Genomic DNA, 72,089 nt, shown 5'->3' on the forward strand with positions numbered 1-72,089 from the left:
TGCCCTCAATAATTAATAACCCATCCATGAATTTTTCATCGGCTCCAATACGTTTTTTTGATGTGAGGGGCTGTGTTCAGGCATGGCAAATAAATAGGAAAGGAAAGTGTACTAAAAGAGAGATCAGCCCCAAAGGGTTATCGGTTACGCACCCTCCTAATCTCCAATCACCGCTCTGCTACAGCACATCTGTGGGGAACAACACCATTGTCTTGCTCTCCATTGTTGTACTTTGCTCTGATGTATGTGGCCATGTGTACATGTTCATATCATTACTTTTAAATGGTTTGCAATAGCCTCGCATTGTTATATTCTGTGTACATTACAGAGTGTGAAATGTAGGGCATCTTGTAAATACAACTGTCAGGATGCTTGTTTGTTTCCAACAAACATAATCATTTTTAAAAGGACTTTTGCACCAGACTCGTGAACAGCTGGCTGGATAATCTCTCTTAAATCACAATCTGAGACATTCATTCAATGCAGTTCGCTTGGTCACTGAGCTGAGTGGCACAACTTTTATAATGAAGAACTGAGTGAATCAAACAACATCTGTCCCACAAGATACCGCTTAAAGGGATACTCCACCCCAAAATGAAAATTTTGTCATTATTCACTTACCCCCATGTCGTTCCAAACCCTTAAAAGCTCCGTTCGTCTTCGGAACACAATTTAAGATATTTTGGATGAAAACCTGGAGGCCTGAGACTGTCCCATAGACTGATAAATAACAGTGTCAAGGTCTAGGAAAGTATGAAAAGCATCGTCAGAATACTCCATCTGCCATCAGTGATTCAACCGTAACGTTATGAAGCGACGAGAAAACAAAAATCCTCTCCTCTGTGTCTCTCCAAATCAGCGTAGCGCCAAAAATGTAAAAAAGTATCAATATATTCTGACCTATTAAAATGAATATTAATAGAAATTATCTTTAATATATATTCATATTATATAATATTATGTAGTGCATTTTTATAAAAAACATTTAGTATTATTGTCAGTGTTATTTAGTTATTTATTAAAATTAAAATTTGTTTTAATATTTTATATATATATATATATATATTGTGTATTTTATATTTTTGTAAAAGAATTTTTACTCTTTTTTGGCAAATGATTATATCCTTCTTAAACAGATCGTTCCCACAGTTTAAAGAGATTCATTTTTTTCTGAGGGTAAATTTGCTGTCTATTTTTGTCTTTTTCATCTTCTTTTCCTTTAGGGTCTTATTACTGTGATCTCTCTTCTGTGTATTTGTCTTCCAGTCTCACTAAGTCACTCAGGTGATTCTCTGATTCACTCTTTCATTCAGCTCTCTCTCTGTCTCTCTCACTGTGTCTGTATGTCCCATCACACACATATGCAATAGGAAGCCCCAAGGGCTGGCCCTTTTTGGTTCTTCCTGTCAGGTTGCCATGGCATCAGGCAAGGTGGCCCCATTTCCTGCTGTGCAGAGGGGCCGGGGGGGTTATGTCCAGAACGACCGTCCCAGTGTCTAATGCGATCAGACAGGCGTGTGGAGTAGTGTCACACGCTACAGCCAGACTGAGACTCACACACACACAGAAACCTCTGCCGGCCTCTCACACACTCCTTTCCTCATCGCTGAAGGTGATCTGATCTCTGCGGCAGCAAGATGGCTGCTGCTTAAGATGATCTGTCTCCAGTCTGTTAAAAGATCAACGCTTACATACACTCTTAAAAATAAAGGTTCTTTATTGGCATCTTTGGTTCCATGAAGAACCTTTAATATGCATGGAAGCTTTCCATTGAACAGAAGGTTCTTTATAGTAGAAAAACTCAAATATATCTTATCAAACTCAAATATATCTTATCAAAAAGATTAAAATGATGTGTGCTGCTAGCTCTATATTCTTACCATATGTCAACAGTCGTCTTTTTGTCTTTTTCCCAGTTGCTCTTAAAATGCACGAGTTGGCAGAATGAGACTTAGCACACAGGGAAGAGAGTAGCTCTCTAGCCTTAGGCAAGAAATATACGCAGATATGCTAACGTGGATGTAAATGCTTGGCCAACGCATTGCTGGCATAATAATGGTCTTTTCTGAAAGCAGACACTTGTTTTCTCAGCAGTGTTGTTATGGTTAACTGAAACTATTGAAAATCATTTTTTAAGCTGAAATGAAATACATATTATAGCAAATTTTAGCTTAAAAAATAAAGAAAAACTGAAATAAAATATGTTGAAGCGCTAAAATTAAAAACAGAAATAAATTTAGATTAAAAAATAATTCTGAATATCAATAATAGTATCTCAGTAATCTAAAATAACACTGATTTACAGCCAGTGGCTTCCATTTCTATCTACTCAAATGGAGAGAATATAAAATGTATGCAATATACATTATATAAATGCAATTTACATTATAGAAATTTTGTATAAAAATGGTTAGCCAGAATCAATTTTCAACATATTTCAAATCAGAAAAAAAAAATTCAGACAACAACAGTGTCATCACTTGTCCTTTCTACACTTAAATCACTCACAATGTATTTTGCAGACTGGTCCAGTTAATTCTCATAATGAGCATGTATTATAAGAAGCACAATGTATGATATGGTTGTTATCAGATCTATTTATAGATCTATTTTCCCCATCAAGTAGGCAGGAGCTGTAGTTGCATGACTGGAAATAGCTGACAAGACAAGATGGCTAACAAGTGAACTGACTCACATTGGTATTAGAAAGTTTCCTTCTCAGATCGGCATCATTTAGTGGATAATGGACATGATGATAATATGACAACCAACGACTATACCACGATTGAACAGGTATATCCTTCCTGATTACATTATAAAACTCCTACCTTCGCAATGATATTAAAGATAGCGATTAATAATGTTTTGACAGTAAAATATGCATAAATGTAAACAAACAGACCCCTGTGTGCCAGTGTGATGGTAACAAACCTCAGCACTCAAGGGAATGATAGAGTTACCTTCATATGTCTGTGCCATTAAACCAAGTGTTTTATTGGTCAGAAAGCTGCCATAAACATGTTTATATGATTTACGTTGCTCAGCATGATTCTCATGAGAGTAGTTGACCTGAAAGAGAGAAAGAACATGGTTTATGCTAATGTAAGCTATACACCTCTCACTGGGATTGCATACCTGTATTGTGTTATGAATTGTTGCGTTTGCATTCATTTGTGTAGAGCAGGTCTACGTTTCATGGTAACCTAAATAGGGATTTCCAATAGCTTTGTTTCCAAAGAAACAGGTTGTACGTGTGTAGAAGTGGCTCTAGTGTTGTTAAAATCTGATCTTTCCTACCTGAACCACCTAGGAAGCTACAACAAGCAACAACAAAATGCGAACGATTGCATGCTCGGTATGAAATGTTTTGGACTTTTATGCACCAATACGTTGTGACAGCACAAGTCTTTGAGGTACATCAGACGTTTGAGGCTCTTTGCAGCAAAGCGGGACACACCCACCCGTCTGACTGTCCCCTCCCCCGTCTCATCTCGCCCCTCTTCAGCACACCTCTCAGGGGAGTTAATTTGTGTTCGACGCATGGAAAGATCAGAGTGTGGAGGGGGGTGATTGAGGGTGGGTAATTTTTCCCTATCTTGTTTTCATTTCCAGAGCCAGTGCCGTCTGAGCGCCGTGTCCGTGTTCAGTCTTTGTTCTGAGAATTTTGAACAGGCCTATCGCTGCACGCGAGAACGCTTAACACGGGCTGAACAGATTAAAAGACCTTAAGACTCAGCAGAATAGACAGCTCATGTCTCTGTGTTAAAGTGTATTTCACACAGTAATGCAAGCACACAATCTGAAGTCAGAGGTTCATGATGTTAATTGATGTAAAGCTTCTTCATATTATGAAAAGTACTATTTTTTTTACCATGTTTTTCTGAACTTCTTGGAGTGTAAATTAAATGGTATATAAATGTGGACACCTAAACCTACATAGCAGTTGTCAGTATAGGACACCATGGTATTATCATCATGGTAAATACCATAGTACTTTTTTGGTATCGTGAAAGAGCTCTTCCCTTATGAAAGACAAAAATATATGGGAATGTACTTATAATGCAATATATTAAACAATGCATTTCAACATATGGGAACTAGTGCTTATATTGAATTCGTACTATGGTAAATGCATGGACTTGTAAGGCAAGGCAAGTTTATGTAGCACATTTCATACACAAAGGTGGTCAATCAATTTTATAATTTTTGAACAATTGGATGACTATATATCAATATTTATGTAGTTCAAGTCTATTTATACACACACAAACATAGTACCAAATTTATATTTTGAAGTATATTATTGAATACATTACAATATAAGTATAAATATGTTGCCACATATTATTCAATGTATGAAAAGCAGCAATTCTTATGTATTATTTAATATATTGTAATATTGTAACATGATATGTTATTCTGGATATGTTCAATATACATTAAATTATTTAATGTATTGATTGTTAATATATAGGGAAATATGTGTAAGAGTTCCTTACCATGGTTTCACCACGGTACGTTTTTGTTAAAGTCAGATGAGCAGTTAGTATTGAATCAAGCACACAAAACCCCTCTCCTCTTAGTGTTTTATTTTGCATATGACATAACAGAAAGAGAAGTTGCACTTCATTGCATCACTGGGTCTATTCTAATGCACAGCCAGGATGTTTGGTTTGTGATAGACGAAACTTTGTTCGTTTCTGTGATGTGCTTTGAACAAAGTTGTTGTTACACATGGCTCACAATATAAGTGTCACTTTCCATCCGCTTAGTACTCTGTCATTTATCAGCTTTCATTTGAAATGTGTCATAATCTCAACTGTTTTTCTTCTGAACCCAGATTTTATATTGGGAATGAAGTGGTGACCCAACACAGAATGTATTAATATTACAGTGAGCCAATAATTCACCACATAAAACAAATTAGTCTCAGTTTTATTATGAATATTTCATTGCATATCACACAACCTGTCCATATAGCTTCTACCAAGTCATGAATTTACATTTATGCTTTTGAGTCTGATTCCATGAACTGACATTTGCGTTGCTTTACTGTTTAGACTACAACAACTCTACAAGTAACAGATGAATTTGTGTTAAAAACATATTGTATAGTTTGATATTGTAAAGTTAGATCTAAACCACAGCCTTAAAAAGTTTGTCTATTTATTTGTCTATTCTAACTATACACAATTAGTGTATATGACGATTTTTTTTTTCCTTTGTACCTATCAGCACAATTCTTTGGCCTACCAGTTGAGAACCACCGTCAAGAATCTTCTAAAGCCCGTAATGCCGTTTGTTCTAATTAATTCTGTTGATCTTCATCTTCAATTAAGGATATGTGAAAACATATGGTAGCACTTTTAGATTTTTGTAGTTTAGTGTTTGTGTGAGTCATGCTGTAAGACCTATTAACAGCTCACAGTCTTCGGTTCTTCTCTTGCACCTCCTGCCAGTTAAATTCAGCTCATTAGCACCAAGCGGCAATCAGGGGAGCGATGCATTACAGACCCTGGCATAGTGGGAAATCAAAGGGTAGTCCATCACTAAAAGCTCCTGTTTGAACTGGGGGTATATCTGTTTTTTATGACACTGAAAAAAGATGAAGACAAACGCCACTGTGCATTCTTGTATGTAGGTTGCTTTCACTCCAAATGCCTTGCAGAAGATTGAATATGTGTCAGGTGGTGCTAAGCATATTCGGAAGTAGCCAAAATGCTTGAGGCTAAAATATGCTCCTGAGATCTCAAATGCCTCTGGCCTGGAGATGTTTTGTCCATTGGATGTTTTTAGTGTGATAAAGTGCTTGGAAACTGTTTTATTGCATTGGTGTTCATTTTGCCTTTTCTCCTGTATAGTTACAGCCCCTCTGAGAGCTGTTACACTCACTGGTTACAAGACCGTGCAATTCTTCCAGGCGCACTTACATTTACAGGAAGATGGTATTGAGATGTACGGTGCAGCACATTCAGGCTTTGATGTGGGGCTCCTTTCATGTGTTTATCGGAGCCTGTGCTTGGCAGGTGTATTTTTGCATGCAGGCCGGAACGATCCTGCACACTCGCTAACAATTGCTCCCTGTTTGATTAGAATGAGAGATGACTGAATAATCAATTATCAGAGTGATCTCTGAGCACTGGCAGGGGAACGAAGTGTAGAATATAAAAAATGTCAATTATGGATAGTTAGTCATTGCAACAAATTATGCTTTGATTTGTTTGCGTGATCTTAAGGAGAGCAGAAATTCGGGTCTTTGTTTAATATTCCTTCCGCAACTGATGCTAATAAATATCACATTTAAGTTGGCGTTAATATCATTTGCACTTGGCTGACATCATATAATCTGCATGATTTATAAGTCTTCTTTCTTTTTCATTTTGCAGGGCTGGATGAGAAAATTCCTGTCTTCCATTTTGTAGAAATCTTCCTTCCAACTGTCAACTTCCTACTGGGCTCAGCACTCTAGAGATCCTCAGTATGGAGAGAACTGCCATTTCCATTTCACTGCTCGCAGTCTGTTTCGTTTTGGCTGTGTGTCGCTGTTCCCTTGCAGCTCCCTTCTGCCCTGCCCAGTGTGTCTGCGAGACCCGCCCATGGTACACGCCTCAGTCGGTCTACCACCAAGCCAAGACTGTTGACTGCAACGAGCTCCATTTGAGCAAAATCCCATGGAATATTTCAGTCGATACTCAGGTGCTGCTTCTTCAGAGCAACAATATCTCCAGGGTGACCTCAGAACTCCAGAGCTTGGTAAACCTCACAGAACTGGATCTCTCCCAGAACCACTTCACACAAATCCAAGATGTTGGCTTGAGTAACCTAAGCCAGTTGGTCACACTTTACCTTGAGGAAAACCAAATTAAAGAGCTGCCTGATATGTGTGTAAAGGACCTAGTCAACTTAGAGGAGCTTTATATTAATCATAATCAGATATCTTCTATTGGTCCTAATGCATTTTCAGGCTTGGGGAACCTGTTGAGGCTTCATCTTAACTCCAATAAGCTTGTGGCAATAGACAGCCATTGGTTTGAGTCCCTACCCAACCTAGAGATCCTAATGATAGGGGAAAATCCCATTCTCGGACTGCAAGATATGAACTTCCACCCCCTCTCTAAATTGCACAGCTTGGTTCTCGCGGGAATGGGGCTTAGGGAAATACCCGAGGGTGCTTTCCAGGGATTGGACTATCTCGAGAGTCTCTCGTTCTTCGATAACAAGCTCACGGCCGTGCCAAAGAAAGCTCTGTGCGTTCTGCCGAGCCTCAAGTTTCTTGACCTTAACAAGAATCCCATTGTTCGTATACAGGAAGGTGACTTTCGAGACTTTCCCCATTTAGAGGAACTCAGTCTGAACAACATGGAGGAGCTTGTGGCGGTTGAGAGGGGCGCGTTCTCTAACTTACCACAAATGGCCAAATTGGAGCTCTACAACAACCCTCACCTGTTCTTCATAGACCGAGCTGCTTTCCTGAAAATGCATGGCATGCGCACCTTACTGATCCATAGTAATGACCTCATGCTTTTGCCCCATGAGATTTTTTCAGCTTTACCCAGTCTGGATGAAATCAGTCTTCATGGCAACCCACTCAGGTGCGATTGTCTCGCCAACTGGTGGCCCATCCTGGGCAACCAATCAAGCCTCAAAGTTCTGGAGCCCCAAATAACTCTTTGTGCCTCCCCGCCACATCTTGTTGGCCAATCCCTTCAGGAAGTGGTATCTGCAAGTTGGAATGGGGCAAGCAATACCTGCCTGCCTCTAATTTCTCAGCACGCTTTCCCTCCGCAGCTCAACGTCACCTTAGGACAGCTTCTAACACTCAACTGCTGGGCTGTGGCAGATCCAGCACCTCAGTTTTACTGGGTGACACCCACTGGAGACAAAGTCACTTCTGAAGCTGTTTCACCATCCTCGAATGAGGGGGGAGGAATACCCAAGAAGCATCGGATGCAAGAACAAGGTGCTCTAGAGATCCCACATGTTGAACCCGAGGATGCTGGTCTCTACACGTGTGTTGCTTGGAATGCAGAGGGAGCCGACACCCGGAGCATCTCTGTGTATGTGGATAGGAGCAACTGGCAGGGTAGGCCCCCTATTGGAGGTGACCAAGGGGTGCTGAACACCACGGGATCCTTGGTAATCCTGGCAAAAATCGTCCATGCCCAGTCTGTGGTGCTCGAATGGAAGGTGCACCCATCCGCCACCTCTTCCAACCATGAGGTGTCACAACCCAAGTGGCTCAGCGCTACGGTAAAAATCGACAACCCGCAGATCAGCTACACGGCGATGGTCCCAGTAGATGTCCAAGAGTATAACCTCACACACCTCCTGCCTTCCACGGAGTACCAAGTTTGCCTGACCATGACTGGTACCGAGCAGACCCAGCACTCTTGCATCAATGTGACCACTAAAGAAGCCAGCTTTGCTGTGGAGATGGTTGCCCAACCGACCAACGTAGCCCTGGCGGCGGTCATGGGCTCAATGTTCGCCATCTGCATAATGGCTCTGTTGGTGTTCTACATGGGACGCCGCATGAAGCAGAAATCTTGTCACCACTCTCTCAAGAAATACATGCAGCACACCACTTCCATTCCTCTGAATGAACTCTACCCACCACTTATTAACCTCTGGGAGAATGAGACGGAAAAAGAAAAAGAGGGCACTGTTGACCCTCAGAACTCACAGATAGACACTTCAAAAACATACATGTGGTAGCTGCACTGCAGAAAGTACAGTATATAGAAGAGACATTTTAAACAGTATATGTACTGTCTTGTACATAAACGACAAGTATGTATTATTGATTTGTCATTGTGAAAGATGTATGTATTTTTAGACTGTACCCTTCAATGCCAAGCACACTTGGTTGCAGTTGTGATTTGTTAGACAGCCAACAGACGTGGTCAGCAAAACACACTCTATGCTTTTGCATTGCATTGTATTTTCTGAGACTAATTCAACGTTAAGCATGCCAATGTGTTAATAATTCATATAATTTATTCATTCTATATCAGCATTAAGCTAATACACTAACACAGATCGACACTATTTATATCGCCTCACACATGTCAAATGCAGTCACATGACATCCGATTCTAGAGTTTTTGCATGGAATTTTTGCATGATATTTTGGTGCTAACGGGGAGTTTTTTCCTAGTTTTCTCACTTCTAAAAATACACAGGCGTGAGGAGGTGACGTATGCATGCTCATTGCTCTCATTTGTCTTCAGCTCGTCACATTTTATCACCTGCATTGTAATGAATATAAAACCTAAACCAAACCTGCCAGGTGCTATGAAGTTGCTGTTACTGCAAACTAATTAGCCGTCATATGTAATTAATATCTGGAACACAACTGCGCAGCTGTGCTTATTTATTCTTGCATTGTTAAATAACTATTTATTGAGGAGTGTGGGAAAATGGCTTTGTTTATTAGCACTGACTGAAAATGTATTTCATATTTGATAGAAAAAGAAATCATTCGTCTAGAATGATCATGTGGTTCAAATGCCTGAGATTTACTTGCAGACATTCACCATTGCTAACAATGATGGGGCCGTTCTATGCTTTGCACTTCATCATGCACTTACCGTTTTGATTACCGAGAGATTGCTTCAGTTCTCAGTTAAAGCCTGAGTTGCCAAACTCAATATTCACACAATTCAGTCTTGGTATGGTAAATTAGGAAACAAGTGTGTGTAGACAATGAGAATTGAATCGAATAAGAAAAAGAAAAGAATCAATGTTGTTTTTCTCCTCACATAGATTAATTAATCTGTAAATTACATATGCCACCCTGAAAACAATTTTAAACTCATTTTTAAGGTTTTGACATGTTTAAACCTGAGAGATTTGTGCATAATCGATTAATACAAATGTTATGCAAAACACATGCTCATGTATTGTTCTGTTGTGTAGGCCTGTTAGCAAATGACATCTATCCAGGTATTGATGAATATAACCAAATTAAATAATATATTAAGTGTTCAAGGGTTTACCTTTACAGGTGCACTCAGTAATTTTTAAAAACGTCGCAGCCCTAAAGAAACAATTATTATTTTTTGAAAAACACTAACATTAAATAGACTCCAGTCATATTGGTAGCTAAATAAAAGCTTTTTTATTTATTTATTTTTCAACTGGACATCACATGACCAGATGTAATCACCCGAATCTGTACCTTTTTTCTGATACTGTCGCTCACAGGATTAATTTATTGTTGACGACTGTGACTAGTGCATTTCTCACAATCTGAATACTTTAGCATAATGCTTCATTCACATTGCTAAATGTCAGTGTACTGTAAGTCCAATAAGACCATTAGTGCAACATAAATTAATGGAAAAGATTACTGGGTGCACTTCTGTTATGTATTATTTGAACCAAAGATGAGACACATAGTCAATAGTTCTCTCATCACTGTCATCAGTCAATAAGATGTCATGGTATATTTAGCTTTAAAGGACACAAACGATCTATTATATATTTTAACACCTCTTGATTTTCTTTAATTTTTCTGCTCAGTTTTTGAGCTATTTATTGTAAGCGTTGTTTTTATTTGTTGGTATTTTATGATAGATTTGATTTTAATTTCTAATTTAATGGGGTTAGAAAATGCACTCAAGTTCATTCAGACAATGTCTAGAACTGACATGTGAGCAGTCCGTTCTAATGTGAAATATTGTTCATACTCACGTCACATGTTTTTAAGATGTTCTTTCATCACTGACTGTAAATCACATTGTGTGTTATTACTGGCAGAAGAGCAGAGAAAACGTCACCTTAGATTAAGCATTAAATGTATCACTACAGCTCTGCCCTCTAGTGGTGGAGGACACTAATGACGTCTAACACGATTTACTTGTATCTCAGTGAATAGCAGGGTATTTTGTAATAGAGGAATATTATTGTTATATTTCAATTAAGTCAACAATTATGGTTTTACACTGTTAAGACGTGTTGTGACGTCCGTGCGCAGTAGTTCAGGAAAAATGACTGTCTGAAGAAATATTTGAGAGAAATAAACACAATATCACCACAACTACACAGCTTCTCTTTGTTGTTTTCCATTGAAGATTACTCATTTTGTACAAACACTCATAGCAGATATCTTAAACTGTGCTTTGCTCTCTTGCTTGTTCTCTTTTAGATTTTGTTTTAAGTGCCCCCCCCCCCCCTCAAAAAAAGGGACTAGATCTCTAAATATGACACAGTGTACAATGTATGTATAATGTTATAGGTAAGAATTTTTAGTAAGTTCAATGGAAATAATATTAACAAATTTCACAGTTCCACCTGAGAATACGTTACCCCAGCATAAAATAATTAACCATGAATAAAATAGGTTTTAAACTTTTCAAAATAATAACATACACCTATGGTTAGAAGTTATATACCAAGATATAAATTCAGAAATGTATGAAATAAACCATTTTGTTATATTGGGAAGCATTCTTTTAAGGGTTTATAATGCTTTTATTATCTTCTGCTATTGTTTTTGAAATATAAAATGTCAGCTCTATTCTATTTTATTCTTTTTAGTGCTGTTGAGTAATTGAAAAACAAAGCACACTGAAAAAAATGATTAATTGAATTTACACATTTTTTTAAGGTGAGTGGTTGCAATCAATTTATTTCAGCTACATTTAAATAAATTTAGTTGACTAATTTTCAACATATATATATATATATATATATATATATATATATATATATATATATATATATATATATATTATTAAATGTAGCTAAAATAAATTGTTTGCAACCACTTACCTTTAAAATTTTAGTATACTTTTTTTGAGTGCATTACAGAGCCACACAAAACTGGTTGAGGTATAAAATAACATTTTAGTAATTTTCAAACATAGAATGTAAGGTGCAATGGCTTGTGCATCTGCAGTGTTCGATTTTAAAATGGCAAGAAAGTTAACATGAAGCACAACTGTTTCAGTGTTTTTACTACTGCTACAATATAATCTACAATAACAAGTGAACACTGACCAAAATTAAAATAGGAATGTTATTGTAGACCACAAAATATGAAAGGAGCCAGCAGTTATTTAAAAGAAAGACAGTACAGGCACATTACTTTTTTTTGTTGTTGTTGTTCAGAAACATGTTCATTACAAAAGTAAAATCGATTGCAAATGTTTTCACATATTTGTGTTTGTTACAAACTTCAGTCTCAAAAGTGTGTGAGAGATGGGGAAAGGGCTAAATATATGTTATGAAAGTATTGTGACACTAATATATCTTCATAAATAATTTTACAAAAAGTATTTTTGACAAGTAATAATACTTCATTCCTGGGTCCAAGATGACCCCAACCTGAAACATGTAAAAAAAAAAAAAATCTTAAATTGTAATAAATGAATGAATGAATGTGTATTTTAAGCATCTTAACTTACTAAAACTAAAAACTATGTATTTTAAAACATTTTATGTCACTTAAACTTATGTCTCTTATCGGTCAAAATGGACCCAAATGCATTATGAGGGTTAAAATATAAACAGCAAAAATAAATATATAAATAAATAAAAATAAGTTGTAAATAAAAGAAAGATCACTGGAGTATGTTTTACAAGAAAACACTATTTAAGTGTTTCTGCTTCAAAATGTAAATTTTTTATTGGTGAGATTTACTAGCAATTTCTGAGTGAAAATGTATTTATTTATTTATTTTTTGTCATTGTAAAGCTATAAATTCATAAACACACTTTTGCTTATACAGTGTGAAACATTACCTGGGTTTTGCCCATTTAAACTGTTTCCAAGATTAGGACATGCATGAGAAATGGCTCCACATGGAATTCCACTCTCACCATTTTATTCGGGTTTAATAATAACACTCATAATAAACAGATTAGAGGTAATAAATACCAGAGGTGGATTCTAGTTACTGGACCATAAAGTGCTGACCAGCAAACAAAACACACGAATGAATGAATGAACAATTCAACTGAAGCAGAGGCGGAACAAGCAGCGAGACGGAAATGACGTGCCTGTGTCGTCAGCTGTATGTTGATGTTGTGTGGCAACAGCAGGACCGAGGGACGGAAGACGGTTTGTTTTTGTTCTGTTATCCGCCGTTTTCACCCTCAAAACCGCCTCATATTGAATTAAATTCGCTCCGGGGTGACAGGAGCGAGTATTACGACTTAAAAGACGCTCAAGTTTAAATGTTCAAACGCGTTCAGAGTCGTTAAAACGGACACCCTCCCTCCCTGAACGGTCATGACGATCCTGCCGAAGAAGAAGCCGAGCTCATCGGTCGGTGTGTCTGATCACCCCGATGACACCGACCGCCGGACCGGATCCGATCCGCACCAGCACTCCCACGGGGTCCGGCCGGGTTCGAGGCCCCGCGCTTCCCCGCCTCCCTGGTCATATCAAGCCGCTCCGCCGCCGTCCAGAGACGACAGGCGCACCGAATCCAGCTCCCGGCCGCAGCAGGCCTCTCCTCCGCCGGTGGGCGCCGGGTCACCGGTTGGCCCGGGGGATGCGACAGGGATGGCGTGCGTGTCCGGGGGTCGGGCTGAGCTGTCAGGAGGGGTGGGCTGTGGAGGTGGGTTGGGAGGGTGCTGCTCGGGGCCTGGGCTCAGTAAGAGGAGGAGACAGACGACCTGCTCCGGTGGGGTGGCCGGTGGAGGGACCGGACCTGGGGCGACGGGGGGAGGAGGCGGGGGCGGCGGAGGAGGAGGGGGTCCCAGTCCCGAGCAGGAGGAAGGAGCCGGCTATAACAGTGAGGATGAGTATGAAAATGCTTCAAGACTACAGTCAGAGGACCCAGCAACTGTTGAACAGGTTTGTGGATGGATGATGTCACCTCACAACCATACACAGCATGTTGATTTTGATTTAAAAATATTACACGTGTTCTGCTTCTGACTTTGTTTAGAAACTAGTATAAATTGATAGAAAGAAAGAAAGAAAAACAGAACAATAGATAAGTAGACAGATAGATAGAAGGATTGGCAGACAGTAGGATAGTCATATAGAACAATGAATGGATGTATGAAAGATAACAGAATAGTTACAGAATGATAGATAGATATACAGACAGACAGCTAGATAGATAGATAGATAGATAGAGATAGGCAGATAATGAAATGATGGATAGATTTAATTTGGATGGATATACATGTTCAGATAGAGAGAAAAACTATATATATACATATACTATAAATATATATATATATATATATATAGGCAGACTGATAAACAAATCAGATGAATAAATTACAGATAAATGATGGAAGACTTGTGGCGAATTTATATGCTGTGCTCTGCATTAATTGCTTTGTGTCTCAGTATAAGATGCGATACATGATTAGACTGCACTCAGCATACATGATATTACGGATGCAGAGGTTTGTCTGGGCAGGAAACAAGTGTTTTTAAAAGGGTCATATGATGCGATTTCAAGTTTTCCTTTCTCTTTGGCGTCTTACAAGCTGTTCGTGAATAGATAAGATCCCTAAAGTTTCACAAAACTAAAGTCTCAAACCCAAAGAGATTTTCTTGATAAAAGTTAAGACTCGTCCACACCCTTCTTAAATGCCTTGTTTAAACACGCCCCCACGTCTGCATCATGGTGTGGGAAGATTTGCATAAAACCGCCCAAATGTTCACGCAAAGAAAGAAGGCCTAACTTTGATTCTCGCTGTAGTATTGTTACAGCCGCCGTCATGTCATGTAGACGCTGTGTGTTTCATTGTGAAAGCGAAAAAACTTTGTTTGGCCTTCCAAAAGAGGACACAACTAGAAATCAGTGGTTAAGTTGTATTTACAATATCAGCAGCAGCGCATTTTACGGAGGACTGTTTCCCGGGAGAGTAGCCTACAATGCTGACTGTTTTGACTCGCAGTCTGTAAGTACGTTTATATACTTAAAGAATTTGCCACTGATGATTCAAACGCAAGTTTTGAGCAGTGGAGAGTAGCACTTGTTGTTTGTATTTTTTCCCTTTCACAAATGCAGACATGATTTTATGTTTACATATGTTTATGTTTGCGATATGCAACGCAACATGTAAAAAGACAGTATAAGTCATTATAATCAGTAATTATGTCCCCACTGGATGTAACAAATGCCTGGTTTGTAATGGGTTTTGTTGGTTTTGTCTTGTCGTGCCGGGACACACATCACAGTATAGTAAGGGGCGTAACATTTCCATCACATGCTTGAGGTATTTGGCCAATCACAACGCACTGGATAGTTGGCCAATCAGAGCACACCTCGCTTTTCAGAACAATGAGCTTTGTAAACATCGCTGCATTTCAAAAAGGCGGGGTATAGAGGAGAAATAATAATGTACAGTATGTGGAAAATAATGTGTTTTGAACCTTAAACTGCATAAACACATTGCATTACACCAAATACACCAAATAATGTTCTTTTTTAGCAACGTCATATGACCCCTTTAAAATGATACAAGAAGTTTGTAAACTTGAGTAAATGAGGTTCATTCTTTATAGCTGCAGTCCGTAAGTTTTGCCTCTTTGTCGCCATCTCTGTTTGAAAACCTGCAATTGCAGTTGTGTGCAGAATTATCTTCCTTGAGTGGGTTGTGCTCCAGCGCGGATGAATCTAATGTTTTGAGGAGTATGCGTTGCTGGCCGCCAGTAACCACACCGGTGTGGATATTCACTGTACTTCAGAATCACAGATTTTAGCCTGTGTCTTGGAACATATGACCCAAATATGAATTTTCACCGTGTATTGTCATCTGAACAAGTAACCAGTCTGCCACTTTTGTTCTGACTAACTGTAAAAAATAGCATTACAAGAAATTGTGCTACCAGTGGTGATTTAATCTAAATTAGCTCAAATCACATCAAACCATGCAAATTATTATTATTGATATACTTTATTCTCAAATTATTAATGTTCACAACATCAGCATTACATGACTGTGAATATAGTATGTATTAGCGTGTAGATTTCAATTTCTGTACAGTCTTATCTCTAATTATCATACCATTCTAATTTCATATTAAGAAGTTCTTTTAACCCAAAAAGCAAATTATGCTTCCTTCGAACTGGTTGTCTTTAGAATACAAATCTTGTGTAATCCCAGGCTATCTGTAATCTGCTATGCATTCTCAAATTTCCTGTGAAAACCTACCCATACCACTCAAATTAGAAAACATTATTATAAGATAGCCATTGTGAAACAGGCTAAAGTAAGGGGATAGTTTTGAACACTGGCTGGTTATGTACTTGCTCAAATATTGATTTCGGATCATTTTAAACCAAAAAAAGTTATGGACTGCAGCTTTAAAGTCAAATGAAATCAAAACTGTGCATATTTAATTTCTCATCATACAGTGACTAGGGCTGGGTGATATTTTTTGCATGTCATATGGTATATATTTATCACGATATTCATTTACCTTTAATGGGGAAGGAAATGCTTTCCACATGCTAGTTAGACCTTGAGAAGGAATAAAAGCATAACTTGTTTGTTCACAATTAACCTCCACTCTTTTTATTTACTTATTTTAAACTTATTTTTCCCTACAATCTGTTTTCCAATTTATTTATTTTGTTTGCCCATTTTATTCTGTGTCTAATGAAATAAGAGAATAAAACTTTAACAATTGAATTAATAATTTCTAATATATCAATATATGTAATCAAATGAGAATATAACAATTAATTAAAAAACATAGCATTTTTATTTTTTATCACACAACATACAGTACAAATGAAAGCGTATGAAAAAATATCTTAGATGTCTTAGATATATAAATACCTTAGATTCATTAAAATAATAATATTGAAAGTACAATGGGTTGCAAATTGTTCATGTTGACTTTAATGCTTTAACTATTATGGCTAAAACATTGTTAGGTTTTACTTCAGATTAATCTTGAAATACTCATATAAATTTATAAACACTTTGGCTGTGAAATGATATACTGCCTGAAACATGACTTCTAACATTTTTATCAGTTATTTCTAAAACGATTTCAAAACTGTATTCCAAAAACCCATTAGAAATTCCAGAGGAAACCAAAATTGGTTTAAATGCTAATTGTCATCTGGGTTTCAGGAGCACAGACGGAACTAGGTTGCATATCCCAAAAGCATCATAAGCCTAAGTAGACTGAAGAGAGCATTGGTGTGATTATTTCTACAATCTTTTGAGAAACGCAACCCCTTCTCATATTCGGACCTATCTTTCCCCACACAATGATCATTGTTTATAAATCATGTATAATGATTGAAGAAAATAGACATTATTGGTATCATCTGCAATTCATGTAGTCCAATTCATGATCAATTGTGATCAACCAAGTTTGGTAAATAAACATGACCTTGTTTGTCTACAGGAGTTTTGATGCTGCTGCTGCATAAAAATGTGAGCTTCTTTCTGATGCTCTTGACAACTTTAGATGCGCAAAATAAATGTTACCAACAATAACTTTCTCATTAGAAGACTGTCTGTTTATCGAGCACATTATGATGAACTCCCACTGTCTTTTCCGAAATTCTGCCTCTGTTACAGCAGGAACACTGGTTTGAAAAAGCACTCCGGGAAAAGAAAGGATTTGTCATCAAAAAAATGAAGGAAGATGGTGCCTGCCTCTTCAGAGCTGTTGGTGGGTACATTATTAACCACCTGATGTTCACTTGAAGTCAAAAGAATTAGTAGATGTTATCTAATTCAGTGGTTCTCAACCACATTCCTGGAGGACCCCCATCACTGCACATTTTGCATGTCTCCTTAATCAAACACACCTGATTCAGGTCACCTGCTCATTAGTAGAGATTCACAGACTTGAAATGGGTGTGTCAGACAAAGGAGACATGCAAAATGTGCAGTGATGGGGGTCCTCCAGGAATGTGGTGGAGAACCACTGATCTAATTCATCTATTGACCATCATCTAGAACTTGGGTGATTGTCATTTTCAGTTTGGCATAATGCTATCCATATGCACAGAATCCCCAGAAGACCTACTACTTTGGTAAAATATGCAGTGATGCAACAATACTGTATCTCACAATGCAACGTGCTTAACTTAACCTTTAATCTCCATTGTGACAAATTTAATGATAATATAATCTGTTTTGATTTTATATTATCTTCTGTTAAAAATATTTTGAAAGAAGTCTCTTATTCTCCCCAAATCTGCATTCATTTGATTAAAAATACAGTAAAACAGTAATATTGTTAAAAACAATTACAATTTGAAAATTATTATTTCCACTGGAATTTATTTTACCATGTAATTTATTTCTGTGATGCAGAGGTGCATTTTCAGCATCAATACTCCAGTTTTCAGTGTCACATGGTCCTTCAGAAGTCGTTCTGCTATGCTGATTTGCTGCTCAAGAAACATTTATTATTATCAGTGTTAAAAATTATTTTTAAATCTCATTATTTAGACATTTGTTCACAAAATTGCATTAAAAATTTTAAATAACCATTTTTTTTTATTCCCAATTCACTGGCTAGATGCCACATGTTGGATAAATTTAGTGTTACAGGGACAACAATGTAGACAACTGTTGCTTAAAGTGATTGTATGATTGCATAAATACATAAATCTTACATGCTATTTAAAAAAATAGTAATAGTTCACTCCACATGATGCAATAAGCTCAACATTCAAATTAACATGGACTATTTTTAATTTCTTAATGCATGTTTATGATCTTATTCTACTTGATTCCACTGCAAACTTGCATTCATAATATATTCTTGGTTTGTTAAGAAAACTAATAGTAATGGTCAACCTTATGCTTGTCTATATTACAGTAATGTACTGTACATGTACCTGTTGAGTTGCTGAGCAGCTACCAGAACTTCCCTCTAGGTGGCGCTACTTATCAACATATCTGAAGTATTCGGCACTGTACTGTGTGACACCAGAATTTCAGCTTGTGTAATTCAGCTTTAAAACCCCAAATTCTGACTTTTGTTTTTGTTTCCTGAATACAAGTTAGCCTTCTCCATTTTAACCATTCAGGTGTGATGTTACACCCAAGCCACTATGGGCGTTCACCTTTGACCCTTTTTGACCCTTTCAACATAAATTCAACATGACTGAGCAAAGTGGTACAGCAACAAGTACACTTTTTATTGGGGTATTATTAATGTATTTCTTTGTAGTTTACATTCTTAAACTGATAATGCCATCCAATAAAAAACATACTTATTTATAGGATTTTTCTCTGAAACCACCATTGAGTGGCATCTTACCCTGTTTCCTTTTTCATTCTCTCTTTTGTGCCTCTGTTTCCTTCTCTTGCTCTTCTAATCTGTCTCCTTACCCTCTCTCTCTCTTGCACACACACATTCAGTTCATTAATCTTTTTCCTGTTTTCATTAATATACAGAGGTCCTCGTGTGAGTTTTACACAGGATTTGATAAACGGGCATGTGATGTGTTGACCTACATGAAGCGTTCCCATCAGGGACACTGTGCCACAGTTCTTGCACCGCAGGTGTGAAACTATCCATCTCCAAACAATCACTCGAGTCAAACAATACACGTTATATAACTGGCCCGATGGTAATAAGGTTCTCACAGTCAGTGGGATCATGATAACCCAGGGCAGGACGGTTTCATACAGGAGGCTCTTGATTTGACGTAGTGGATATGAATGTGTATTAGATTATCTTGGAGACCATGTTGACTAATGACATTAGTCAAAGGTTCTTGCTTCTGAAATTTAGCTTTACATGGTCATTTTATGCCCACCCTTTTTCTTTTTTGAGTCATCTATCCTTTTAAGGCTGCATTAATGCTGTGTTTTATTTACAGAGAAGCAAAGCAGTATCAAAACTGCTCCTTATGATTTGACACTTGGTATGTTTTAGTTCTGCTTTCAGAATTATGTTTATCACACTTAATTTGGAATCGACACAGAGCAGCCTTAACTCGGCTTGAATGCTTTAATAAAAAAAAAAAAGCATCCTATTTTCCATGATTTGTCTATTTACTTGTTATTCTTTAATGCAGTATGCTGGCGAATTTAAGATTGTTCTCATCACATAATCAGTCCTGTCAACAAGGCAGCAACAAAACAGATCACTGCTATCAGATTTTGCCCTTATTTTCCTGGTCAACCTCATTGTTTTGTTGCTGTTTTGGTTCTCACATTATGAAAAGATGGGTCAGGAGAGCAGTGTTTAATTCCCATGATTATCTCTATTATAATCCTGTTATTCCATGTCAAAACAACCTGACATTATTTACTGCTCAACAGTTTGGAATTTTTTTTAAAATGGTTGGAAAGAAGTCTTACCAACACTTCCATCTTTTTGATCAAAATACAGTAAAAATTATATTATTACAATTTAAACCAGCTGTTCTATCTTTCAGTATATTTTAAAATGAAATGTATTCCTCTGATGCAAAGCTGAATTTTCAGCATCATTCCTCCAGTCTTCAGTGTCACATGATCCTTCAGAAATCATTCTGATATGCTGATTTGCTGCTTAAGAAACCTTTATCATTATTATTCATGTTGAAAACATTTGTGCTGCTTCATATTTTGGTGGAAATCATGAAACATCCTTTTTTTAGGATTCTTTGATGAATAGAAATTTCAAAGAACTGCATTTATTTGAAATAGAAATCTTTTGTAACATTAAAAATGTCTTTGTCACTTTTATAGATTTAATGCATACAAAAAAAAAAAAAAATTAATTAATGAAGACTTTTTTTTGTATGTATAGTTTGTTTTAGTGGTACTCTGCTCGATGTGGAAAGCTTCACTAATAAGAGAACAACATGATTTCTGCATGTCACATTCAACCCCTGTATGACTCTGGATTTTGTAATAATTTAGTTTCCTTTGTTCAACGCAGCTAAACCTGACATTCATAGTTTGCAGTAAGGAGGCTCATGGCGCTAGCGTGCAAATGGTTATGCAATGTTTGCAAATTGGTTTGCAAATGATTTTCCAAAGTATTTTATCTCAGAGGTTTATATCCTGGGAACTATTCAATGGTAATTTGTGGTGGTGTTGTAGTTGAAAGCCAGCTGAAAGTTTGGACAAACCTTCCTGTTCTTTATTAGTACTGTATTCAATCCATCTTATATTTTATCCACTGGACATTCTTGAAAAACTTTGTGAGCTGCATCCCGTGAAGCTTTTAAACAGTATTGAAGTATTGTGCATACAGTGCTGCACATTTATAGACTGCTTTTTTCAGTATCAAGCCTAAAGTTTGTTTTACATTTATGCATTTATATCCAATAGAAGAACAGAAAAAAAAGAAATGCACATGTGCATACAATTTATATTTGTCTACAAAACTACATTCAAACAAGGCTTTAGATTATTTAAGATCATGAGAAACCGATTATGTCCAAACATTCAACAGGTAAATATCAACCCAACTGTCGTGAATTAAGGAGAATAAGTGGAAATAATGAGTGTCCGCTGGCTACTTTGTTTTGACAGAGTTTCTGATCAGACCCATCATGTTTCACCGCATCATGGGGGGGTATGTTTCATTTTTACAGAAAATGAGCACTAATATGGACACATGCTTAAACAAACACCTGTGTCTTCTGTTCGATAGTGAGAATTCTGCCCCTGTGGTTTCAGTTTTGCTATTACAAAGAAAAACCTTCAAGAGGTTTCGTGGTTTCACACATTAGCTGTTTGATTGGCTGAAACAAGTTGAATCCACCAATCTACAATGTTCAACAACTGTTGTAATATCCCACTTTAGTGTGGTTTTATACAGCCACGGCCTAATTTAAAAAAAAGTTTTGTTGTGAATCACCACATCCTGGTGAAAACTTTGCAGGTATTCTGTGCTGCAGTAATTGTTGTTCAGGGTTTCGTGTTGGGAATGCACTTCTCCTTTATGATACGTGGGAAACGGTGTCATGTGTTAGATCCCTGCCCTAGCTCCCAGCATTCGCTCTCCTTTCCAGTGCTGCTCTGCTGGTTATCCAGAGCACCACCCCTCTTTCCAGAGCTCGACCTGGTCTTTAGTGAACGGGGAAGCAGTTGACACCATTACCAACACACACACTGGCTGTTTACTCTCAGGAGTGGGGTGACCTGACCCAGCCAGCTAAACAAACACTAATTAGGCTCTTCAAAACAGTTTAACCAATGTAGTTTCCAAACTTTGGCCGTCAATAGCTCAGCTCCGCAGGTCAGTGGGTTAAAAGGTGCAGATTCTTGTACTGTAACGAGAGCTCGTTTAAATGCTTTATTTTTCCAGTCGTCCATTGAAGATTATGGTTACAGGGTGGATCGTAATCCTACACTGAAGGAAGTTGAATGTTTGTTCGAGAAACAGTGCATTTGTTTGTTTTTGCCTTGGATTTGCACATTTCTTCTGAAGTGCAACAGTGTCGACTGTGCATTTTATCAAAGACTCCCTCTTTCCAAGCAAATTTCGATATAGTGGGATAAAAGCGCCCAAGTATGTGGGTGGACCTCTGACCCTGTTCTATAACAGTCTGCCTGTGATGTGAAGTTTGCTAGAGGTTTTTGTATTTGAATAAATATTCAAAAAGCATAGTTATGGCTCTTAAATCTGATTGGATGTGCCATGTTCAAAGTCGTTGTAAAATAGCTGATATGGGTGCACTTTTAACATCATTTGAATTTCGTACTAATATGGTCTTATCTACAGTTATGCTAATCAGCTTGATTACTTTACAGAATAATTGTCTATACTGGAGAAAATCATTTGCAAATGTTGTCTTTACGATGCTTGATGGTTATAGGATGTTGTTATTGTTAACTAAAACTATTAAAAATAGTTTTTGGCAAATGAACTGAAGCGGAAATTAAATATAAATATTAGATGAAAAATTAAAAAACTTAGTTATTTCAGTTCATATTTTTAAGTTAACTAAAATTAATAAAACTACCTACTGCTAACTTTTGCAATAAAAATACATTTAATAGAAATATAAATAAAAAAACAGAACCTAGTGAAAATGACACAACCACATAACAAAAATACTCAAATTTAAATGAAAACTAATAATATATAAAATAAAAGCATATTTAAAATATGAATAAATACTATATCAACAGTATAGAAATGCTAAAATAGCATTGTTGGAGGTGGTTGGTGATCTCTAGATAGGGTTCAGGTGCTCAGTCAGTTTGTTTATTTTTTCAAATCGCTAATCATAAATATCTGCAATAGTAAAAGCGATGTTTGCCTTTGCAAACACTGCTAATAAATGCAATTGTTGATTGAACATTGGTGTAATTTATTATGTAGTGGTGTTTGGTAAAAATTAAGCTGTAATGCAAAGTCCGCAGTTGCTTCTTGCTTTGTTTTAATCCTCTCCAAGAACTTTTGTATAGGATATTGCAACAAAACCCTTTTTATTCGTCATCTAGGCTTTTTTTGTCCACTCTGTTTCCCCAGAATTAAGTTTAAATATGTGTACTTCCTTTTGTCAAGTCAGTTGTTTTTTTCACTTTCCCTTTAAGTAAAGTTCTATTTCAGGAACAAGTGTTATTATTCTCTGATCTATCTGAGGCTCCCTGGCAGACGCAGGGCTAAGAACAGCCTCACCTGAAGCAACAATAACCTCTACCTCACATGTCTGAATCTGTATATAAAAATCCCCGTCATATGCAAAGCACATTTCAATGTAAGCCCTGTTTATTTTCCCCTGCACGCACAGCAGGATCTCTTCCAGATACCTGCTTCTGTAGTAAACAAAGCTGTCTGTGCCCTGCCATGAACCTCTGACAGACAGCTCGGCTGCATTCCTCTCATTTTGCAGTTCGTCATCTTGTTGTGATTGTAGAGCAGATGCCACAAATGCCATAACATGATTTGATGTAGTGGGAAATGAAAAGGTGTGGCTGAAATTCCTTTCTCCCAGATTCATCGGTGGCGTCCACCCACCTTACCCTTGGGTAAAGGATCGTTCACCCCAAAATGACTTTCATTGTATGCATAGGAAACACACATAAGTGGTGTCCCAAATAACATACTGTGCACTTATGTGATGCATTGTGTACCCAACCATCTAGTTTATGAATTTCATAAGGGTGGTATGTCCTCCCTCCAGCGTCAGAGTCTGATAGTCTTTCCTCTTTGTTATGTCAGGAAAACTTCTACAGTTGAGTTCATGAAATGTCAAAAATTCCACACTGTTCATTTTTTGGTTAATTTAGCACATCATCTGGATATTTGAAATGCACTTTTAATCTGACCATACTATTTATACTACAAAAAGGCAAAGAATAATGCCTAAGTATGTGATTTGGTACACGCCTGTAGTCATGTAGGCTTGAAACGATGTTAATGGTGATAGAATTTTCATTTATAGGTGAATTATAACCTTAAACTCCACTATTGAATGTACATGATATGGACATTTTCTTATAAAATCTTCAAATCAGTCACAACAAGGTCAACGCACTGGATATTTGTGAACATGAAATGTGAAAAGCATAGGTCAGCTTTCAACTATCTGGTCCAGCATAGTATTCGACTCCTGGACATCATTTACTGCCTTTGTGGCAAACATGGAGCAAAGTTTTGAAGCCATGCTGGAATCAAGGGTTGCTAGTAGATTCCTTGTCATAACATTGATCGACCCCTTCTAGGACAGGAAAGTACAAGTTTCAACATAAGCACCGCTCACGTAACATCTTTTTATAGTGCTTGGTTTCTATGAGACGGGAAATGGTGTAGAATTTGAGAATGTTGACTAGTTTGATCCAGCGTAAGCCAGCAAGTCTGATAATGAGCTGTAGAGCAAAAGTCAAGGAGCGTATTTCGATTGATCTATCGCAAATGTTGTTTATAATGTGCGTTTAACCGAAAACCGTTTTGAAACTCGGTTGTAAAATGGTTTCAATCACTTGACTTGCAGACGGTGGTTGTGATAAGACCGTCTGCACCCTTTAACTTAGTTTTCTCGTGAACTTTTACACATCTGGAAGACAGATGCTCAGCAAGTCTCTCCAACTTTCGCCTAGACACCACCAAGAGCTGCATCTTCTCTTGCCAATGTACAGAAAACATTGTCATCACCATCTCTTGGCATCATTTCTTACAAAACCAAGCTGCTGATGAAATCGTATAGACACATAATTCAAGTCTGGAGTTTACGCTGGATTTTCAGTGGTCCTCTATGACCTGCACGGAGTGTGCCAGTAGACAGCATGCCTGGTTGCAATACAGTCTCGTGAGCATGAATGAGTGTATTTGACCATCAGGGTGTTTCTGGAGCAATAGTAAGCTCTGTGTTACTCAATACCCTCATGATCACCGGCTGACATTTCTGGCTCTAATGTAACTCAGTTCAGTCCGTACATAAGCCATTATTCGATATCTAACTGTACTTCCTTAGCTATGGAAAGCACAAGGTGTACTTTAAAAATACGTTTGTGATCTGATCCCCCAATGCGCTTGGCAATCAATATGCATTGATCTATACGATCATAATCTCAAATTCATAGCGTATTGAGGCTCATGATAAGTGAACAGAACACACGGTAGTCAATAAGGCTGTTGAGTGGAGTTACCTTTGGGCCTGCTGTAACTGGTGCCTGTTTTTAGAGTACTGCATCGATTCATTTGTTTGAAGAGCATGTTTACTGATCGGCTGTCAAGGTGGACGTGGCCTGTCAGATGAGTCAAGGAGCATACAAGAGTGCAGGTCAGAGCGGTGACCTCAGCTCTTTCTGGATGAACTCTGCAACTTATGTTCCACACAGTCATATTTGGACACAGGGCATCAAGGTTTAACCTTTTAATCCCAGTTTTTTCCCAGACATGGAAAATATCCAAATGATGTGTCATTAGTAACCCTTTGAAATAATCAATAATTATTTTTTGACATTTTTTTGGAAAAGAGTGTGAAAAATTGTGTTTTATGGTCGGTCACAATAGTGACCGGTGGGATAATGTGTGTACTAAATTAACATATTTCTGCAGTCATATAAATTGTTATATATCTCAGCCCAGCTATTTTAAACTGTTTGATCACATTCGAGCATTAATATTATGCATAAAAAACCTTATACAACTCTGAGAGGAATACTGAGATAAAAGACAAATAAATACAACCATCAACGTTTTTTATTTTTATTTTATTAAAATGTTGTATGAAATATATCATCAAATTTTTATATTAGCGCTACTGGTATTACAACATCAATATTGTAAATTTGTTGTAACATTTGAACTTCTAATTTAGTGCAATATTTTGTCATTGCAACATTTTAGTGTAATTTTCACTGCTAACTGCAATTGGATTTATATTGTATACCTAAGTTCACTGTTATCCCACTGGTCACTATTGTGACCATCAACATGTTTACTCATTCTATGACCACACTCATCAAAACTGAATATATGTGTATTTATATATTAATACTAGACACCTTAAAGATAATGTGTACAAAAAAATCTTTAGTTTTAACATATTTTACTAGCCTTTCATTTTGGATCTTTGATGCAGCCATCATCTTCTCAAGGTACAAACAGGAAATAAACTGCTCTGGTCGTGACAATTTGCACTAATCACGTGAAACTGCACATATTATATTGAGACCCTTTATTTTCTCCATATTTGCAGGAAGTGCACTAAAATATCAGTAAGGATTTTTAAGCTTAATAAATGAAAACCTTTTTTACGGTCACTATTATGACCAGTGGGATTAGATGGGTTAATGAAGTAGCTATGGTAAAAATATCTGTTAAGTCATGTTTGCGTCATGAAGCAATTGTGAAATAGGTACAGGAATAGTTCACCCAAAAAATCTACAATTCTGTCATATTTACTTGAGTTCATGTTAAATCTGTGAGACTTCTGTAACATATAAGGTGTACAATATATTCTTTCATGACAGCAGCACTTGAGGTGACATGAACAAAACCTGATAATCATGTTCTCCAGCATGATTGGGATTTGCTTACATTTAGCCATAGAAATGCAGAAGTTCATAATCTTGAGAATTTTCTTTCATTTTTCAGAATCCTTAAACATTATGCCAGATTTTCAATGTGGTCTTATATTTTTAACCCAAGCAGTTTGGTATACAGTCATGGCCAAAAGTTTTGGCAGTGACATAAATTTTGTGTTTGGCAAAGTTTGCTGCTTAAGCTGGTGTGGTGTTCATTCACATTGTTTCTAGATTATATTGTGTAGAGTGATCAGATGCGTTTTAAATAATTGCTAAAAGCTTCATTTGGCAAAAAAAATGAACTTTTCACAAAAAAATAAAAATAAAATAAAAAATTCACAGTTTTTTTGATCCTGACACAAAATGACCAGCAGGAAATGTGAAAGTGTGAATGAGTATTAGTCAGGTGAAATCACTATCATTATTAATTAAATTGTAAGAGCAGACTGGTTGCTATAAAAGGAGGGAAGAAGAGCTTCCAATCATTGTGTTCTTGTTAGCAATGGTCACCTCAAAAGAAACACGTGCAACCATTATCGTTTTGCATCAAAATGGCCTCACATGCAAGGGAATTGCTACAAAGAATATTGCATCTGAAAGAACCATTTACCGGATCATCAAGAAGTTCAAGGAGAGAGGTTTGACTGCAGTGACGAAGTCTTCAGGACGTCCCAGAGAGTCCAGCAAGCGCCAGGACCGTCTCCTCCTGAGGAGTCAGCTACAGAATCGTGTCACCGGCAGTGCAGAGCTTGCTCAGGAATGGCAGCAGGTTGGTGTGAGAGCATCTGCACACACAGTGAGGCCAAGACTTCTCGACAACGGCCTGGTGTCAAGAAGGGCTCCAAAAAAAGCCACTTCTCTCTAAGAAAAAGGTGAAGACTGAAATTCTGCAGGAAGTACAAGGAATGGAGTCCTACCATGAGTCCTCTGTCGTGCCAACAGTGAAGCATCCTGAGACCATCTATGTGTGGGGTTGCTTTTCAACCAAGGGAGTGGGCTCTCTCATAATTCTGCCCAAAAACACTGCCTTGAATAAAGAATGGAATCAAAAAGTCCTGCAAGAGTGACTTCTTCCAACGATCCATGAGCAATTTGGTGATGATCCGTGCATTTTCCAGCATGGTGGAGCACCATGTCACAAAGCAAGAGTGATAAAGAAGTGGCTCGAAGATCGTTACATCAAAATTTTGGATCCGTAGCCAGGCAACTCCCCAGATTGCAATCCCATAGAGAACCTTGAGTCAGTCCTCAAAAGGCGAGTGGACAAGCAGAAGCACACAAATTGTGATCAACTCCGAGAACTAATAAGATAGGAATGGATCGCCATCAGTCAGGATTTGGCCCGGAAGCTAATATCCAGCACGCCAGAGCAAATTGCAGAGGTTATGAAGAACAAGTGTCAACACTGTAAATATTGACTATTTTTCTTTGCCAATAAAATCCTTTAAAACTTATGATATGCTTATCATTGTTTTTCAGTATACCATAGAAACATGGAAAAATAATCTACAAATACTGAAGCAGCAAACTTTGCAAAACTCAAAATTGATGTGACTGCCAAAACTTTTGGCCATGACTGAAGGTTGTTGGTGTTGTTGTTTATACTGAGCTGTCTTTTCATTTTGGCAGTTTGCGTTTCTCTTCATTGCATCCATACTGTTTACATATGACACATTTCCTGCTGCTGAAATATGTGAATGAAGCTCACGTAGGATGTGTAAAGTTCCTGGGAATCTTCTAATTTGATTCTTCTAATTCAGCTCATTGTGATGTCACAGCAGCCCTGCATTTTGAGGATAAACCTTATCGATGACCACCAGACCTCAAGGGCAGGTCTAAGCTCTCTCTTTTGTAAGCTGGGCCTGCCTCTTTCTTAGAATCGAGACACTATCTGTGGCCTACATCAGTGGAAGTGAGCTTGTGGTTTTGCTCTTGCTTGGTGGACCTCTGTTCTTCTCTTTTCTCATGAATTCTATCAGCGGCATTGCTCTTTCGCGGTAGACCTACCCAGCAAATTTCTCTATTCCGCTTTTTTTATTCACTGCCGATCTTTTCTCATCACTGGCTGCGGAGAGGTCAACCACTCGCTTTTAGTGTTGGGAAACGACCTATTGCTGAGTGATCATTGCGGTGGGCTAGTCATGTTTTCACTGCTGTTGAGACACAGTTATGTGAATGTAAACAGCAAAGTTTGTCTGTGTTCTGTTTGTTTGCATGACCATCAGAATAAAAGATATTGTATCCTTATTTCAGAGATCATTAAAATTAATATGTGCCGCATTACTTTATTTTGTCTGTTAGAAAGACTATTAACACAATTAAAAAAAGTTAATCTAGGTTCCAATGATAAATGCACATAATGAATTATAAATGATACATTATAAAGGTTGCAGCTTGCATAAAATAGGTGTAGATTTATAACGTATCTTGGGATAAGAATATCGCATAGGCTAAATTTACACAAGAAAGTAATACTTTTATTCAGCCATGATGCATTAAATGGATTAAAAGTGACAGTCAAGACATATGTGATATTAAAAAATATTTCTGTTTCAGATGTTTGCTGTTCTTTTGAACTTTAGTGTATCGTAGTTTTTACATAAAAGTATTAAGCACACAACCATTTCAAACATTGATAATAATAAGAAATGCACCAGATTAGCATCAGTAATTACATGTTAATATATATTAAAATAGAGCAATTATTTTAATATTTCACAATGTCAGCGCCAATAGCCTCATGGGCATCGACATAGTGTCATTGCATGACGGGCGTCCCGAGTTCGAATCCCAACTCAAGGACCTTGCCCAATCCTGCCCCCCTCTCTCTCCCACTTCGCTTTGTCATCTCTAAACTGTCCTGTCATAATTAAGGCAAAAAACGCTAAAAATAATTCTTTAAAAAAAATATTTCACAATATTTATTAATTGTACTTTGTTTTGTACTAATCAAATAAATACAGTCTTTGTCAAAATAATTTGTGGCCTAATAGTTGGACTTGTAACCCGAAGGTTGCAGGTTCGAGGTCCGGCAGGAATTGTCGGAGGGGGGAGTGAATAACCAGGTGAGACCCTTGAGCAAGGCACCGAACCCCCAACTGTTACCCGTGCGCTGCAGCAATATGGCTGCCCACTGCTCCGGGTGTGTGTCCACGGTGTGTGTGTGTGTTCACTGCTGTGTGTGTGCACTTGGATGGATTAAATGCAGAGCACAGATTCCGAGTATGGGTCACCATAGTTGGCCACACATGACTTTCGCTTTTCACTTTCAAAATAAGAAACTTCTTTCAAAACGTTTTAAAAACCTCACCAATCGTAATCTTTTAAAAAATAGATTTTTTTGACTGGTCATTAGGCAAAAACGAATGGCATAAACTGCCACTCTGAACAACCCTGGAAACACCCGAGAATACACTCAGAACACCTTAGTAAATTCTTGGAAGTGGAAAACCTTTTATATTGTCTGAATAAGTATTTATTCAGATGTGCAAAACCCACCGCCAGTTATGCTTGGGTGTTCTGAGTTGTCTCTAAGGCATTGCTATGTGGTTATTAGGGTGTACTAGGTGGTTAATTATTGGCCCAGATCAAAAGAGCCTTAGAAATGTAAGTTTGGTCACCTGTTAAAGTAATAACAAACCTCTCAATGTGCCATGTGACTTTTACTCATGTCCAAAGCGTGGTTCAGGATTAAAAATTGGCATCATTTGCTCAACCTCATGTCAGTCCAAACCTGTAGAAGATATCTTGAAAAGTGTTTTTGTCAAAAAAAAAAAAAAAAACAAGTCAGCATGATCCAAATGTGTTTGGACCCCAACATTCTTCAAGATTTATTTTGTGTTTCACAGAAGAAAGACAGTCATACAGGTTTGGAGCAACATGAGGGTGAGCAAGTGAGGACGAACATTTTGGGTGGACTACCCCTTTGAAGTTAGCAGTTTTGAAAAACCATTACCCCAAAATATAAATGTTGAAGATGCAATTTAGGTCAATATATACTTAAGGAAATATTTTTCCTTAGTTCTCCTTACTGTTTGTACATGCAAAAGTTCCAGCTGAGTGCATGGCCCCACGTGGCAGCACCACTATAGTAAAGCTGTTTGTTATTCAAATTTGGGGTGAAATCAGGAAAAAAAGAAGGCAGGTGTTTACGGCAGGTGTTTATCATCACACATGAGTCAGAAAAAATGCAAAGGAGCAAAGGGAAATCCCTGACTCTCCCCCGCGGCACCCACTGACAACGGGTCTGATTATCCACTGCACCATGCTGTAATGAATGGAAAGGGTAAGACAGATGGAAATACCATCATCAGGCCAAATGGGGAACCAAAAGCAGACCGAATCTCCAGCTGCTGTTCTCCTCCTATGTTTGAGCTCAGATCTTCCTACAGTTTCAAATGTCAAGGTCCTGATTTTAACAAATGAACCTGTGTCTAACAAGCCCACTGAACCTGTTTAGAAAATTAAAAACAAAGGTTTTATTGTCCTAACTGCTAAATGCATTTTTACCTGACAAAAAGAATAGAAGTGGCTTCTGATCCAAAGCGTAGTGTTGTGCCAACAGCATTTACCTTCAAATGAAAAGCTCTAAGCATTCATAAATGGGCAAACATAGGGAGTGACATCTATAGCTAGCTTATGAAAACAACATGGACCTGCCAAAAAATGCCAACTATTGTTCATGTTGGGAACAGTACGACAGGTTCTTTCAGATCAAATTAATATCCTAAGAAGTACAGAGTGTTCAGTCAGTGCCAATTGCTGAGCATAATAGCAGTAATGAAAAAGTTTTTGCTGTAGGATATTCGACTAGACATTGAACTAAACCAAAGTTTCTCCACCAACAACATCCTCTTTCTCACACCCTACACTATTGTATCAGATAACATATAGACAGGTTAACAGGGCCTCTTCGGGGGAACTAAAAACTCCAAGTGTCTTTAAATAAAGCACCTGTATTGGTGCGTTTGTTTGAACTTTCATTTAAAGCTTGTTTTTTTTTTTTTTGAGGCAAGTGCAGCTTCCTTCGTCTGATCAGAAGTGTCACAACAGAAGTGGGCCGATACTGCGAAAGAGGAAATTGACTAAGAGATTCTCAGAATCTTTGCGGATAGTGGTCATGTGACTAGCCGGAATGAGCTTTGAGGCTAAGGCTCATTTGCATATCACCATCGCTACTTTTAAAAGGAAAAAGGTGTTGGCCTCTGAGCGGAGCTCGTATGCCCATTTGTTTACATTTGCACCGTATTTGGGTCCCTTGTCTTGCTTTGAGTCACTCGCACATAAATGATTATGATAAAGCCCGCCAAAAGTGGCGCTTGCGGAACGAAACATGTTGCCTTGCACGCATGCATGCATTACAGAATTTGCCTGTCAAACCCCTCAAGATCACTCAGTGGTTACTTGCACACTTTTATTTCATAAGGTGTTAAAAGCTAACTTCATGCAGCTATAAACTAACATGAACAATATTGTTTTTAAGTTTTGTTTTTGTTGTTTTTTTTGTTCTAAAAGTGAAGACAAAAATTATAAAAATAAATACAGTTCACTGAAAACTGTGTGGCATGAAATAAATGCAAAAATGACATTGTGTACATTGTTACATAACTAAATAACTTTTTATTTTGCAGAGACACTACAAGAAATTGAAGAAATTGCAATAAAATGTTATTAACTTGTAAAATGAATGCATGTAAAGATCATGTTGTGTTTATTATTTGCAAATAAACCTTGTATCATCGTCTTTCTACAGCTGATCAGGTTTATGGAGACCAAGATATGCACGAAGTCGTCCGCCAAACATTGCATGGATTACTTGGTATGTGATGTTCTTTGGGATTCTCAGAGTGTACAAAACCTGTTCGTGTTTTAATTAAATTCATGCTTTCTGTATGATTTTACTTGCAGATGAAAAATGCAGATTAGTTCTCAAACTATGTAACCGTGGACTTCACTACATACATCAACAGAAAGAGGAAGAACAACTGTCGTGGAAACCATATTGAGATGCAGGCTATGGCAGAGATGTACAATCGGCCAGTGGAAGTTTATCAGTATGGCACAGGTGAGTCGAATTTGCATCAAGTGTCAATAAAACTGAATTACGTACATTTCACAATACACCACCATGCAAGTACCTGAGTAAATAACGATGACCGATTTGAAAATTGTTTCATTGATTTATTGGTATTGCAAGGAATTGTTTTTAGTTTTTAGTTTTGTCATTTAGCAGACGCTTTTATCCAAAGCGACTTACAAATGAGGACAATGGAAGCAATCAAAATCAACAAAAGAGCAGTGATATTTAAGTGCTATAACAAGTCTCAGTTAGCTTAATGCAGTACACATAGCAAGGTTTTTTAAATCATATAATAAATAAAAAGAAAATGAGAAAAAAATAGACAGAATAGGAAAAGAATAGAGCAATCTAGTGTTAGAGGCATTTAACAACATAGTGTTAATTGTATAATAAATAAAAACAGAAGATAGAATACAAAAAGACTAGAGAAGCTTTTGTTAGTGTCTTTTTTAAGAAAACAAGCTGTTAGTAAATAAATAGAGTGCGAGTGTAAAGGGGCATTTTTTTTTTTAAGAATATAATTAGAATAGAGAGTGCTAGAGTTAGAGGGTCAAATAAAGATAGAAGAGATGTGTGTTAGCAGATTTTTGGAGATGTCTAAGGACTCAGCTGCTCGGATTGAGTTGGGCAGGTCATTCCACCAGGAGGGAACATTTTAATTTAAAAGTCATTGAAAGTGATTTTGTGCCTCTTTGGGATGGAACAATAAAGTGACGTTCACTTGCAGAATGCAGGCTTCCAGAGGGCACACAAGTCTGAAGTAATGAATTTGCCTAACTGGTTGGTGAAATTGTGATGAAACGATGGGTCTTGGCAAGGTTGAGTTTGAAGGTGATGTTCCGTCATCCAGCAAGAAATATCTGTTAGACAAGCTGAGAGGCGAGCAGCTATCGTCGGATCTTTAGGATGGAATGATGAGAGGTAGAGTTGAGTGTCATCAGCATAGCAGTGATATGAAAAGCCATGTTTCTGAATGACAGAACCTAGTGATGCCATGTAGACAGCGAAAAGAAGTGGTCCAAGAACAGAGCCCTGAGGCACCCCAGTAGTTAGATGCTGCGACTTGGACACCTCACCTCTCCAAGATACCTTGAAGGACCTATCTGAGAAATAAGACTCAAACCACTGGAGTGCGGTTCCTGAGATGCCCTTTGCCAATTGACAGGAGGATTTGGTGGTTAACCGTGTCAAAAGCAGCGGACAGATCCAGCAAAATAAGTATTGAAGATTTGGAATCCGCTCTTGCCAGTCACAGTTTCAGTTGAATGTCCACTTCTGAAACCAGACTGGTTGCTGTCGAGGAGGTTGTTCTGTGTGAGAAAGGCAGAGACTTGGTTGAACACAGCTCGTTCAAGTGTTTTTGCAATGAAATGGAAGAAGGGAAACCGCTCTGTAGTTCTCTAAAATAGATGGGTTGAGGGTAGGTTTCTTAAGTAGTGGAGTTATACAAGACTGTCTAAATGCTGAAGGAAAAACACCTGTATGAAGGGATGTGTTAATGATGTGAGTGAGTGCAGGTACAACTGCAGGAGAAATGGCTTGAAGGAGATAGGATGGAATAGGATCAAGCGGACAAGTAGTAGGTTAATTAGAAAGGATGAGTTTGGAGACTTCTGTCTCAGAGAGTGAAGAGAAGGATGTGAATGAGTGTATCTTTGCTGGTAAGATGTGTTTGACAGATTGTGGTGTGGAAAATTGTGCACTGATGGTTTTAATTTTATTAATGAAGAACGTGGCAAAGTCGTCAGCTGTTAGAGTTGATGAAGGAGGGGGAGGACAAAAGATGGAGGAAAATGTTTTAAAGAGCATGCGAGAGTTAGACGAATTGTTAATTTTGTTATGGTAGTATGTCCTTTTAACAGTGGAGAGTGGAGTCATTAGCAGAGAAGGAAGAGAGGAGTGACACATTAAGGTCAGTAGTATTTTTTTATTTGCACCACACCCTTTTAGCAGCCCTGAGCTTAGAACGATGCTCGCGGAGAACATCAGAAAGCCAAGGGGCAGAAGGGGTGGTATTGGATGGATTGTAGCGGAGAACATCAGACAGCCAAGGGGCGGTGTGGGTTTTGAGGAGTGGGTTTAAGTAGAAATGTTGGTTTCAAGAGATGATAACTGTTTAGGGGGAGGAAACGAAGATGAAACCATATCAGATAGCCGAGAGGGTGAGAGAGTGAGTGTAGGTTATGTCGAAAGATGACATGTGGAGGGGTATGTGTTGTGTCAGGAACCATGTTGAGGTTAAAAGTGAAGAAGAAGTGAACCGAGGTGTGCAGTGGAGTAACCAGTACATGATCAGTTGAGCAGTGTTGTGTGTAAATAAGGTCCAGATGTTTGCCTGATTTGTGAGTAGCAGTAGTTGACACTCGGTTGAGATCAAAAGAGGCAAGCAGAGTGTGGAAGTCTGCAGCCTGAGGTTTATGTAGGTGGATGTTGAAGTCTCCAGGCATAACTAGGGGAGTACCATCCTCAGGAAAGTTTGAGAGCAGCACTTCTGATTCATCCAAGAAGTTACCTTGTGGTCCTGGGGGTCGATAAACAACTACAAAATGGATTTTAGAAGTGTGGGTAATAGTGAGTGAATGTGATTTAAAGGAGCTGTTAATACCTAGAGAAGGTAAAGGAATACATTTCCAATCATTAGAGATGACCAGTACCTCCACCTCATCCAATCAGACGGGGAGTGTGGGAAAATGAGAAATTATTGGATAGGGCTGCTGGTGTAGCAGTGTCCTCTGGTTTGATCCACGTCTCTTGTCAGGGCCATGAGGTTTAGTCTTGAATGACTAGTAAAAGATGTAATGAAATCTGCTTTGTTTACTGCAAACATGACAATTCCAGAGACAATAGAAAAAAAAGTAGTGTATTAGCAGACATAGGCAAAGTGTGCAGGTTGTTAGGATTGTGCTGCCTATAGTGTGTGATGTGTGGTTTGTGAGTGGGAGTATTAGTAGGGATATGGAAACACATAGTAAGAGTTGGTCATAAGAACTGAAACAGAAGTGAAGCAAGGTGTAGAAAAGAGGATGAGTCAAATGCGATCCCTTGCCAGTGTCCCTGCACGGTAGACTCAGTGGTCTTTACACTCTTCAGTCTTCACACGAGGGCTGCGGCTAATACTAACCTTTTTTTATATCCATTTGACAAAACGAAAATTTAATTCAGCTGAACACGCTTTACGGTTTAACACAACAAAGGGCTAAGCAAGCGCACGACTCTGACAATGTACGCGATGCAGCACGAAACCAAATGCAACTTCAGCACTTCACAACAACAGTAAACAAAAACTAGCGTTTCCTAGCAGCGACAACAATATTTACATGCAATATGTTTAACAGCCTTTGTGGTGATGCATGTTGCTTTTATATTGATGCATAAGTAAATCTTGTTCCTTGTTCTGTGTGTTTCTAAATTATTATTTTGATGGCTTCTTTTAGAACCAATCAACACGTTCCATGGCATCCACCAAAATAATGACGAGCCAATCAGAGTTAGTTACCATCGGAACATTCACTACAACTCTGTAGTGAATCCCAACAAAGCCACAATTGGAGTTGGGCTCGGACTTCCTGCCTTCAAACCAGGGGTGGGTATCTGCAATATATATACATTTTCTTCTAAAATGAGCATTTTTATCAGACTCCTATGTGTAGGTTCAGTTATTTCACTTTAATGGCAACGAATAGGGATCTTTTCATTGCCACTGAAGTGAATTTACTGAACCTACACGTAGGAGCATAATAAAAATGCTCATTTTAGAAGAAGAAAAATTTCAGACACCACTTAGAGGCTTTTGCATCTGAACTCATATATAAGTGAAGCATTTTTACTAACTACTTTATTGGGACCACATTACATTGCTTTTAAAAAGTGTACAACTCACTGTATTAAAAAAAGAAGTAACAGATTCATTCTTTTTGTAAAAAATGTATAAAAACATGGACGTGGTGTCCGTGACGTCACCCGTAGACTCCTGAAGAGCATTTTTGAAGCTCAAAGTGTGCAGAGCGGGCCATCGCCATCTTGGCAGCGATTAACCACGAGACTCTCCCGGATAATCGAAAATGGGCAAAAAGGCAGGAGCTAGTTGCTGAAGCCATGCCCACCTAGCGCGACGGCATTTTCAGCAGCGGCAATCCACCTGTCACTCAAGTGGCCACGCCCTTAATTATGCAGAACTTTAAGGCTTAATATAATTTAAACGGATGAGTTTATAAAAATATTCACCCCCTCACAATTGTCATGAAGGGCAAAATTAGCAATATAGACCAAAATCATTTTTTGAACCAGGCTGTAAACATGTTTTTTTCTGCTGTAAAGTTGTGCATTTTAACATGGGGAGTCTATGGGACTGACTCCCTTTTGTAGCCAGCCTCAAGCGGCCAGTCGATGAATTACAGTTTTTAGTCACTTCCTTGTTGGCTTCACGAGAGAAAGCGGGAGGTTGTCGCTCGGGGTGTAATCCATTAATGAAGAAGTATTTTTTTAAGTGTCATTTCGGTGTGAGAATATCTGGTGATTGTTTGCGACTGTGCTTCATTTTCAATGTGAAAATATGCTAATTGCTCTTGCACTTTGGTGTTACTATTTGTCTCTGTGTATTCTTGCACGTACACCTCCATCTGCTTGTGCAAGAACAGCCATTTTTTAACATGTTTAATTTTTTGAAATGCAGTAATGACCTGTATTTCCTATTCAGGAATGTTTCACAAAGTCATTGTGGGTTTGTGAATTAGGAAGTCCATTGAAAATACTGTCTCGTCAGATTGTTCCTCCCATTCACTCAGGCAGTTCCGTCAGCTGATCCAAAGTCTGAATTTGGCGACAGTCGTCATCAAAGCCACAAAGAGACAACAAAGTGTGCCCCGCCGTGTCCCATTTCCCAGACTGCTCTGGGTGGAAGAGGGGGGGAACATTCCACACGTCAGTGGTTTCGGGGGAGCCCTATTAACAGCACACTGTTTTGTTTACGTGCCACATGCCTTGTGATAATTTAAGCCGGGCAGATCAAAGACAGATCATGCCTTCCTATCAAAAACAGAGGCACAGTGTGTGTGAGCTAGAGCGCTCTGACTAATTTGTGGCTAAGAGGGAATGCTGATATGAACATTTCCATTATCATTCTCCTAAAGTATCGATCAAAAGCTTTGTAACATTAACAACATGGAGGCAACATTGTCCAAAAAAGCTAGACAAAGTTTGGTGGAAGAAATGCATTATACAGTTAAAAAGTGTGTTATTTCAGGCATTTTGCATGCTTCAAGATCTTAGACATGGGCGCACTGTTCCAAAGCAGAGGACATGTAGCACAGCAAGAACAGCAAGGGAAAAAAAAAAGACATGCATCTAAAAATCGGTCAACAGATATACTCAGCTCCGTGATTGACCAATCAGAATCAAGTATTCTACAGAGTTGTGTCATTATGTTCATTTGCCTAAATATAGGTAGTTTACAGTTGCTGTCAAATGCAGCTTATACAATCAGAAACCCTCTGTTTTATGAGATGCATTCTGTTTTTTCTGAGACATGATGATGATGATGATGATGATGATGATGTCCATCATCTACTATTAAGTGTTTGTTAAAAAAAAAAAAGGCTTATTGCTCAGTATGCATGTAGCAGACAGTGCTTTTCCTGTTCCCACAAGTCAACTCATCTTCAGGGCTCTTGAGCAGAAGGCATTCGCACGTGTTACCTGAGGGGCAACACTGTGGCCTTTACCCCTCCTCTGTATCTGTCTCTTACGAAGAAAAATGACAGGCTGATGGCAATAATCATAGTAAGCGTACATACTATTTTTGTCACAACTGGCTTGACGGGAGTTCAGTGCTCGACATCAATTTTTACATTTTTTGCCTTCTGTCTTGCACTCTAGAGTGAACAAAAAAATCTGTCATCATTTGTTCTGTCACTCATTCGTTCATTGTATCTATCATTCTGTCTATTGTTCTTTTTTATTGTTCATTCTGTTGTTCTTTCATTCATTATTTCTGCTGTTCTATCTATTATTTATCATACATGCATCATTTGTTTGTTCATTCTGTCTGACAAAAAAACTATTTGATTACTCATTGCTGTGATTGACCAATCAGAATCAAGTATTCTGGAGATTATGGTCATTAGCCTAAATTTAGGTTGTTTACAGTTGCTGTCAAATGCAGCTTATCCAGTCAGAATGCCCTCTGTTTTATAAGATGCGTTCTGTATTTCTGAGATGAAATGAGTGTCCCTTTATCCACTTTTAGAAAATGATTTATTGCTCAATTTGCATATAGGGGAAAATGTTTCTCCATTTCCCACAAATCAACTCATCTTCAAGGTGCTTGAGCAGAAAACATTCTCACCTGTCACCTGAGGGCTAAAATGTGGCCTTTAACCCCTCTTCTGAATCTGTCTCTGTCTCTATGCAGTTTGCAGACCAGTCACTCATGAAGAATGCCATTACAACGTCAGAGGAATCCTGGATTGAGCAACAGATGCTGGAGGACAAGAAGAGGGCCACGGATTGGGAAGCCACCAATGAGGCCATAGAAGAGCAAGTGGCCAGAGAATCGTACTTGCAGTGGCTTCGAGACCAGAGGAAAAACAGGCACGACAGGTGTGGAACCTGCCTGTTTCAGTGCTAATCCAACTAATTACCTAACACCATGCGTCATTCCATCAAAAGCTGTATTTATATTCTAATCAACAGGATTGTCAGTAGGAGTCAGGTAGTTAGCGTGCGACAATTACTTCACAAAACCTTTGGCGTCATAAAATAATCGCTGGTTTAATGCTGATCGCAAAGGAATTTTTTCCGAAAGTCACAAAGTAGCTGTGAGAAGTGCTTCACTAGTTAAGAAAACACATAGCTAAGACTATCGGCTACGCAAATACCTACAGCATATGTGGATTGCGTTTTCACACTTAAGCCAGCTGTGAAGAAGACACATTCTTCACAGAAGCTATAGGCTTTCTTATAAATCACTTTTTGAACTGACTGAAAGCAGTGTATCAGAAAAGAAAGAAAATGAGTCATTTGATCTAAGCAAACAAACGTAAGAGATTTTACATAAACCTACTTTCTGTAAATGTCCTTGTATAAGAATGCTTACTATTTTTGAGTGACAAACTTTGAAGATACGAAGTGCCTTTCACTTATCATTTGTGAATGAACGTGTTTACTTTTGCTACTCCCTCAGCCTCGTAAGGCCAGTGCTACGTGCAGCTCCGCCACGGCTGCGGCCTCCAGTGGTTTGGAAGAATGGAATGCCCGATCCCCACGACAGCGCAGCTCCGCCCCCTCTCCGGAGATCCTGATCCTTCGCACTCGGACACACACCCGCTAAGCCCCCCTCCCCGGCCGGAGCGGCCCTCTCACTATCCAAGCCCCCATCACCCTGTGCACCAGGTCTATTTTCAGTCTTCACAATAAAGACAGTGTCATTAAAACTATCAGTTTAACTGTGTGACACATTTCCTCCAGCGAGCCAGTTTATAGGGGAAATGCCACATGATGTTCATGGATAATTAAACTGAGAATTAAAATAAGGAAACTGTCAAAAACATGTCCGGGTTGTATTTCACTTCAAAATCTGAAGGAATTAAATAAGAAATTATATTTTGCACCAAGAAAACATGTTTGTGCCGTTCAAATTCTGTTAAGTACACTACCGTTAAAAAATCTCTTCTGCTCAACGAGGCTGCTTTCTTTGATTTCTTTGATCAAAAATTCAATATTTATTTGATTTAAAAAAATGCAGATTACCATTTTAAATAACCATTTTCTATTTTAATATATTTTCAAATGTAATTCATTTCTGTGATGCAAAGCTGAATTCCATTTTAAATAACCATTTTCTATTTTAATATATTTTCAAATGTAATTCATTTCTGTGATGCAAAGCTGAATTAAAGAAACATTTCTTCTTATAATCAAAGTTGAAAACTGCTTAATATTTTTGTGGAAAGCTTGATAATTTTTTCTAGAATTATTTGATGAATAGAAAGTTCAGTATATTTATAAAAATAAATAGAAACTTAATATAAAAACCAGTATTACAGCAATTATTATGGTAACAGAAATGCATGAGAATAATAGTTATATAATAAAGAGAATTATCAGTAAGAATGATCATTAAGTAATTAAAAAAACTCAAAACTAAATGCATTACAGTTAATGACTATTTGTGTGTAAATGTACTTAATTTTAATGTCACTATGCAAAAAAATATTTTATAAAGTTTCTTTATGCAATATGAAATTCACTACAGGAGACGCCACATAGATCTCTGTACTTAAGTCTTTCAAAAGAAAGATTTTCCTGTGTTCTGTCTCGCCGTTCAGGTCCCAGTAACCAGTCTTGTGTTGGACCAGACAGACCCACCTCGTCTTCTCTGGTGTCTCTGTATCCAGCACTGGGCTATCGGGCCATTATGCAAGAGATGTCCCCTACTGCTTTTGGTGAGGAAGAGAAAATCCCACTTGCCAGTCTGTCTAGCTGTCCTGCCTGATTCAGTATGAAAGAATCCAGGGCTCAAGAATGCCATGTTAATCACTGCGCTTGCTCGCCTTCCTCATGCGTCTCACACAACTTGAATCTGTGATGTGATCCATGTGATTCAGTGTGGAGCTGTGTGAATTGTACCCAACACTCATGCAGAAAGCAGCATGTACTGTACAATCGTTATGTGCAGTTAAATACACTTGATTGCAGCTGAGTATCGGCACACCCCAGCTACTGTTGACATCAGCTTAAAGAACTTAAGAAGGTGCGAATAGGGAGGGAATGTTTTTGACAGTTGTAACTCTTGTAATGGATATACATCAGTCTGAAAAGATGGACACACCCTACTCATTCTTTATTATTGCTGTTATGCACATTTAATAATAGTAAAGGGCGTTAAAGAATGAAAGACTGTAAGTTCCTATGTATGTTACACACTTGGTTTGGTTTTACAGTATCAACAGCCTTAAAAATTAGATTGTTTTAGATTTATAATGAAATCAATTTTTAGACACTACTGGTCAAAAGTTCGGATTTTTTTGATAGTCTCTTCTGCTCACCAGTGCTGAATTTATATATTCAAAAATACATTAAAATATTGTGAAATATTATTTCAAGTTAAAAAAAAAAGTTTTTTTATTTGAATATATTTGAAAATATAATTTATTCCAGTGATGCAAAGCTGATTTTTCAGTGTCACATGATTCTTCAGAAATCAAAGAAATGAATACTTTTATTCATTAAGGATGTTTTAAAATGATCTAATTTATTGATAATGACATTTAATGACATGATGTTAAAAAAAATATGTTTCAAATAAATGCTGTGAACTTTATTCATCAAAGAATCCTTAAAAATATATCACAAAAATGGTAAGCAACATAATTGAGCAGCAAATCCGCATATTAGAATGATTTTTGAAGGATCTTATGACACTGAAGACTGGAGTAATGATGCTGAAAATTCAGCTTTGCATCACAGGAATAAATTACGTTTTAGAATTTATTCAAATAAAAATAAGTTCTTTTAAAATGTAATCATATTTCACAATATTTCAGTTTTTACTATATCGTTGATCAAATAAATGCAGCCTTAATGAGCGTAAGAGACATATTTCACATTAAAAACATCAAAAAAAATCGTAATTATTCCAAACATTTTACAGGCAGTGGATACAGTTATCTATAAAACTAATTTCAAGCATTTAAGCAGAAGGCTTCAGATAAGAATTTCAGTCATGTGTGTGAAATGTTTTGACTTGTGGTGTATATAATAGGCTTTGTTTTTATCTGTGTCAGCAAACCATAATGTGTTTTGTTGCTCTTGTTTGCAACAGGCCTAACAGACTGGGAAGACGACGAAATATTGGCGTCCGTCTTGGCCGTGTCACAACAGGAATACCTCGACAGCATGAAGAAAAATGCCATGCATAGAGAACCTTCTCCAGACAGCAGTTGATAAAGGAGGGTTGAGGCACAATCTGCATCTGAAGCAGGAGGCAGATACATGGGGATCAAACCAGTCACATTCTCTCCATCATCATGCAGTGCACACTGTCCTCCCATCAGCTATCACTGGCTCAGCCATCCAGCAGTAATGCCCCATTGTTGTGACACTCACCTAACCACTCCTTTTCTTTCTTACACCATTCACCACCATCACTGGACTCCTTTAGGTGCATGTGAAAATAAACATGACTGATATCATTATAGAAAACATGGAGAAACGAAAAATTATTGAGAAAAAAAAAAACTCATACTTTATCCTCTTAATTAATTGATTAATATAATCTTTTTATTTTCTTGTTTGGGATGAAAATGCTTTTTTTTCTTGGAATAAAAAAAAGAACTTTCTGAAGAAATATACTTTTTTGTTGGCAATCCTTTTTATTCAGACTTGATTGATGTTTCTGAAGATTTCTCATCTGTGGAAAACAGTTTTATTAAAGAAATGAAGTGTGTCTGAATAGGTGCAATGCTGAAATCTACCAGTCAAGAGTCTCAAATGATCACGTAAGCGAGGTATAAATATCTGCTTATATAAGCATTATCATACGCCATCGCTTAGCTATTAAAGTTCCGTTTTTCTTGGTATATCATCATGGAGACAAAAAGAGCCCACATTCGATTTTGTAAATAGCTGATGTGGGACTGTCCCCCCCATGCACAGAGCATGCTAAAGCAGGAGTCATTTATTGCCCTTCCAAAGGGTCTAAGATCATCCCTATTTATATGTGCAGATGTGCAATAATAATTGTGCTAGAGGTAAGAGACATTGGGGGTTTTTTACTACTGTTTGACCTGAAAAGAGAAATTACTAGAAATAATCCGAAAAGTGACCAGATGTTTTTTTATTTTTAGTTTTTTTTCAAATTACTTGTTACTTGGGTACTACTTCATTTCTCAACTCAGATTCAATCTGAGTGTTTAACAAAAAAATAAAAAAAGAAGAAGAAGGGGCACATTTTGCCATATAATTCTATATGAGGATCTAAGGATTAGATTAACTTCCATTTACCTGTTCTTTGTTTGAAGTAGTAGTAAAATGTATTTATAAGCATCTATTTTAGTTTTATTTGTATTTTATAATTATGATGAGGACACGAATATCTGTGTACATTTTGTTACTAGTGGCATTTATCTTGCTAACTGCTTTTTTAATTCTATTTTAGTCTATTCGAAATGGTTATTTCCTGGGTTTCATTAACAAAATGCCTATTAGAAATAAAAAGCTGGAAAGATCTTGCCTCTAGTGCATGAGTGAATTCACAAATTTATGCGTGTTTAAAAACAAATGGTCGAAGGTATTCCCGTCATCGCGCGCTGCGGCGCTCTTTCTGAGGAACGTTGGGCGCGAGAGACGAGGCTGGGAGATTCTAGCAATAGTTAAGACCAGCGCAACTCAATAGTAATCGTTTTTTTTTTTCAGCGCTATGATTGGCTGTCAGTTCAAACAACTACTGCAAGCGGGGTTGGACACAATGGCGGGTTTGTTAGAGTGGGCGTGGTCTACGCGTCAAGATGTTAAACATCAACAAAGTGCCGAGATGATTCAGAAGCCGTGCGAAAGTGTTTGAAGAAGTCTCGTGGGTGACTCGCTCCCACACTGCAAACGGCGGAATTTGAACTGAACTCGCACAAAAAAGACATTGACCGAAACCCTAACAGAATGTACCATGGACATGTTCTAGGCTGAAGCTTCGTCCACTGTACCAGCTGAAGATACCCTTCCACTTGTTTTTAGAGTTTTTTTCGAAAATATAACCTGAAAAATGTTGGGAATATAATAAACCGGCTTGTGGACCTGCGTCGGATCAGCTGGAAGGCGTCCGTGAGAGCAAAACATGGTGAGTGCTTCACAATACCCGAAACAAGACAAAACAATCTATAAAATCTGTTTATAAGGCTACGTTTGAATTCTTTTGCACTTTACCAACAGGTTAAATAATAAATATGGACGCCTTGTGAGAAATTGTTACATTGATCCAAGAAGCCGATACTTTCGAATGACCGGCGTGCATTCTTGGTTGTTATGTTACACCTTTTTACATTTGATCTGCGTTTACTTTTCTAGCTTAAGGCGACACTGTGCGAAAGCAGTACATGCTGCCGGATCCGCTCCTCTTTGGGAAGCGGAGGGGGTTGCGGGTCTGTGTTCTGCCGGACAGGAGCATTAGCGACGGACTACCCGTAAGACATAGCATAAATCTGGATCTGCTAAAATGCAAACATTCGTGCATATGTCTTCCTAAATTTCTCCTTACAAATTACTTTCTTATTATAATTCACGGTACCCGCACTATCAAACAAAGATCCCGACGATCTTAGAATCCAGCAGTGTGGAAAGTCCTGGTTGAGGAATCCATCATATTAATGCAAAAATAGGTGTTGCGTATATGGGGTTTGACTTTGTAATCTAAGTCCAAGCGACCATTAATTTTTCAAAGGAACAGGCAAACCCCTGAGTAGTCATCGATAAGATAGGAATGCTAGAGCCCTCTTATGATTGTCTTGGGGTGGGTTTGTTGTTTTACCGGAACAGCGTCGTCCTTATACAGAAAGTGATCCGGTAGGTCGTGACGATATGGATTTTCAAAACCCCTAAAGGGAAACTTAGGGGACTTCCCACGTGGTCAGAAGAGTGTTCTAGTAATAGACGAGATAATTTTGGTTCAAAACACCAAGAGGAAATAGTTATAGGTGCCAAAAACTTATCGGACAAGATAAAAATTGTACTTCACATTGTTTATAACCCAGGGAGAAAAAACCCGCAATCTGTATACAACCTGCATTAACCATTATGTGGAAAGTTTTCTAGGCATTTTTTTTTTTAATATAACGTGTGCTGTTCCGAGTAGGAACAACATAATCAGGATCAATAGGTGTCCAATAATGGAACAAGCTTTTGCTTTACCTTTTATCTTAGCCTGGTACAGCAAACAAAGTACCCATGGAGATCGCTCTCCTCATGCGTCTGGGGGGAGATGTCAAGGGTCGCTACCCAACCAATGTACGCGGCATCATCCGAGGACATGCTCGACCCGTTTGAGATGCAGGGGTCAGGGATACCCTCATTGTGTTTGAGGAAACCCCAGCACTCCACGCCATGTTTGCCTTCATCAATGAACGGGAGGGAACTGAGGAGCGACATTGACACAGAGGTGCGAACAAACGCTACAGTCGTCTGACATTCGACTCTATATGTAACACCACACTTAATGAACGAGCATTGGTCTTGTTTTTAGATTCTTTCTCACAAGGCTAAAGTGAAAGCCATTGCAGTTCTGCCACTCCAAAGGAATCGTGCACCGGGACATACCAAGCATGAGCACACATCCTCGCTTGACACCCGCAACGGAGACAGCAAAATCATTGATCTTGGATTCGGGGCTTGTGAGAAGGAATCCATTTACCACCGACTTTGAAGGTAAGGCAAGCTTTCAGTTTGGCCTTACTGATACTCACCTGCACTCGAATTATCACAGTGAATGTGGAGCCGGCTTCTAATGACACATCCTCCGTCTGTTTAGGGACCAGAGTCTACAGACTCCAGAGTGGAGTCCCGCACACAGTGTTACATCGCGCGTACAACGCTCTCAACGGTTTTTTGTGGGGGTCAGGGGGGCGGATGCTGCTTTGTTGACATGGTGTGTGGAGTAATTCCCTTCGAGACGGGATCGCAAGGTGGACCAACGGAATAAGGTGTACAACACTGGGCACTCCACAGTAGTATTCAACCTCCACGCAGCCCTCCAAACGGTGCAGCCAACAACAAACAAAATGAAAAAACTCTACTTTCTTTAAGGACAGTCTACACCAGACAAATGAAAAATTCTATTCTTCACTGGTAGCGCTCACACTCACCCACAAAATAATAAGTTCACACGTAACCGATGACTTCTTATTATTTATTTTTATTCTTTTATTTCATGACTGACAACGAAGAAAGTCTCTGATGTCAACTGGTGCCTTTCCTACAGGCCGGAGAGGAACGGCCTCGTTTGGAGCAGATTTTGCAGCATCCGTGGAATGACGGCGAGCTCTGAGGAACATTGGAGATTTGGCAAGCGGGAAAGCAATCTCAAGCCAAGCCTTTTCAACTCCTGAACGGACTTTGGACATCGATTCCGAAGCTTCCCTTACAACCACGTTTCGTTTTACAAATGGACTTCCTGAACTTAGTTGTCTGCTTCTGGATTCTTCGTCTTTATTTTGTGTTTTTGGCGTATTTGGACTTTGGGACTATGCTTCTAGATGCCTAGGAATAGCCTGGGATTTCTGCAGGTTTCCTTTTCTATGATGATATATTTTACTGCCCACACTACACACTCACCACAGTCCCGTGCAACTTTTTTACTCTTATGGCGGATTAAGTATTTATTTTTTTCAGGCCTCGTACTAATTTATTTCTTGCACGAATGTCAGAAGCAGTCAACTGTGTTCGTCTTCGACTGTTCTAACTGACTCCTCAAGTGACAGTAGTGTTGGAATTTCTCCCATTATTTACCACACTGCGATGAAACCTGGTTTTTTATTAAAATATATTAAAAATTATCACAGGTTTTTCTTTACGTACACGTGATACTCTCTCCCTCCCTCCCTGTTCTAATGGTTTTCAAAAAGAACCTGGGCTCTGCTTTCCAGTCTTTTGGGAACGGGGGGGGGCCCCCCCGCAGGCTGACTGGACCAATAATTCAGGCTCATGTGACTCGTTTCCCCATTTAGCAACTCACACTCTCACAGATGGCGCCGAACACCGCCACGAGAGAGGAACATTCCTGTGGACTGTCTGTTCTATCTCTACATGAACCACTTCCCCTAGTGGATCCTCCCAGAGCCATTACTAAGCCGGCTTTGGTTCTGTTCTGTATTGTTTTGTGACAAGACAGAACCTGGGCTGTAACTTAAAGGAATGTTGTCAGGGATGCTTTGTATCGGAACCACACTACAGCTATGTGTCATTTTGTGGTAGTTCCCAAAGGTCCGCATGTTAACCTAATGTCAGGAGGGTTTCAAACCACTAAACCCATCTGTTGAGTTTTACTAAAACGTGGGCCTATGGGCTTTTTCTTCTATAGTCTGATACCACACCCAAAGAGATCTGCCCTTACTGTCTTATGTGAGGTCATTACACTGCATAATGGCAGATCTGGAGTAAGTAAAGCAAGACCAAAAAAAACTCTCTTTGTGATAAGTTGGGTTTTTTGTTCAGAGTTCGCAAAGTGATTTGCTTTTGTATTTGGATCCAAACCCGCATTGACATGTTCAAATTGTTTGTTTCGAGACTTAGAAACCTCGCTGAATGTGTAAAATTGGACCTTTCTCCTCCTTTCCCAACATCAAACATGTAATGCATTCATGTCAACAACTGGGGGTATTTTTGATACAGGTCAGCTTTTCATCGTTTTTTTTGTTATAAAAAAAAAAAAAATCCTTGCGGTTTTTGCTGGGTTGGCACAACAGTTTTGCTGTACAATACTTGGGTCTTCAACAAGTGCCGCCGTGGCTGTTGTCACATGATGTTTAATTTAAGAGATTGCTGTGAATAAAAGATATAGATGTGAAATTCTCTAGTATTTAAAGCAGAAAACCTGAGCCTCGCCTTTTCCTAGTTCATTTTTCTGCTCAATGCAAATAGAAATAAAACGAGAACTCCAGCCATATATTGATCATAGTTTTCTGTTCATCAAGTTAGCGGAATTTTTAAACAGGGCCTCTCTAGTCCAACCAGTCAGCGACTTAGTTTTCCCGACAACCGTGAAGAAGAATGTTTTATCATGTTCACCCAAGTGCTAGCGTTTAATATTGTAATGACCCGAACTGACTTCTCCACATGGTTTACCCGCCTTGACTAAAACACTGACACCCTGAATTGTACTGTGTATGTATATATGCTATATAGATAGCTAATAATATTAGTATTACCTACACACACAATCACACACACACACACAAGTAGACACCAAAGTGTGCTGCACTAGTCCTCAAAAGTGCCCGCCTGTTTCGATCTCCCCCAGGTGGCTGGTCCCAGTCTTAGGTCATTAACCCCAACCTCTCCCATGTAATTCTAAAGGGAATTTAGACAAACTAAATAATTAAATTTCACTTCAGATTTTTTGTGTTTCACAAACATGCTTTTTTCAGTCATTTGATTTAGGATTTTAAATCCTGCTGATGTAAGTTTTTTTTTTACATCCACTTTATTTCGCTCACTATGCGTCATCTACTACTTCAGGTCCCAAATAAGCGCAATATGGCTGCGACCCCTTGGGATAATTGCGCCTTCACTTTTCTTCAATAGAATAGTAAATATATTATATCTATCTCTGTATGTACAAATGGATTAATCTCGCTTCCGTGTTTTCCAACCCTAAAAGTTTTTGTTTACATTAATTTACTTTTTCCAGTTAGTCATTTAGCAGACGCTTTTATCCAAGGCGACTTACAAATGAGGACAATGGAAGCATCAATATCAACACAAAAGAGCACATTTTTTTTTGAAAACCCAAGTGCTATAACAAGTCTCAGTTAGCTCAATTGCCGTACCGCATGGTGCATTCATTTTTCTAGTTTCCATACCGTCTATTGTATGTGACAGTGTGGATAATCACTCAGCAGCACCCTTACTTTTTCATGACCTGACATTGGCAGAACATGATACTGTGATGATGAATTATTACAATATATGGCCTACGTTCCCGTTTTGGACTTGGGACAACGTTTCAGTTGCATTGCTGTCTATGCAGGGCCACGACCGCTCCAGATTCCATCTGAAAAAATCTTAATTTGTGTTTCCGAAGCATGACACAAAGGTCTTACGGGTTTGAAACGACATGAGGGTGAGTATAATTAATGACAGAATTTTCAATATTTGGGGTGAAACTTGACCCACTTTCAGATGTATGACTGAAAAGCAATACAGGTATTGTGTGTGCTATCAATCGACCAATCGTAGTCGGTGCGACGAAGGTGGGCTCTTGTTGTGAAATAGCAAAATTATGTGTTACATAGCATGTAACCATTATTGCTGTGGCCACAGTCAGTAGGAAAAAACAACGCCAAAAACCAGGACACATTAGACAATTTAAAAATGTCCCCGTATAAAGGCGGGTATTGGCCTATGGGCACCCTACGTTTGCGCGAGACGCTTGTGGGCACGACCACCTCCGATGCCATTCGCTCCCGCTTGACGGTTAGAATTCGATATGACATCGCACCGCAAGGGACCCCCATGTCCTGCGTGTGATGTCTCCGAAAATTGGGGCCAACCATAAATGTGTTATCACTATGCCAGGCAACTATAGTGGAATTATGATGCATGTGCCGCCATAATGGATTCCTGTAACGCCGTGCAAATACTTCACTTGGTCCATGCAATCCTGTACTTGTTTCCCCCCACAGTATTAGTAGGATCCCCCGTTCGATGATATGATGTAACGTTAAGCATAGGATACCCTAGTACTGTCGCCAAAATTCAATGGAAAAGAAAGTAGAAAGAGGCAAAACGTCTTACGCAAAACAAACAAAAGAAAATACCACGGGACTTGTTACAGGGCGTGTGTTTTTTGGGGATTTCAACCGGATTTTCATCCTGCTATCTGACCTTATGTAATCTATTCATAAACGCAGCGACGGGGACAGACAATCATTACGCCCTGTAATCAGATTCACAGAGGATCATGTACAGTTTATGTGATAGATTAAGGGGTCAATGTTTCGAGGATGCTGCTGGCAAGCAGAAGCCAGCATGAAGATTTAAAACATTCCACTGAAGGGACTGGAATGCCCGGTCCCAAAAACAAAACCATAATTTCATCTCTGTCTCTCGCTTATTCAAATCCTGTACAAGCGTCGGTGTTACAAGCAAATGAACCAACGTGGTATTATTATTTTGTGTGTACGCTGCACCAAAATATTTCCCGTTTAATTTGTTAGCGAAAAGTCCTGGTATTCAAAGTTCGAGAAAGAATACAAGATCCTACTTCGACATTTTTGTATCCCACGATCACGAATCGTCTGTTCACGAGCTGTGACTTAGGGTATGTTGAAGTGTGCGTAATCCCTGTTTACCACAGCCCGACTTCTCTATCCGTGGTCTCTGATTGTATAGAGACCACCAAACAAACGGCGTTGCTACACGCAGAACAGCCCAGCTTAATATCAACTATATACCTATAAGTCCACACATGTGCCTGGTGATTATCTACCCTCGCCCCCCCCAATAACCCTCCCCCCCCCCCCTCTGCCCCCGGTCCCTGACCCCGTGAAGGACTCGCTGCTTTGGCATCATGATAGTCAACCAATTTGTCACCACAGGTCCACTTTGTGCCAGTGATTAGATTACATGGTTAACCCATGGTAGTTTACCAAGCCACACAGCCTCCTTAAACAAAGTACCCTTAGACATACCCATCCTTATGAAGTACATATTTACCTTGGAGCTTTATAGTGTGCGACTCCCATCCACCTAGCGAACCTGGGATCATTGTAAAACAGAGAAACCCAGATTAATACCCATGTCTGTCACAAATCTTACCTGGGACACACCTACACCCGAAACCAGATTTGCTTTTTGTTCCTTATTTTAGGCGCTATTCAGGACAGGCTTAAACATGTGCCTAGACTTTTGTATACAATGTTTCTTGCTTAATTCTCACAGTATCGTAGTCGTATCTCAGGTCTAATGGCATTGATAAATGAACTTGATGGTGTGAATATCCCGTGCAGATGAATCATCTGTTTAGGTGTGTTGGAACTGGTGGTGGTGTGACTGGCTACATTCAGAACAAGGGGAGAACTGTTCGGGGTAACGCTGGCGTTTGTCAGCAAGTTTAGATCTGAACATCTTTGGGCCTGTGTTGGTTCTTGCAGTGAAGGTAATGAAGTTCATCAGTCTGGTGATTCTCTGGTGATCCAGAATGTGTCAATCTCATCCTCAGCATCAGCTACGTGGTGGACGTTGGTCTGATTTCTGTGGCCACATCTTATGCTGTTGTGATGCAGAGCTTCTTGTTAAAGTTGTCTTACTTGTCTGTTTATCGTCTCGATGGCAGAGGACTGGAGAAGCAAGCTTTGGGGATGAGAAAAGGGGGAGGGGAACATTGCTTGTGGGGTTGGCAGAACTTGCTTCACTTATAATACTTGTGTACAGAACAGTGTAATGCTGACAGTTGTCTTAAGATGTTGCATTTAAGGCGATTTTATAGATATATCTCTGTTTTGAAATAATCAACTATCTTGTCCGTTATATCATAATTAGTGGCAAATATGTATGTACAAATAAACTTATGTAATTATGATAATTTTGCATTTATTTTTGTCACTATAAATTCGCTTTAATCACATTGTAGGCTACAGCAAATGACCTTTTGCATGTCACAGAAGCACAGACTGTGAAAAAATGCGAAAGAAACACGCCGTTGTGTCATTATTGTGTTGTTTGAGTACGTTAATTAAGGTGTTTGTGAGTGTGTCATGAATCGTTGAATCCCAAAGAGACACATGTAAAGGGTGAATATGAATCAAAACATATTTTAACGTGAACTCAAGGAATTTTAACTCAAGGAATTTTTTTTTTTTTGCACTGAATGATTTTGTGCGAATGTGGTTATAATGTCCTTTCTTTGTATGGTGTAATTGAATGATTATCAGAATTTGAGACGGAATTTGTCATATTTCACATGCACAAGTTCTTAATTTGGTATCAGAAGTCACTGAGCTGTAGAAAAGACAGAAATCTCAAGGACATGATATATTTTCTTTAGTATTACTATGTAGTGTAAATGACAGAAATGTGCACAGTCTTCACAGTTTTTGGTTTACTCAGTTAAACTTCATTAAAATATTTACTGAACATTGTTAAAATTTGCTTGAAGACAACAGACTGAATGCTCTACTGTGGATGATGATAATAGTTCATTGTGTAGCTGTAAAAGGAAATAAAACATTACTATGTTCGTATAATCTGTAGATGCAGTTTTTAAGACCCCTCTTTTAACACACACACACACACACACACACACACACACACACCCTCACACACACAGATGCAAGCTCACATATACACACACCAACTGTGCTTTCGGCCCTAAAAGCCCCTTTTTACTCCCTCAATTTTGTCCATTTCTCGTCCATCCTCTCGGCTTTTATATTAGAAGGCGGTGAGAAACCACATACAGAAAATAACACAAAAAGATGTGCTTGTCAGAATTATATGCCTCACCGTATGTGTCCTACCTTGAACATTTTTCCTCACTCCTTTATTTAGCTGTCAGAAATTACACAGATGACAATTAGGTGTAAATGCTGGTAAACTGGAGTATGTGGTCACTCACCGTATGGCTCTGCGACTGTAGAAATGGTATGTTGTGTGTGTAATTTTTCACTGCTGGAATTATTAAAACATTTGTCACTCTGACGGAGTGCTGGGAGATAGTTCTATCTATCTTCGTTGTGCTTTAATGTTATTTCAGCACCAGTGATGATCATATGGTCATTAGCAGGGAGTCTATGTTTAGGTAATGCTGAATACTAGAGCATTCCCAGTCTAATTATTGTTTGAAAAGTGTCACATGAATACAAGTAATGCTAATGAGTTGTCAAGTTGTCATATAGCATAGTGTATATTGTGTATGCTGTGCTTAAGAATGCATTTAATACAGCCTGTTTAATAATATATTGTATTGAATTATACCTATAGCTTTTTATCATGTATTTTTTTTTTATTATTATTTTATTAGCAGAAGCTAAAAGTTTGGGGTCATTAAAAATGTTTTTAGTTTCTTATGGTCACGAAGGCTGCATTTATTTGACCAAAAATACAATAATATTATTAAACCATATTACAATTTAAAATAACTGATTTCTAATTTAATATATTTCTGTTATGTAAAGCTGAAGCATCATTACTCCAGTCTTCAGTGTCACTTGATCTTTCAGAAATCATTCTAATATGCTGATTTGGCTGTCACATTTCTTCTTATAAATATTGAAAACTGATGTGCTTCTTAATATTTTTGTAGAAATCAGATTTTTAGGAATTATGGATTCTTTGTCAACAGAAAATTCAAAAGCATGGTATTTATTTGAAATACAATTTTTTTTTTCCACATTTCAAATGTCTTTACTGTCACTTTTAATCAATGTAATGTATCTTTGCCAAAAAAAAGCATTTAAAAAAAACCTTTTGAACTTGAATAAATTTATATGAAATTATAACTTTTTTATTATTCCATTTTTTTTAAGCTGTAGAAACTCTTAATTAACATGCATTTTTATCATTATATAATAAATATGGTGTCGGGTGATCAGATTATTCATTTATTTAACTAAAATAACAAAACGGGTGTGTGTAGAGACAGAGATATTGTTTTTGTGGAGAGTCCAGAGAGTCCAGAGAGCGTGTTTCCATCTGTAGCATTACCGCAATGAGAAGGCTAGTTAACAGGAAGGGGGGAGGTGACCGTCCAGGGTTCGGAAATGAGAAATGACCCAATGCCACACCACTAACCCCACCACCTCTCCCCTCCCTGACTGTCCCATCCCCCTCTCCTTTATCCTTCCCCCAGGAAAGAACACAGCAAAGGGATGGGTCAGGAAAAGAAGGGGTGGAAAAAAGGTGGATGGGGGGTATAACAGAGAGAGAGAGAGAGAGAGAAAGCATTAAAATTCATGGCCTTTTTTATTTTCCCCACTGAAAATCAATACTGTCTACTATGGATGAGGTGAACAGTGGACAACAGTGGTTGTGGGCAGGGGCGGATGGGAGGGGGGTGTTGGGGGGTAGATAGATGGATGATGGTGGTGGTGGGGGGGATAGGTTCATTAAGTGTAAGCTGCAGTGGTGGGGACCTTCAGTAAGGGCTATTGTCCAACGGCAGTGACATAAGGAAAAGGAGACCATGGGCTAAAGCAGGACTATTGAACAGGCGCAGGTACAATTCATTGAATTGAATTGAATTGAATTGAATTGAATTGAATTGAATTGAACAGACACGATTCCAAACTACTCGCGGATTGATGGAACCATAGTATTAGGATATTGGCCATTACCATCATGGAAGGCCTAGAGAAAATCTGGGATTGAAAACCTGGAAAACAGCAATGTAAAACAAAGAAATGTTATGATGCAAAATTAACAAGTCATTAATTCATAATTTCATCATTATAATTCATCATTAGTCATCATTTACTCACCCTCATATCATTTCAAACTTGTTTGCATTACTTTTTACTGTGAAAAACAAAATAAAATATTTTGAAAAATTTTTCCCCTGTCCATTCAGGCAAAATCAGTGCGTTTCAGTATCATTTTGTATGGACACAAACAATTCAAACATTCTTCAAAATGTTTCCTTTCTGTTCAACAGAAGAATATAATTCATGCAGTTTTGGAACGACATGAGAGTGAGTAATTATGCCCTGAAGGTTCTGCTATTTCTAAGGTCAAATATGCACATTTGTGACCCTAAGTGAAATCCTTTGAATGGACAAATTCAAATTTGAATCAGTATAAGCATCTGCAAACCTCAAAATGAATTTGAATCCCCCAAACATTTTGAATTTAAAGCACATTTGTGATGATGTGAAGCTCAAAATCAAATTTGAATCACTGCAAGCTTCACTCAAATTCGAATCAATGCAAGTGACAAACTGAATTTGAATCACTGAAAGTTCCAAAACTAATCACTACAACCTTTCTTGTTGCTTTTGAATCACTGCAATGCTCATAAAACATTTGAATCACTTAATTTAAAGCACATCTGTGATTATGCGATGCTCAAAATCAGATCTGAATCACTGCAAATTTTGAAATCTAATCAAATGCTAAATTCTAATGCAAGTGTCAAACTGAATTTGAATCACTGCAACCTTGAATCAAATTTGAATCACTACAAGATCCAAAATAGACCAGAATCACTCATCAGATCATGTGAAGCTCTAATCAGAAACACTGAAAGCTTTGAATCGAATTCAAATCAGAGCAAGAGGCAAACCAAGTTTGATTAACTTTATGTTCGTGAATAAATCTGAATCACTTCAACCTTCTGATTGACCATGAATGACTGCAAAAAAATGAATTCCAAACACTGTAACTCAAAATATAAATAACATTTGTGACCATGTGAACTCCTTTGTACAGAAAATTGGATATTCTTCCTTCTGCAAAGATGCAAAATAGAAAACTGAAACCCTTTTCCATATTTATATATAATGTCCTCATATGCAGACTGTCATTCTCCCATCAGATATGACAGCATCTTGTCCCAGCTAGTTCACACTCAGCGGTAGTCTGGTTTCTCACTCTCGGGGGCATGGAGAGATGCTCACCTCTCACACCTCCTCCCCAGGACACCAGGAAGCCCATTATGATTGTGCATACATGTGTGAGTGCACGTTTGGACATACATTCTTGTGTATATGGTATGCTCTGTGAGGGGCTCTCTGTGCATATACAGGACTTGTGAGGTTGGTTACTATGGGGATAGGTGTGGAGGTGTAGGCCCATGCTTTTTTTTTTTTTGACGTGGGTAAAAGAGTCATAAATAATGAAAAGGAAACTGCATTGAAATGCAAAGGCTGAGGCGTAGACATGTGGGTCGTATCGACATTTGTGAATTCTGGGATCCGCACAGCGCAGAGTTTCTATCTCAGACCTGTAGAGCCTGAAATGTAGCAGCATTTCTACTGATCCTGACAAGTTGTCGCTTAATATTTATATCATAAATTATAAAGGTGTTTATTTAGCCAAAGAAAAAGTCCCTGAGGTTTTATGTGCATTTACAGTTACACATTCTTATGCATTTATATACAAATACATAATATTTGAATATGCATAAATTATTTGTGAATTAATTATGTCACAGAAAATATACATGCTGCTTTTATGCATTTTCAGTAGATTTTTTTTTTTTTGCATTTAGACAAAAAAATTAAAAACAAATGTATTAACTAATGCATGTTATTTCATGCATCTTTAGTTATTTTTCATTTATTTGTCATTTAACATTTTCACATGTTTTTTTTTTTCTAGGAAAGTACTGCAATATGAATAAATTATTTGTACCTGAATTGTAAGTCACAGAAAACATACATGCTGATTTTTTTCTTTTTAGAATATAATCTTTTTTTTTTTTTCATAATTTGAACCATTAAACTTTTATTCTTTTTAAACATAAGCGCAAATAAGCATGCTTCAAACTTAATTTGAAAAACTAAGAGCTTTGAATCAAATTTCAATCAAAATAATCTTCAAACTGAATGTGAATAACCACAATGTTGAATTGAATTTGAATCACTGCAAACTTTGACTCAAAATCAAATCAATTCATGCTTCAAACTGAATTTGAATCACTGCAAATTTGAACCACTGAAAGCTCCAAAACAAATCTAAATCACTCCAACATTATAATTTACTTTGAGTTACTGCAAACTTCAAATTTAAAATTTTTAAAACCAAATTTAAACCAGTGCCAACTCGAATCCTATTGAAATCCATTCAGATTTTCAAAGGGAATTCTAAAGAATGCTTTCTAAATTGATTTTGAATTCTTGCAAGCTTTAAATCAAATTCAAATCGCCACAAGCGTCAAAACAAACTCGAATCACTTTGCGCTTCGAAACAGCTTCGATTATAATGGGAGTGTTTTAGTTTTGCCGTGCCTCTCACTCGCAGTATACAGTAGATGGGGTTTTATAGACTTTCAGATGACAGATAGAGGTTTGAATTGCACATTGAATCGCACTTTGAGTGGCCTTTTTTATATCTGAGATTACACATGGAGGTGGACATCATGGATATAGGCCTGAAGTACAGATAGAGGTTGGAGTGCATTTTATGCTCACAGTTGAGGACGAGTATGTGTGTGTGTGTGTTTGTGTGTGTGTGTGAACGCGGACCCCTTTGAAGTGGAAAAGGCCTCTGGTTGGCAGTAGGCCAGTGCATCAATAAAGGCAACTGGAGTTTGAGAGCCAGTGAGAGGCATTTAAGTTCCATTTCTCCCAGGCCTTACAGCTCAGGAAAGACCTGCTCTCTCTCTCTTTCTCTCTGTCTGTCTTTCACGCATGCCCTGACAGAGAGAGAGAGAGAGAGAGAGAAATCAGGCCAGACTTGTGCACTACAATGTTGAAGTGTGCCATAATTGAATATTTGTGTCCAGCTGTTTATGTGTGTGATTGGTTGCTGATTTTGAAGTGGCTTGTTAGACACACTAGCACAGTATGCTTGACTTTCAAGTTTAATCATACAAGATGTATTTTTGTAGAAAGTACAAAGCACACAACTGCAGTAGGGGACGCAAACACACTTCTTTCTTTAGTTCTTGTCTGCTAATCTGGCTTCACGTTGTCACTAATAAGCGTGACACATAACCACACCCCTCACTTTGTCCATTCGTTTGCTCAGCAGTGATTTACTGTTTAGCGTCAAATACATGAGGTGGAAAACTGTGATTTATGCAAAGTGCCTGATAAACTTGTGTTAACCCACCCTATCTCAATTTTTTTCCAGAAACGTCTCAATTTCAAGGCTTTTTGCCATTTTTATTTATTTTGAGTGTGACTTGAACTTTTTTAGTTTTTGAATTGTACGGATAAAAAAAAAAAGTTTTTCAAATGCTTTAAGTCACATAAAATTACAGACTGAAAGAGCAAAACAACTTTTCTTGATGTTTCGCTTTCATTGACCTAACAAAATGCCCTCTTTTCTTTGTCCACTGTGGCCTTTTTTCTGTCCCGTTTTGCTTCGTACAACTGTTGCATCACTCAGCTTTTTTTCTGCCAACTCACAACCTATTTGCAGTACCCCCACAAAACACACAGCCGTCCTCCCTCTCTCTCTTTCTCTCTCTCTCTGTCTCTGTGTCTCTCTCTCTCTCTCTATTGATCTAGTCATAGTTTTCTGTCTTCAGCCTGCTGGCTGGCTGGCTTTAATCAATACAGATAATTGTCTGCTTTCTCCCGATGCCAAAGAGTCTGTGTTTTTTCTCAATGAATACAGGTCTTCCCCCAACTTACACACATACACACACGCAGGGCCCACCTACCCGGGATTCCCCCCCCATTAATGACGGGAGATAACCTGCTTTCCTTACCGATTTTTCCTCCACCCCCCCTCCGCTCCCCCTCTCATCGATTGCCGTGAGATATCGCCCCATGTGCCCCGCTTTCAGTGTGTAAACACGCCGAACACGTGGCGCCAGAACTACATATGCTCGCGCATAAACAAATACGCAAAGCGTGCATTAGCAAAAATGTGAAACATAACCTTTATGTTACTCTGACATTGGCTCTGGTTTACTCTGTCTGATTAAAAGAGCTAAAGATGTCAAGTGTATATTCATCAGAAAGTTACAGAACAGTCTTTGCATTGCAGTACATTATTTGTTTTGCCATTCTCAAATAGCACAAAAGTATAAATTGCTTCAACTTCAGGCTTGTAAATAAATGTTTACTGTGCTGATTGAGTTGATTACACATGTGGTATGATATATATTGTTCAGTATGTATTGAATCTAGCATTGACCTTGGATAAATATTTTTTTTACTGTGTGGGCTTTGAATCCTCATTACAAACCTAATTTAGAACCTAATTTTTAAGCAACTACATATGGATCCCTGAGCACTTAGAAATTTGGAGATGGTTTGATTGGAATTGTTCGCTCAATCAGAACTGAATTTCTAGCATGAATTTTTTATTTTTTTTTTGCAGACAGCTTGAATGATGTACTTTAGACGTTTGAGCATCATTAAGCATGCAGGAGAATCTGTTTCTTTGTCAGGTTAATGCTACATATAATAGCGTTCATTTGTTAAAGACAACATGAAATCAATATCGACTCTGATTTACTTTATTAATAAATGCCCTCCAGTCTTATTTTGCACAATTCATCAGTGCATGTGTTTTTAAAGAGAAAAAATGTATAATCTGTCATTACTTTCTCTGCCCATGATTTGATTAACTTGATGTAACTTGGGCAACATGGATGGGGAAAAATAATATTAACCAGTAATATCACAGTATGATATGTTTTTCCATAGCACTAATCAAATCAAGTCTGTCAGAGACGCAGATTGGTTTGCAACCAGAGTTTGAGTCTAGCTTTCAGTTTTCCACTTATATTGCTATAAAAGTGGAAAAAATCCTCGTGATGGATGAAAAGAAATCCTGCCTACCATTATTTCTATTTTCAAAAATCCTAATATGAAATATTTTTTCACATTATGCATTTCATGTTGTTTTTAAAAACATTGTGGCAGGTCACTACACTTTGGGTGTTGCATTAATATATTCTTTTATATCTTGCTACACCCTTACTGTTCACTTTGTGATACTAATTTTTTCCTCTGTCCAGTAGTCAGTGGTCCAGTGTCCAGTATTGCGGTACTGGAGATTCAGCCATTTTGTGTGGCTGATTTTTTTTTGCTGGTGCAATGAGAACACGGCCTGATCCAATTTGTGTTGGTCACCAGTGTGAAATGGCGGTCGGCCGGGGGACCGGCGCTCTCCAAAGCCTCTCAGCTCTCTTCCTCTCCTCGTTTTTCTCTCTCTTTCACTCTTTCTCTCAGCTGGTGATGTGCCACTCACCCAGCACCTCACTACCCTGGCACCCAGCATGACCACAAGCCAGCAATCAACACACACCACACATACATACATGTGCATATACACACACACATACATGCAGGCACTGATACAAAGCTAAAGAAGAAATCAGACTAAAGATACATGTGCATATACACGCACACATACATGCAGGCACTGACACAAAGCTAAAGAAGAAATCAGACTAAAGAAGAAAATTATTAATACATTATATTATAATATAAATAATATTAATAGGTTATACTGTATAATTATTTAAAATGTAAAATGTTATAAAATATAATTTTAAATATTTATATTTTTAAAATGTCATATTTTAAAATATTTAAGTAATATTATATTTAATATATATTAAATATAATATCTTCATGAATACTTCTAAAAAACACCATGAAAAGAACTCCATATTAATGTGATGTTGATGTAAAGTATTTATTCATAAAGATCTGATACAGTTTTTACTGTAAATTTGATAAGACATTTATAGATGAAGCTCTTAAATAATCAGATTAATATGGATTTTTTTTGTGTGTAGTGTTTTTTTTTGTATTCACTGAGATATAATTTTAAGGTTACACTGTTAAATAATAATAATAAATAATTTTAATAATAAATTATATACATGTTATACTGTAAAATTAACATCTAAAATATTTAAAACTAATATTTTATATTTTAATTGATAATATTGATTTTTAAAATATAGTAGTGTGTGTGTGTGTGTGTGAATACAGTGAATACTTTAACAAAATACTATACAAAAATGTCCATATTGGTGTTATGTTCACGTATGTTTTCCTTACATCAACATAATGTACGGCTGATGTATACATCCGTTTGTAACTTAAAGAGATTTATTGAAGACTTTCTTATTTTTTAAATAGGAATACACCTAAAGAAACTCCATAAATCATAAAAGACTTTAAAGTACATTTTGATTCATGTTCTTAATATTACTTTTTGAATAAAATAGTATCATTAACAATCAACAAGTATCAATTCATTTTATACAGTTTTTATGCCATGAATTTAGTTTTGTCCACAATAAGATCTGTTTCAGTTCTGTCTGCACCTTTTGACAGAAAGTGCAGTTCCCTAACACACTACAAATCAAAAGGTGACTTCACAAAGTACTTTTAAGCCACATTGAGCACACATGCACTCCCCTTTCAACATCTTTAACACAAAAACACATATCTTGCCATTTCCCCTTCAAATACACACTCTCTGTGATTTTGGCAAAATTGCAATGCTTGACGACCATATAGCCGACGACGTAGCAACAAAGAGAGCGGGCAAGCGATGGATGGATGGATGGGGGGAGATGGGGGTGTTTGTGTGTCATTTGGTGAGTGAACATAAGTGGCACTGAGGCGGTAGAAAGGTAGGCTGATGGAGAGGGCGAGGTAAAATTAGACAGCAGAGTGGCTACCTTTTTTTGTACAGCCAGAGCTTAGGACGCTGTCCGAGAATGAATGTGGCCATGAGCCTCGCAATTCAAAATGGAGTTTGGTTAAATAACCTGCGATAGTTCTTGAAAGAAGAGCAGGTGCCGCGGTCAAAATGGACGGGCGAACAGCACAGAAAGACAGAAGAAGAGGTTGAACACACCCCAGGGAACCATGGGTGAAAAACCTTGCCCAAGGGCACGAGCGAAGGGTAGAGGGGGCCTTCATCCATCCAACTATCTCTCTATTTCTCCATTCCCTCCATTCTTCAGGGGAATTGTCAGTCAGTGTATTTCCACACAGCCATCCTAATGTTTCCAGACGCTGAGGTGCTGTTAGCATCGCTGCGGCGCTAGCCAACGACAACACACCTACCTTACAAAGCAGCCTTCGATCCTTTGAGAGCAGCATGTATCTGCCTGCAGATTTCTCTCCCTCTTGTCACTTTTTCACAGGAACGCCGACACACATCAAAAACAGCGCTTAGCCAAGTGTGTGAGGTGATAAAAGAGAGACAGGAATGAAGAAATTAGGCTGAGGATGAGGGAATAAGAGATCTGTAAGTTTGTGTGTATTCATCCATGTTTGAATTGTGAGGCCCGCTGTTGATTCGACTCCCTGCCGCACTCGTGCAAGAAGCGCTCAGGTAAATACAACCCGAAGCGTCTCGAAACTGTGATTTTTTTTTTTGAATCCCCAGGCTGCATAAATGACACATAAAAGAATGCGTGAGAGAAAGCAAAGCAGAACAAGAAAGAAATATGAAGAAGTAGAAACGAGAGACAAGGGGGGAGGTTGTAGGCGTTGCAAAAGTGCCTCCAATATGCGCGGGTCTGAGCGCCCTCCGAGAGGGGCCCCGATCGATACCAACTCGGAGCAATAAAGCTTTCTCCCTGTCATCTCCACAGAATACAAAGCAGAATGGGGGAGAGAAGGGGAGGGTGGAGGTGGAGGGGGGATAGAGGGGTGAAAAGCTGTTCCGCTAGCCAGACCAATTTCCTAACCCTCCCTCTCCTCTCCCTCCACCTTTTTTAGCCCTCCAACTACTACTACTACCACTATGCACACCACCTTTTCTCTCCCTTTTCACGCACTTCTCCCCGTCTGCCTCGACTCGAGGTGTTGTGTCTGCTTATATTATTAATAGTGTTTGAATAAATAAACTTAATAATTAATTTCCGCAGTTTTAACCGGATTGATAACGGGTGAAAGATTCTACAGGATCCAGTCGAAATGAAAGAGGCATGCGGAGGGGCCGGCCTCCGGGTTGGACGAGCAGGCCAGAACAGGTTTAAGGTCGTAGCCTTAGCATGTGAGAGAGAGATGGATGTGCAGGTGAGAAAAGAAAAGCGAGAAAGACGTGCGGCGCAGGCGGCAAGGAAGAGGTCAAATAAGTGTTCTCTTTAATTGAGAGCCAATTTAAGTCCAGTGCAATCGATAAACCTATACACCGAGCAATCTGCCGTCCCCCATAACACATACATCATGCTGTTTAGTTGCTTAGTAGATTCTGTCACGGACGGACACCGACCCCCAGATGGGATTCATTCAGAATGGCTCAGTGCTCATTGAACTTGGCATACGATTTGGATTTCTGTAAATTTTGGGCATAATTATACGCTGCCTCTCTCCACGTCTGAGCCTTCCCTCTTATCCTTTATTAGGAGACAGCTGTGTAAATCTTCAGTCATTCCCTCCTTTTATTGTACGATCACAATGCACCTGCACTCACTTTTCTTCTCCTCTCTTTGTCTCTCTACCCGTCCTGCATTTACTCATATCTTAATATGGTTCCTGCCACTTTATTTTGCCCGTCGTCCTCTCCATCCCTCCATCACTGACACCTCCTGTCAGGGGGAAATAAAAGAAGGACAGAGAGTCGGGGTGGATGGACAGAGGGATGGAGGAAGGGTGGAAGCATCGGCCTCCCTCCCTGTTTTGTGTGTTCCCCCGGGGAGGGTGGTAATAATGGTAGCCATACAGGGGAGGGGGGCGAGAGGAGCGATTATTGTCTTGTAGGGAGTCAGAGGTATCGATCGGCCCAGAAATATGTGGTGCGCGAAAGAGGTACTGTATCGGATATAATATACACTCCTGAGACGGCAGACGCAGAGGCGCACACACACACAATAATACAAAATACCAACCCAGACATGCTCACGTACACACACAAATACAAAATACCCACAGCCAGAGAGGCTTACGCACACTCGAGCACAAATATATTTACGTAAATCCGCTCTTAGAAACGTGTGCACACGGCTAGAGGCCGAGAAAATACTCCCGACATGCTATCCGAAAACACACACAATACACTAATACAGATGATTCATATGAGCTGAAAAGCTTCTTAAAATTGCATTAAATTGCATTTACAGAAGTGTTTTTATAAGAACAGAGAAACATTTTGACCTTGGAAATACTACTAAAATGCATGGTGTTAAAGTCCACTGGATGGTATATTTAATTTACACTATGGTGGTCTGAATTTGTGATACATTGCTTTTTGAAGTGTGTATTAATATTTGAATGCGACATGTTAGAGAGGAAATTTGTTTGTATGAACAAGAACAAACCAACTTATTACTTGAAGCAAGAACATTTCAGGTTTTTAGTTTGATTATCACATACACGCTCACACACACACACACACATATATATACACACACATGCAGGTCTTTCACTGCTGTTGCCTGGCAACGTGGCTAGGTGTCCTATTGGAGAGCTGTGCTGTCCAGTGATGTCATGACCGCAGCTGACCAGCACTGCTGCGCGCTGTACAGAGTGAGAGGGGAAATATACTGAACAACAGCGGCCGGAGTTACCATAAAGTTTCGTTGTAGCATTACATTTTTTTATTTTTTTTTATTTTACATATCATATATAAATTAAAACATAAATATAAAGATATATTCAAATATATTTTTATTATTTTTTATATATTATGTATATTTTTGTGAAAACACCACAAATGTTATTTTGTCTGTATATATATGATTCAACTAAATGTATTATTAAAACATACCATGGCTAAAGTGAATCTTGAATACAAAGCCTGGGCAGCACATGATGCAACTTTATTAGTATATTTCGGTTACGGACAGAGAGAAAGTGCGAGAAAGGTCTACTTTTATACCTGTACCCTCCATCCATTGTTCTGCTCCATTGTCTTTAAATCAGGTCAACAGCCAATAAGATTTAACACCCTAAGCTGCCTCTGCATCTCTCCTTGAGTCGAGGGGGAGTCACTGCTGTGCTTGAAGTATGAGATGATGTGTGTGTGTGTGTGTGTGTGTGTGTGTGTGTGTGTGTGTGTGTGTGTGTTTGCACTGCATCTCTAAACCCGTGTTTGTTCTTAATGTTGCATTGGTTTGGGTTAAAGGAATATGGTTAAAACACTGTGGACAGTGACTGTGGCATGTTCCTGATTATCACAGAGAATATTATTGACACATCCTTTAATTTGTAAGAAAAAAATAGAAATCAATACAATAGACACAGACATCTATTGTAAGTTCATTTTCATGTTTTGGTTCATTTCATACAAGTTTTGTTTGTTTAGCCTGAAAAAAGTTAACCAACAAAATGTGCTTAAAGTGGTAACATCTATTTTAATTGTTTTTATAAAAGACAAAATATTAATTATGGTGTCATAATATTAATGAATAAAATATTATTTAAACCTAAATAGATTGGGTAACACAAACAAAAGTACATTTAAAGATTAACGCAGGTTAAAAATAAAAATTAAGTTAGAGATTGAGATTCATGGTTGTATTGCTTGGATATTTCGAAACCAAATATTTAAAATGTTTTCCCAATTGACTGCTAACATTTTTAGTAGTATTACATGTTGTATTTGTAGTATTACAGTATATGCTATTTTTCGATCAGAAATCTTGGCAATATTATCAGAAATTGTGGCATATGACTTTTTTTACCTCTTGAATATCAGCTTTTACATTAAAAGCAGACTGAAGTAAAAATATATGTATATACATGTGTTTGCATACCCATCTTTTGGCACCTAATTACATCAAAACTAATTGGGGGCAGCGCAACTAGTCTGTGATCAGCGGGCCACCGTTATTTATAGAGCCGTCCCTGCGAGAGTCCCCACCTCCTTTTTCTCCGAGGCAGACGTACCCCCTTCACTGGCCTCCCTAAAGGTCAAAGGGGGCAAGACCAGGGGGAGGGGGGGTGAGGGAGGGTGCGCAGCGGACTGACCCTTGACCCTAACACACGCCACCCAGCATCAGTCCCTCGCACGGACACAAACACACCCACGCGCCGTCTGTCACGGCCCTGACAGGCGTTACTGAGGAGCTTGGGGGGCACATAAAAGGAGGCCCCAAAACTTGCTAAACCCCTGACCGTGACCCTGAACATCACACACACACATATTCAAGAGACAGATCCATTATGAGCGCTGGGGTAAAAGGCTTAAACCAGAAGACGCATCAACTGTCCTGTGGGTGAATCGATGTGTGTGAGGGGTCCATGTGCGGGGTTTTTTTTGTTTTTGTGAAAAAGTCTGAAAGTCTGTATGTGTATGTATTTTCGAAACCAATGCAAGCAGGTGACTGATGGTTGAATAGCTCGGATAATGCACGGTTAAATCATTAGTGTGCCACACAAAACGCAAGGTTTCATACAACATCTCACTTTCCTTCTAAATTCTGCAGCGTTATTAGTAGTATTATTGTGTACAAGCTATATTTTTGATCAGAAACCTTGCCAATAATATCAGGCTAGAAATTGTGGCATATATGTAAATGTTTTGTCATGGACAATTCAGCAAACTGTGAAAAGTAGACATGCAGGCTGCTTAATTATTTTCCTGATTCTACATTGAAATAAGTCTTATTGTTACATTATAATATTTACCGATGACCAAAAAAAAAAAAAAAAACGTGTTTTGAAAATTACACGTAGTCCTAATCTAGTCTGAAACGCACAGCTTATTAAATGGATATGAAATATCTCGTATGATACATTGTTTTCACATAATCACACAATTTACTCGGAACAAAATCAGCTTTCCAAATATAAAGCTCCACTAGACGAAGAAAAATTAAACGTAAAATTAAAAATGAGGCGAAGAAGTTGGAAGCAGAAACGACTTCTTATATAGTTAATTCGCTTGTGCGGCGATTGATTTAGTCTGACTTTCTTATAATTCGCATAATTTATAAGTAGAACCTACATACCTTGAAATTAAGCACAATTAAACAGTAAAATTACCTGGATGAGGAGAAAGTTGGAAATATCAGGGAAACGTGCGTTAAGACTCTAGTGCAGGTTTAAGGTTGGTCTAGCTTTTTAGCTAAAACCAATTTACATTTAAAAGGCAGCTTTGTTTATCAAAACCATAGTCTTTAAATATGTAAAATAAACACGACAAAAGTAATTAAAAAAAAATTGAAGTGGAAAAATCACCAGAAATCGCTCGTTGGATCTGTAAAGCGGGTGTCATGCGTGATTATTAAAGGCACTGCTGCCCTCTTGCGGTTCTCTTGCGCTACTTCAGTTTAATTTTCGCTGGGCAGAAGTGGTAATTTTAGCGCGTTGAGAACGAGCAATGGAAAATAGAGGCGTGTGAAGAGCGAAAATGACATATAGGCTACTTGTTTTTCGTTCTTGTGATGAGCACTTTCCAGCCACCCCAGCACTTTCTTATGCTGACTTGAGCTGTGTTTCGCTCTTTCTCTTTCTCTCCTGCCTCCTTCTTTCTCAACATTGAGCTACACCACTTCAAACCAGCCTTGATAACTGCCCACAACAAAACAACATAGAACAACCACCTATTTTACCTGATATATGTCTCTAGAGAACAACTTTTTCCTTTTTCGTGTGAGTGTTCACTTGTACCCCTGTTCGAGGATGTCAGAGGAAGTGTAGGGGTGAGATACAGCAGTGTTTGGGGGTGGAGAGAAAATGTGGGAGGGAAGTGAGGAGAGAGTGACTGTATGAGCCCATATCTCATTCATTCTCTCATGTGACAATTAAATGTAGCTGAACAAGGACGGCCGAACACCTTTCAAGCTAGAAGTTTGAGTCAGTAGCCTTGGGTTAGGTATGGATTCTGATATTCAGATAATAGCATGAATATTCACTCTGCAATTTGCATAAATTGATCATCGAGAGCAGTGATTGGTCAGCTCGTTAGGGCTCTCTGAGCTGGACTGAAGTCTTGCACGCTAAAAAACCTGAGAGACTCAGACAAACGCAGACAGAAGGCTGTGGTTTATTTATAAAATGGCGGCTATGGCGAAATGTCTGAATTCCAGGTAAGTCAGTGTCTTTCTCTCTCGCTTTTCCTTCCCTCTAATGATCTCTCGAGAGGGGGCCGCAAGGTTAATTAGCTTCGCCTTCGCTAACAGACTCTGCTAATGAGAGGACATCAAAACTAACTGGACTGAGGCCAAAAGTAATGAAATGTCAGGAGCAAGTCTCTGGAGGAATGCAAGAGACTTTAATATCAGTGTGTGTGTGTGTGTGTGTGTGTGTGTTTGTATATGAGGTGTAATGTATGTTGGTGTATGTAGAGGCCTGATGCAAGCAAACAATGTGTACAGGCTCCCATTACTTTCTTAATATACAAGAATATTAGAGAGATGAGGCAATAAGTATAAAAAATCAGTGGAGTATGTGTTTTATTTATATAGAAGCTTTTCTATACTAAATGTCACTCTATAACCAAAAAAGCTGCAGGTGTTTCAGTCATATCAGATTACAAATAAATAATCCACAGCCCAATAGCACAACTATGACAGTTAAAATAAGCAGCTAGAGATGGAGAACCCTGATATTGTTAGAAAAGGTGAGCTTTTAGATTTGAATGTGTTTCTAGGAGATGTGAGTGGCTCTACTGTACTCAGTTTTTTAAGATGTTCACACAAGGATTTAAATTAAGTTGTCATCTGGGCAGTTTTGCAGTTTCTTGCTGTGTCTGCATTTGCTCTAGTGCTTGACTTCATGTTAAGAAAATCATTAACATGCTTCTGAGGCTTTTAACTTTATTTGAATCACAACCTTAGGCAGATTTGTTTTATTTTGTATTATTTATTCAAATATTGTTTTTCCACAACAATACACCTACATAACCACAGGCAAAACATACATCTTATTATCTTTAATAATACTTATTCTAATTTTTATGATCATTAACTAAGAAAAGATTCATTCTTTTACAGTAACAACCCCTCTTAAATGAAATCACATGCAAGTCACATGCTTCTTAAATTATTAAAATAAAATAAAAAATAATAATTATTATAATAATTAATAAAGCTATAATTGAAATTGAAATGGAAACAAATTTAATTTAATTAAATAAGGTTATTTCATATTCATAATCAAATTATTATTACAATCAGCTATATAGATTATATATATATATATATATATATATACATATATACATATATACATACATACATACATATATGCAGTATTATCAATAAATTAATAGGTGCATTTTTAAAATACACTTATTTAAATATGATAAGAATTTTATTTTTCTTTTTTTTTTAAGATCATGATTTGTAAATTTGTTTCCCCTTTGGTCTGCCTTACACCCTTTAAGATGTCACTGATACTGATTGATTGAGTTTTTCCAAGAATATCTCTCACTCTGTCATTCAGTGTGTGTGTGTGTGTGTGTGTGTGTGTGTTGAAAATGAGTGAGTGGAAGGCCACACAGTTAAACAGGAAATGGGGCTGACACTACACTGACTCACACAGCACAGAGGTTTGTGGGTAATACTGACACAGAATCGAATGCATGTGAATCGAATGCACCTTCACGTTTTTCACACAATTTTCTATTTCATAACAGTGTCATCAGAATGATATTTCCACATGGGCTTTGTGAGGTTTTTGGTTAATTAGTCATGTTTGTTGTGTCCTTCGAATAAAAAGTTCAATCATTACTAAAATATACCACAGGCTTTCAACGAGCATTTGGCTATAATGTTAATTCCTTTCATTCTATACAACTAAAAACAAATATTATACAAACAGACTTTTTTATCGTTAACTATTTGAAAGGAAAATATTTATCTTTGTGTCACATAAAATTAAATTCTGAAAATTAAATGTAAAAATATATATATATATTTTAACCATCAAACATGTTTAGTAATATTTTTTTTTAAGTTTAGAAATGCTTTTAAAAGCAAGACACAACCCAAACTGTGAGACAAAAATCTACAGAAAAATAGCAAAAGGTACCTACTAGTAATTTTCCGTCAGGACATTACACATTAAGTTTACGGACATTTCTTCTAATCCTGAAACACATGCATTGTGTAATTTAAATTATGGTAAAAACACCCATGAAAAATCAATATGGAAAATTCCATACAGTGCATTGGGGACTATTTTTACATATTTTCTTAGAGTGCAGTTTTGCGTTTTCCTTATTCTACATCTATACTGAGCGTCTTTCAGATGTGTCTGTGTTTATTTTTACTGTTTGTTTTATCGCAGCCTCACTGATCATTATCAACTGCACTTTTGCTCTGAAGGTTCCTCAAGTCAGAAGGGTCTCGAGTCTCAGATGAAGGAAGTGCCAGACACTTTTATGCAACCGGCGCGTCATGTTCAGCTCTAGGCCTTTCGTGGCTTTGCATCATGACAAAACAACTCGGTGGTACATTGACTGTGATTTACACTGTGCTTACGATGGCAGTCTCGAGTTCACCTCACCCGTGTGATTGTCTGGAAGCAGATGATCAATCTTTTCTTTCATTTCCACTCATTTGACTATCAATATCAGTGAGTAATTCATCTTAATTTAGTAACGTACTCGAATGAGGTGGGCGGCGGAGGATGGAGGTTTCGTTTGCCTCGGTTGGAAAGTGGCTTTAATTTGACTTTGCCTTCTATGACTAAAGCAAGTGAAATTTGTGAACCACCAAAAAAAAAAACAAAAAAAAAAAAAAAGCGCCCACGGTCGGCGTAGTGGCATATAGAGTGAAGGAGCTGTTCTCATCGAGTTATCGGAGGACAGAGAGAGCTGAGCAAAAAACATTCCGGTGAGTCACAAACACACCAACCTTCAATAACGTGCCACTCTTCACTAAAATGCGACTTATTCTAATATTACTTGAATATCAGGTTAAAAATTTTGCATTGTGTACGTGATTATTTTGAAATGGTCAGTGTTTGTTTGTAGGGTAAGTCTAGTTGAAAGGCTTGAGAATGACTTTTCTTGATTTGTCCAGTCATACGTTGTTTTGAAATGAATTTAAATACTGAGATTTGTTGTCTAAATGTTAAACATCTAATTGAAATGTTGAATATGCTGATAAAAACTTGGTGTGGGAACAGTTTTTGCTCAAAAATTGCTAGTAAATTTTAAACATGAAATTTTCATATAATATTTTCTTGTAAAACATCCTCCAGTAATCTTTGCAACTCCACAAAATTGACAGTAAGACTTACAGTAAGTTGTTGAATTATTATTTTTTTTAATTTTTAATGTTTTTATTTTGACAATTTCAGATTTAATTTCAAAGCTATAAATAAAACAAAACTCTCTTTCGAGTTTGTTTGATAGGAAAACACAACTTCAGTTTTTTATTATTATTTTTTTTTACTTCAAAATGCCACATTTAATTCAACGTTGCTTTCCATTTGTTTATAATTATCTGTAAAATTAACTAGCGATTTCAGAGAAAAATTTGGTTCCAGTGCATTTGAATCTACATTTTTAGTTACATTGATCAATGTTTGTGCAATAACTGTTCATTTGTTTACATGAATGCCTGTTAACGTTTCTAATCATATATTTACATCTTGCTGCTGATGCACGTTTTCTAAACTTTGGTGTTATTTTAATTTCTCCTTCCTTCCTTTTTAGTAATGGACATGATTACTTCCATACACATAATTTTTATAATAAATTTGATGTGCAGCATACACGTTCCAGCCTTGTAATATGAACTAATTTAACATTGAGTGAACTGGACAGGGAAATCAATTTGTTCTTGGAAAAGGCCGTGTAGATGGTCTGAGGTGGCCATCAATTTCACTGTGAGTAAGAAAGAGAAAAGCTGTTATCCTCCTGTGAAGTGCAACACGTGCTCTCG

At 38.0% G+C, this 72,089-nt stretch overlaps 2 protein-coding genes and 1 pseudogene across 3 annotated transcripts in view; all 3 read left to right on the forward strand.

The window, feature by feature from the left end:
• Positions 1 to 6,342: 6,342 nt before the first annotated feature.
• On the forward strand, positions 6,343 to 11,041 carry LOC122148768 (leucine-rich repeat neuronal protein 1-like). Its single transcript, XM_042776203.1, has one exon. It carries the CDS (start codon positions 6,481 to 6,483, stop codon positions 8,713 to 8,715), a length of 2,235 nt encoding a protein of 744 aa, XP_042632137.1. The 5' UTR covers positions 6,343 to 6,480; the 3' UTR covers positions 8,716 to 11,041.
• Positions 11,042 to 12,984: 1,943 nt separating this feature from the next.
• LOC109095353 lies at positions 12,985 to 43,016 on the forward strand (annotated as a pseudogene).
• A 23,942-nt stretch (positions 43,017 to 66,958) lies between these two features.
• LOC109073046 (POU domain, class 2, transcription factor 2-like) overlaps positions 66,959 to 72,089 on the forward strand; it is a 21,341-nt gene continuing 16,210 nt past the window's right edge. For both annotated transcript variants that reach the window (XM_042776204.1, XM_042776205.1), the window contains exon 1: positions 66,959 to 68,282. The gene's annotated coding sequence lies outside the window, so the exon portion shown is untranslated. The remainder of the gene's footprint in view (positions 68,283 to 72,089) is intronic.

The sequence above is a fragment of the Cyprinus carpio genome, chromosome A19, assembly GCF_018340385.1.
Source record: "Cyprinus carpio isolate SPL01 chromosome A19, ASM1834038v1, whole genome shotgun sequence".
Classification (NCBI taxonomy): domain Eukaryota; kingdom Metazoa; phylum Chordata; class Actinopteri; order Cypriniformes; family Cyprinidae; genus Cyprinus; species Cyprinus carpio.

Bases quoted from the DNA above. Each gene is read 5' to 3' on its own strand.
- LOC122148768 (XM_042776203.1), top strand. From the start codon at position 6,481: ATGGAGAGAACTGCCATTTCCATTTCACTGCTCGCAGTCTGTTTCGTT.